Here is a 72,089-nt window from a genome sequence, read left to right as displayed (position 1 = left end):
ATACTTTGAATATATTGCCAAGTAAATGTCTTGACTCAAACTTTCACCATTACAATCATATTGTAATGTATTTAATATCTTGTAAAGTTGACATCTCAATGTTCATCATGGATCGAACCATATCTAACAATGTTCGATTTCTCCTTCCTGACACACCATTTAATTGTGGTGTTCCAGGAGGAGTTAATTGTGAAAAAATTCCACAATTCCTTAGATGATCATTGAATTCTTGGCTTAAATATTCGCCACCACGATCAGATCGTAGCGCTTTAATTGTTTTTCCAAGTTTATTCAGAACTTCATTCTGGACCTATTGAACTTTTAAAAACTTTCACTCTTATGCTTCAGCTAAGCACAAGTGATCGTATCACAAATGAAGTTTCATTGTTCGTCTCTAGCATTTGAACTTTAGGTTTTCTTACATAGATATGTATTGGACTTCGAGTTCATGTCATCATTTCTCTAAATGATGTCTTGTCAGTTTTCAAATTAGAATGATATTTACATATATCAATAGATTCACAATCTAATGATATTAAAAGTCCATCCCTTTGGATCTTTCGTAAGCGATGTTCATTTTTATTTGAATCATTTGACATTTTAGAGACAATTTATATATATAGAAATGATTTATCTATATCTACCATATAGAACTTTTAACCTATTTAGCTATTCAAAACACACTTTGATTTAAATAAGCATAGAATAACATTTACTCCATGTTTTGAATCTTCAATACTTAGTCATTACTAGCATCGATTGGTGTTTTGATAATGGAAAGAATAAATAAAATTTATTTAATTCTAGTTAATTACTAGTTAAGGTTAAATGTAAGTTCTACTTTGCTTCTAAACTTGTAGAATATACTTGTGCTAAAGCAACATTTGCTTCTAAACTTGTAGATTTATTTCTCCCTTAACCATACTTCTTCCTTTAGTTCAACCACATTCTCAATGAGAGAACTAAACATGACATCGTATGTCCAAGAAGTAGCAATATGCTAAATTAATTTCTATAATATACTTCTTAAATTGGAACATTTCCATTCTTTTACCTTCCAACTGTATGAGGTAGTTTCTAACTAATTAAAATTGATACATTTAATTGGAAACTTTTGTCGTTCATAACAACTTTTAGCATATAAGTAGTTTTAGGTTTGAGAAATAGCAACTTGCTTGCATTTCTTAGCATATAGCTTCTTAATACCGTCCTTATATATTCTTAAACTTTCCCTTTTGAACCACTTAGAACATTTCTTTTAGGTTCAAAATAATACTCTTAACTTTTTTAAGCACTTTTTATGATTTTGCTAAGTCTATTCAATCATTATGCATATTAGAGTTTAATTAAATATTTAACTCCATATGAAATGAATAAAGAATAATGTCATTTGATCAACTTTTGATCATAGAGACTTCTTATCACTTTCTTATATTCAATCACATAGAAGATAAGAGATTTTATTGGAATTCCATACTTGTCTTTTAGAGGGTTTGTATCTCCATTTCATTATGTCCCTTGAAACACTTTTCAAAATGAAGATGATGTTCGCATTTTACTCAAACATTTTGAGTTGAAGAAAACCAACTTTAGACATGTGAAATGGGTTTCTAAAATTTGTCCTTTATAGAACCATCTTAGCAAAATAAGAATATAGGTTTACGAATTATCTTTTAACTTTTGAGAACGTTTCTCAAATTTACTTCAATCGAGAGGAAAAATATAATAATAAAATTAGAACGAAATATTACTTATAAATAAACACAAAATTCAACTATGTTTATCTTTACAACACCTAAAATAAAACCATAGGCAACTTTAACACTTTATTCTAAATAATTGTCCCATTTGAATTAAGTGATTCCAAGATCCTTTATTCGTGTAATAGTTGAACGGACTTTAGCCCTACCATCATGTTGGGTTTTGCAGTATCCGACTCCGTGCGAAAACAAAACCCGCAAAGGATCGCATGCATAATTAATACAACTAAACAACCTAACATGCAATTATTAAAAGCGATAAACACATAAACACATAAAGAGGGAGAGAGGGAAAGTAAGGAAAATACTTCCTTACCCTTGAAGCGTGCTTCTCATGAACCCCGAGCTCGAACACGGAAAGCTCTAGACCCGCAAGTGCAAATCCTCCTTCTTTGCACACCCACACATCCGAACAGGTACCTACCTCGTAGCTTAGCCGAGGCTAGACCAAAAGAAACTAGAGTATTACAAACTTAAAGGCTTTCTCACGCTTTTGGGAGATACCTTATTAAATTCAACTTAAGTGAGTAATCTCACCTCCCAAGGTTGGTATTTATAGGCAAAGGCTCCCAAAAACCTCAATCATCTTTCCATATGGGAGAAATGATAAGTGAGAAAAGTAAGCAATTAATTTAATTCTAAATTAAATTAAATAGCATAAACAATAAGCAAATGACCAGTGGCAATGCAAGGGAAGGGTTAGGTAAGGACCACAAACCCTCCCCTTGGGGAGCAAGCAAAACCGCCAACTCACCCTTGGTCAACACAAGGCTGACCGGCCCCAAGCCTTGGGCTCCAAGGCACACCCAACTGGCGGCCTTGCCCTTGGCTGGGCCTGCTAGCACGCCGCAAGCCCACGAGAGCTGCTGGGCACTAGCGGGCTGCTGGTAGGTTTGATTGCGTGCTTGCTGGCTGGTGCAAGTGTTGCTAGCATCGGCCTGCTCGCATGATTGCGGGCTAATGCTAGCGCTGCTAGCTCTCCCAGCAGGCATGCTTGAGAGGCATTGCGCTGCTAGCTAGCTAGCTCGGCCAGCACACTCGGTCAGCGCACATGCATGGCTGCTGGGCTTGCGACCGAGGCTAGAGCATGGCTACCAGCCTTGCTAGCTTATGTTGCCTAGTCCTCGATTGGCTAGGCCAATTCGAGGCTAGGTCTTCGCGTGATGACTTGTCATTTGACTTATTTTCTCGTCTTCTCGATTCGTTGAATCGTTTTGATGTTCGACGCTCTAAGCTCGGAATCCGACGTCTGAGTTCGTAAAATCTCTATCGACTCATTTAATCCTTCGGATTAATTCGTCGCGTTTGTTCGGTTAGATGATTGGGTGTGACCCAAAGGGTTCAGTCGAGCAAGTTGTAATATTAATTATACATTAATATTACTAATCGGAAGCGGCCTCCAGCTAGGCATTCCGATCACTTGACCTCACTGAATAATTAGCTTTCCTAATTAATTCCGAACCCTCTATCGGAATAATACACTTGTTTGAAGAACACCATTCCTTTCAATCTCTCCCACTTATCCTTCCAGACAAGTGTGTTGTATGTGTATAGTCTTTTTTTTCCTATGTCACTAAATGCCTCTTCATGAACTATAAGGTAAGACTTATCGTCATCCTTATTACGTCTAGTGTTCCTTGATTTTTGAGTTTGACTGTCAATAAACAGATGATTTCTAAAATCTATCTGAGCACGGCCTTGCATTTTCACAGTCTCGCTCTTCGAGAGGCCTTGTAAACAACAAAGACATGTTCCTTACTGTTAATAGGGGACATTCCCAGTCTTGCATTGTTAGCTTCCCTTACTAAGAGGCCCTAGCCGCCTGAGTGTTGCCTTTATAATCCCCTTGTACGGCAGACGTTTGACAACATCAAAACGGACTAGTACTTAAACAAGATAACTTACAATACTCATGGTTGAGGAATGAGGTTTCGATAGCTATAATGAGTAATATTACTTATGATGACTGTTAAATCTCTTACAGTATTCTCATAGGAATCCGGTATAGTTCCAAACTAATACCTGTGCAAATAATTTATGACATTCTTGTCCTTGTAGCACAAGGAATGGTGCTATAAATCATATTAAATGCTAATCTCGCGCGGTCATTAGTCTTCCAACTTTCAAATGACATGAATTAGGGATAGTTTCGATATGATATTCAATGTTCACTTAATATGTGTTTCTTTATCCAAGACATTGTCTTGATACCCTATTTTGAATATCGTCAAATCGAATTATTTAATTTTAAACCACAATTTAATAGTTTGTGGAATTATTAGTAAAAGATTTATTCCACTATGAAACTTTTCAACGTTTCATCTTATGATAACTGGTTTCCCCAAATGTTTTAAGAGTAATACTCTTTACAAAACATTTATAGAAATCACACCCATATCTAATATGCTTGATTTCTTTTATGCAATTGTGAATGTTGCGGTTCACTTATTGCATAGGTTTAGTTATCATTACTTTGGAAATCTTAGCATCATCATTATCGAATACTTTCATAATAAGATGATAAAATTTTAGTGTGTTATGGATTACATGTGATCTAGGATTTATTTCCCAAGTGATGTCTCCCATTCATTTTCATGATTTGAGACCTTCAACTTGGCAACCTATAATCATCAAAGTACAACAACGAACTATCCATTGAACAACATCCTGGCCTTTTATTGCCTTTAAGGCAACAATGTTCTCATCATATATTTCAGTAGATTTTCTAATGATGCTTTGCTTGGATTTTACTCCAACCAGTTCACAATGATTTGGGATCATTTGTGATTAAAAATTTACCTTAAATTTCTACACAATACACATGGACGTAAGTCCATGTTGCCATTCTCAAGCCACAACGCATCTAAGCTCATGCTTATAAATGAATTTCTCATAAAGGATCTAATGCTTGTTAAGGTTGTGCTCGCAACATCAATAATCAAATTATATTTGTTTCCATGTATCAAGAACTCATCCTTTTACTTAACCAAGCACTTTGGATGTTCTTTATCATAATATAACGTTCCATTATTTAGATTCCAGTCGGTTGGTACTTTATGCTTGTCATGCTCTAAGCATGCAAGTCATGTGACGATTCCATATGGTAGCATACATGATGGATTCAATTGCAGAAATATTCCCAATTTCATCCCATTCATGTAATTGTTAGCTCATCCAGTTCCACAAAGTCTTGCTAAACTGTCTGCTATATGATACGGCTGAAAGTCTTTACTAGATTCTTTCTTGTTTGACTTAGTATTTTCCTAGCTTATACTTAGTTCAAACATTTGCTTAGTTTATACATATGGGTCGAAAGCCTTTTCAGGTACTTCATGTTTAACTCAGTAAATTCCTTTACCCGTTCAAACATTTCATTAAGTCTATTCAATAGATCTTAATTCCCACTATGTACTACGTGTCGTCTTAACTTGGTCCATTATTGATAAATTCTTTCAAATCTAAGCATTTAGCATTTGATAGTTAAAGTACAATAGAGTTCGTAAACTTCTTATTGGACCTTACAAAATTGACTTCAACTCCCACTAAACTTCTTTATTTAAAGAATTTCCATGTTTCTAAACAAGCCAAACCTTATATTAACTTTATGAGAAAACCCATTCCAATTCCTACATGCTTTGGCTTGTCTTAACACTTAATATTTTAAGGTAAGCAATTTAATTGCTAATAGCTCTAAGCTATTCTTGGTTCGATAAATCGTCGCATCTAATGCTTCCTTGACGATTATCTCCTTTGCCATGACATCTAAGGACTCCTTACTGATATCGTTGAATTTAACCAAAACTAACGTGTATATGATGCCTTGGTTTAGCAAGCCCACCAACATACCTTATGATTAGGGGATTTTTACCCCGCCACGTGGACCAATCAAGATCCTCCATGTGTCATCCACGTGGACCAACCAGAGTCCGCCACGTGTCACTTAGTGAAAAGTCCAAAGTGGACCAATCAGGGCACGACACGTGGCAGACAAATATCTAACTAGGAATGGCTGCCTTCAAGGCTCAAACTCCTAGGCAGCCCAATCAGTCCTAGGTTTCCGTAACCTAGGACTGAGCACGTACTTCGAGACCCTACAAAAGAGAGATGTTCCCACCTGGGGAACAACATTCAGTGAGAGCATTAATTGCAAAATTAAACACACTTGAGGGTTTACACTCAAATATTGAGGATGTTTGCTATAGCCGGATGATCATTTCTTTCCTAAGAGGAACCTGATCCCATTTACATTCCGCACTTTTTACATCCGAACACGTTCTAACTTGATCGTCGGAGGCGGAGCTCCCACCAACTGGAGTCTCCGTTGTTTTGCAAGTACAGGCGCCCAGAATCCAGCCTTGGAATTGTAACTCTCTCGCAGGACATAGAAAACCCCGAAACATCTGGTGCCGTCTGTGGGGAGAGTACTTCTAAGATGGCTTCACATGAGTCTGTACCACCTCCTAATGAGAAGAAACCCTCGGCCGAAGTCCAGGTCTATACGGACCAAGACACTGATGACGACTTTGAAGTCGAAATATATGTGGTTGCCGACGGTTCACTCAGAACAAGTCACACTCATCCAATAGAAAGAACGGAACAGGGCGATGATCAAGCAGGTCCAAGTCAACCATCTAGACAACCGTCTAGACAACCCCAGGCGCCCGAAGGCACAACCCCAATCACCCGAGACGAACTCATGAGATTCATGACAAGTTTCAATGGGGAGATAAAGGACCTCATTGATAAAAAGTCGGCTGGCTCTAACAAGGAGTAGTCGGTCAAGAAGCCTTCCCATTTTGGGAGGAACAAGTTTGTCAAGGACCGAGAACCCACTTCGCATCCTAAATCAAAAGATGGGAAGCGACCCTTGATCGATCTTACAAAAATTCGATTCCTTGAGACAGGGACGAGGAAGGTCATTCGGCACTTCCAGCCGGATGGCACAAAGAAGAATTATTCTGATGCGTGGATGTTAATCCAACAAAAGAAGAGCCAACAGCTGTCTGAGTCGGCTTCAACGTCGACTTACCCAGACAGGTTTCAGAATACCTTAATGAGGTATTCACAATCAAACCGAGAGGGTCAGTCAGGCGGCCTGTCCGTCCACTCTGGCCCTCTGATAATCCATTCGGCTCCGTATGTGCCTCAGCAGCCGTACATGCCGTATGGACAACCTTACATGCAGCCGACCCTCTTTGGGGTGCAGGCGGCACAAAACGTCCAACCTTTGGACTGGCAGCTCCGTTTGCTAAAACTTGGGGAACAACCTTCAGCGTTCTCCAAGGAAATAACCAAGGCGGCACAGGCGGCCAAGGTTAAAAATGTTATGGTATGTACTTATGATGGTACCACCAACCTAGAAGATCACCTCATGGCCTACACCAACCTCATGTATTTACAAGGGTTGGATGATGTTGCCTGGTGTCGATGCTTCCCGACCACATTGAAGGGCGTCGCCCAACGATGGTTCGGCAACTTACCAGCCGGATTCATCAACAACTTCAAGATGCTTGCGTACTTATTTGCCTCCAACTTCACTACGAACATCCCTACTAAGAAAACAAGTCTTGACTTGGGTGCCATTCAGCAGGGAGATAGAGAAGGGCTTCGGTCATATATCAGGCAGTTCAATCTTATGAGAATTCAGATTCAAGCGCTGTTTGATGAAGTGGCCTATACAGACTTTTTCAAAGGTCTGAAAGACGGGTTGGCCTTTAAGTTCGACCTCTTCAGAAAGAGGGTTGCTACCCTCCAAGAGGCACTAATGGAGGCGGACGCCTATACACAGGCGACCGAACTCTACAACATCAATAAGCAGTTGGACTCAAAGAGGTCTGACAAAACAGAGAGTCGGCCATCACAGCCGGCTAAGAAAGAAGAAAATAAAAAGAGAGAAGAAGTTTGGGCGGCCGACAACTTTGAGCAGTCGTCCCAAAAGAAAAAGAAAGAATCTAAACCATACACCCCCAAGTATGAGTTTAGCAAAGATTGTTACTCCATCCTCATGGAGATCAAAGACCGGGTGACCATTGAGAAGCCGGCTGCTATGGAAGGCTACGCCAAAAACCGGAACAAAAATAAATATTGTCATTTCCATGAGGACATTGGCCATGACACCAACGACTGCTATAGTCTCAAGTGGCTGTTGGACCGTCTGGCTGACAAAGGAGTGCTTAAGTCATATATTCTAAGGTCCAAGGTAACTCTGCAAACTAACCATGGGCAGTCGTCCAAAAAGAATCCTCAATCTGCTAATAGTTCGAACACTAATGAAGAACTGATCTATACATTAGCAGGCAGCTTTGCTGGAGGCGGCCCAACCATTCGGGGTACCAAGGACTACATCAGGCAGCTGGATGTCTGCTCAGTTGATGAGGGGCAAGCGTCCAAGGATACTTTCCCTAAAGTTATTATCTTTGAGAAGGATAGGGGCAAGGTTAGGAGGCCGCATGATGACCCCATTGTCATTGAGTGCAAATTGGCCAACCAAAAGGTAGGCCGAATCCTCATAGACACTGGAAGTTCCTCTGATCTCATCAGCCACAAGTGCTTCGCAAAGCTCAAGTACAAGCCTGAAAGCATGCACAAGGTATCTCACCCCTTAGTTGGTTTAGGGGGTGGAGTGGTGCATCCGGTAGGCCGGATAGATTTACCCATCCGGCTAGGGGAAAAGGGAGAAGGACGCCACATGGTTGTCCGTTTCTTGGTCCTAGAAGAGCTGACGGCCTATAACTTGATATTAGGTCGTCCCACTCTAAATGAATCCATGGCTGTTATAATTCATTCCCTTATGCTCCTTAAATTTGAGAAAGATGAAAAATCTGTCGGCTCCCTTAATGGGGACCAGAAGACAGCTAGAAAATGTTATCTTTCTGATGTCAAGCCCACTGTGGCCGCATCCGGCCAGGGTAACGAACCAATAGACGTAGAGGAGGTCAAAGAAGTTGCGCCTACTCCCACAGTAGGCGGCAAAAAAGAGAAAGGCCGACAAGTTGGTGGCCGTCAAAAGAGAAAAACAATAGCAATCACTGACCCGAGAACAGTCGGATGAACTCCGTCCCCAGCCGGCTGGTGAACACATTGATATTGCTTTGGACGACACATGGCCAGAGCGAACTGTTAAGGTTGGGACGGTTGCTTTTGCAAACTTGGGTGCAGACTTGCACAATTTGTTGAAAGAATTCAAAGACATTTTTTCCTTTGAAGTAGAAGAGATGCCAGGCATAAGTCTGGATCTTGCTGTTCACAAACTTGGTGTGGATCCCAAAAAGAAGCCGATTAGGCAAAAGAAAAGGAACCATGGTGAAAAAAGAAGTCAGGCGGCAGTTTCCGAGGTAAAAAAGCTGTTGGATGGTGGGTTCATTCGGCAATGTTACTTCCCAGATTGGGTTGCCAAGGTTGTGCTTGTCAAGAAGTCAAATGGTACCTAGCGCATGTGTGTTGACTACACAGATTTAAACAAGGCATGTCCCAAGGACAGCTATCCTCTACCAAAGATTGACAGTTTGGTTGATTCTACAGCCAGCCATGCCTTGATGAGTTTCATGGACGCCTGTTCAAGTTTCCATCAGATACCCTTGTGGAAGAAAGATCAAGAGAAGACAACATTCGTCACTGATCAAGGGTTATTCTGCTATACTGTGATGCCGTTTGGTTTGAAAAATGCGCCTGCTACTTTCCAAAGAATGATTAATGCAGTATTCATTAATCAAATTGGGAGGAATGTAGAAGCTTACATTGATGACATGATAGTCAAATCTAAACTACAGGCGGATGATCTTGCTAACCCCCGAGAAACATTCGCCACACTTAGGCGGCACAAGGTCGTGCTTAATCCCAAAAATTGTGTCTTTGGTGTTGAGTCTGGGAAGTTTCTCGGATTTCTAATTGATCAAAGGGGGATAGAGGCCAACCCAGAAAAAAAATGCAGGCGGTCATAGACATGCAGTCGCCCCACACTGCAAAAGAAGTTCAAAAGTTGACAGGTTGTCTGGCAACATTGGGGAGATTCCTCAGTCGGTCAGGCGATAAGTGCCTCTATTTCTTCCAAGCCATAAAAAAGAAGACTATTTTTGAATGGGGAGCGGATGCTGAGGCGGCATCCGCATGTGCAAGGCGGCAGGGGCAACAAAAGTTGACGCCTACTCTGATTCACAATTGATTGTTATCCAATACCATGGTGACAATGAGGCCACCCATCCGGCCATGATCAAATATTTGCAGGCGGTCAAGGAAGAAGCTGGGACACTTGATGAATTTCATCTAAGTCAAGTGCCTACGTCAGAAAACAATAAGGCGGATGCTCTCTCTAAGCGGGCATCATCCGCCTCTTGTGATACACCTAGGTTAGTCTTTTGGGAAGTTATGGAAAAAATAAGTATTGAAGAAAATCCCATTGGAGTACTGGACCGAAGCTTAACCTGGATGGATGGCATCCGGGCTTACTTAACAGACGACACTTTGCTAGATACTTATCCAGAGATGGTCGCAATGAAAAAGCGTGTGGCCAATTTTGAAATTCATAATGGAGAACTTTTCAAGAAGGGCTATCTTCAACCTTTGTTGAAATGTGTCACCCCAAAAAGGGGACGAGAGGTTCTAGAAGACTTGCATTCGGGCTTTTGCGCCTCCACATAGGCAGTACGACCCTTGCAAAGAGAACCAGGCGGCAAGGTTACTTCTGGCTTACCCTAGAAGAAAACGCCATGGAAATGGTGAAAAAATGCGACAAGTTTCAAAGGTTTGGCAAACTCATACACCGTCCGGCCACTGATCTGGCCACCCATAGCCCAGTACCATTCGCCAAATGAGGCATGGACATACTGGGACCATATACGCCTGCTACAGGCGGACAGAGGTATATTCTAGTTGTTGTTGACTACTTCACTAAATGGGTAGAGGCAGAGGCGGTCAAAGGCATCAAAACAAAAGATGTTATCTCCTTCATCTGGAGAAATGTTAACACTCGGTTCGGGGTGCCCATATCTATGGTCTTTGACAACAGACCTCGGCTTGAAAACGCCTACTCTCAAGAATTGGTTGGGAGACCAAGGGATCTCTCATTGCTTTGCATCAGTCAGTTGTCCCCAAGCAAATGGCCAGGTTGAAGCCTTTAACAAATTAATCTCAGATGGCATTAAAAAAAAAAGTCGAAAGAGCTGGCGGCCTATGGGCGGATGAATTGTCGCATGTTCTATGGGCCATCAGGACGAATGAAAAAGGGGTGACTGGTGAAACCCCATTTCTCATGGTTTATGGTGCATAAGTTGTCTTGCCTATTGAGCACTATGAACCGAGTCTTCGAGTCATGCTATATGACGAGGAGGCAAATTGGGAGGCCATGTGGCTAGCATTGGACTCACTCCCGGAACGCAGGGGCAACGCTGCGTTGCGCCATGAGATCTACCGTCAAAGAATGACGAAAGCCTACAACAGAAGAGTACACAAGCAACCCTTGAAAGTAGGGGACTTTGTGTTACGAAAAAAGGAGGCAACTGGTAAGGCCAATGAGTAGGGAAAACTGACTCCCATTTGGGAAGGCCCCTACCGGATCTATGAAAAAATAAGAAGCAGCACCTACCGCCTGAAAATACCAGACGGCAGGCAGCTAGCCAGAACTTGGAATGTAGACAACTTAAAAAAGTACTACTTCTATGACTTGTAATTTTTTGTACTAAAAAGTGTCAATGAAAAGTTGCATTTTTTATCTTTATGTACCGTCTGCACAATGTGCAGGCGACCTTATTAACATTTTAACAAAAAAAGTCTGCTCCAACATAAGTAGATGTAAGCTAAGGCTAAAAACTTAGCAGCTCTACATTGTTCCTTTTAACAACCTATTGAGACCAATGGCCGGATAATATAAAAAATACATCTGTTCCAAAATGAGCAGGCGTCCGACGACATCCATCCGGGTGAATTCGTCACAGAGAGCATCTCCCATTTGGGTGGCACATTGCTCTATAAACTTAAAAACAAACGGCCCTATCAACTGTCTAGTTCACAGCTATTTGAGTTGATTAAATGAGACTAGAATAAAAAAGACTATCGATTGTTCTAAAAACAAGCGGTAATCTGTAATATCTGGGTCGAAAACTGACTGTTATTGCTTAGGGGCAACAAAGTCGGCTAAATTTGAGTATATAAGCTAAGTCCAAAACTTAGCAGCTAAACATACAAAGCAACTACATGCGGCCGTTGGCCGTCTGCTTCTTCTATACACTCAAAATCAAGAGACAAAGACTGAATAACCCAAAGGGCTAACTCATAGTCGGTTGGTCTGAGTAACCTAAAAAGGAACCTAAATAGTACGAACAAAATCGCTTGTCTTATTGACACCAGTCGATATTCGGCCACTATTCCTACTTAGGTATAACAAGCAGTCGCTATCTTGGTTAGATATACCATTTGACGCCTGCTATTGTCCAGGAACAATACAAGCGACCAATTTAGAATCTGTTGAATATTTAGAGTGTTGATGGTTGCGCGCTCGCGAACCATGAGTAGCGCCCGCACTAGATACGCGCGGCCGCGCTGAGGTCGCGCTTAAACCGCGGACCTCACTGGAATTTGGATATTTGGAAGGGTGCAGTTGGCGTGGCCGAGCGTATGGTGGCGCGGCCACGCCTGTGGTCGCGCCTAAACCGCGTACCACTCTGCCTTCCTTTGTGAATTTTGCAAGTTCAGGAGAGGCGCTCCCGCTCCTAATTAGGAGCGCCCGCTCCACTTTGAGGCGCGCCCGCGCCAGTCTGTTTTCGCGAAATTCTAACGGTTAAGTCTTTAATAAAAGGCTTGTTTTCCGAGATTTGAGATGTACAAAAAATTATTCTTCTTCTCTCCCTAAGGATTCTTCACAATCCCTCACAAACTTCTTGCAAACTTTTGTGAGAAATCTCTTCCAATTAATTCTATTTGTGAATTGATCATCTTTTCTTCGATTCTTAAGTGCAAAGAACGTTGGGCTGTCTTTTGTATCTCAAAGAGTATTTCCGGATTAAACCCAAGCACCATTGTGAGGGAAATTAAACTCTTTAGGAAAGTGTTTACACGCCTAAGACAGTGTATCAAGGAATTAGACTCAAGTGGTCACCGGTTTTCTCATGTTCATGTTGGTTGTTAAGGCTTGGAGTAGAGGCAAGTATATTATCTTTCACAACTAGTGTTTTCATTGTGTTTTTCTGTAAATCTTTGATAAATTGGTGTTTGGTTGTAGTACTTTGAATTGTATTTGGATTATTGTATAATTCATTATTAATTATACATAGTTAGGTTTTGTTCCCACAATTGTTAAAGTAGTTCTTGTTATTGAATTACTTGAAAACCTAACAATCTAAAGAGTTTAATTCTTTAGCAAGCATGTCTAGTGTGAAAGAATTGACCACAAACTTTGTCAAACTCAAGAAGTTTGACAGTGTGGAGTTTCGAAGATGGAAGAAGAAGATGTATTTTCTTCTTACATCTTTGAATGTAGCCTATGTCATAAGTACTCCAAGGCCTAGTGAACATGAGAATGAATCCTTGGAAAATGTCCGGGAGAGGTCGAAATGGGACAACGATGACTTTATTTATCGTGGTCATATTTTGAATGGTATGGAGGATGATCTTTTTGATGTTTATCAAAATGTGGAGTCGGCCAAGGAGCTTTAGGAGTCTTTGGAGGGGAAATATATGGCTGAAGATGCTTCAAGTAAGAAGTTTTTAGTAAGTAATTTTAATAATTTTAAGTTTGTTGATGGTCGGTCCATAATGGACTAATTTCATGAATTACAACGAATCTATGGGAACTTGAAACAACATGGTATATCTATGGATGAATTATTTGTTGTTTCAAGTATAATTGACAAGTTACCTTCTAGTTGGAAAAGTGTTAAGCATGAGCTTAAACACAAGAAAGAGGACATGTCTTTGTCCGAGTTGGCCACCCATCTTCAAGTTGAAGAAGGGATAAGAGCCATGGAAAATGCTAAGGATGGGAATCCTAGCTCATCCACCATTAATTTGGTGGAGGAAGGAAAAACTGGTGCTTCCACTAGTGGAAAGAGGAAAAACAATACCTGTTTCAAGGGAAAGTCCAAGAAGCAAGCAAATAATAACAAGTTTGCTTGTTGGGAATGCGGTAAAGTTGGTCACCGCAAGAAGCACTATTTTTCTTTTAAGAAAAGGACGAAGAAAGCCAAGGAGGGTCGTGCTAATGATAACAAGGACCAACCCACCAAAGGTAATCCGATTCATGAGGTTGAATTTAATTCCAGTTTTGATTTAAATGCAACGGATCCTAACATTTTTATGGTGCAGGATGATGACTCATGGTGGATTGATTCGGGGGATTCAAGGCATGTATGCAAGATGAGGCATTGGTTCAAAACCTTTCACAAGGTTGGTGATGGAGAAGATCTCTTTATGGGGAACAATTCAACCATCAAGGTCCTTGGTAGAGGACAATTATAACTAATGTTTAGTTCGGGGAACGCAATCATTCTTAGGGATGTTTTGTATGCTCTGGATATTAGTAGGAATCTTGTATCGGGGCCTTCCCTGAATAGTCTTGGCTATAAACTAGTGTTTGAAGCTAATAGGTGTATAATTACTAGAGGAACGAATTTCATAGGTCGTTTTTATTTATGTAATGGATTATTTAAGCTTTCTTTGAAAGACAAGTATGAACTTGATGATGTTTGTTTGAATGTTGATGTCAATGATAATCATGTTGATTTGAGTTTGTTTGACTTAAGGCATTCTAAATTAGGACATGTGAATTATAGTAAAATGCTTTTTATGTCCAAACAAGAATTAATTCCTTCTTGTGACATTTCTCCTAATAAGTGTTCTACTTGCATGTTGAACAAGATCACTAGAACTCCTTTTAAGAGAGTTGAGAGAAGTTCTAATATTTTAGAACTAATCCATAGTGACTTGTGTGATTTTCATAGTACTTCTTCTTTGGGGAACAAAAGATACATGGTTACTTTTATAGATGATTATTCTAGGTTTTGTTACGTGTATCTTTTGCATTCCAAAGATGAAGCTTTAACCAAGTTTGATATTTATAAAAGAGAAGTAGAATTGCAAGTAGATTCATTTATTAAGAGAATGAGAACTGACAAGGGAGGAGAGTATTATGATCCTGCTTATTTCCAATCTTTGGGTATTATTCATGAGACTACAACTGGTTATGTACCACAATCAAATGGTGTAGCTGAAAGGAAGAACAGAACTCTTCAAGAAATGGTTAATTCCATTCTATCTTACTCCGGTTTGAGTGAAGGGTTTTGGGGTGAAGCTATGTTGACGGCTTGTCACATACTTAACCGTGTTTCCACTAAGGGAAAGGATTCCACTCCTTATGAACTTTGGTACAATAGGAAACCAAACTTGAAGTATCTCAAGGTTTGGGGTTGTAGGGCAGTCGTAAGAATGCCCGGCAACAAGAAAAGAAAGCTCAGTGAAAGGGGCTTGGATTGCATATTTATAGGTTATGCTGAGCATAGCAAAACCTATAGGTTCTATGTAATAGAACAAAATGACTATATATCTGTTCATTCGGTTATAGAGTCAAGAGATGCAATTTTTTATGAAAACCGATTTTCATCAATGAGTAGACCGAAAGATCTACAAATTAGTGCCAATGATAGGGAGATAGTAGAGTTGAATGATCAACTTGAAACTCATGAAAGTACATTCGATAATGAGAATGTTGAAACTCCTCAATTGAGGAGAAGTACTAGAGAAAGGAAAATTAGGAATCCTTTAGATGACTTCATAATTTATTTGGTTGAAGGATCTAGGGATGTCCTTAGTTCTACTACTCCATATTGTTTCAATGTGGATAGTGACCCAAAGACATATAGTGAAGCAATATCTTCCCAAGATAGTTCATTTTGGAAAGAGGTTATAAATGATGAGATGGATTCCATCATGGGAAATAACACTTGGGTTTTAGAGGATTTACCTCCCGGATGCAAACCTCTTGGTTGCAAGTGGATTTTCAATAGGAAAAGGAGACCGGATGGCTCCATAGTGAAATTTAAAGCCAGATTGGTTATCCAAGGCTTTAGACAAAAGCATGGTGTTGATTATTTTGACACCTATGCACCGGTTGCAAGAATAACCTCGATAAGGTTGTTAATAGCAATGACTTCGGTATATAATCTAGTGATTCATCAAATGGATGTCAAAACGGCATTCCTTTATGGAGATCTAGAGGAAGAAGTGTATATGAAACAACCCAAACGGTTTGTTTTGGAAGGACAAGAAAGTAAGGTGTGTAAATTGGTTAAGTCCTTGTATGGACTTAAACAAGCACCAAAGCAGTGGCATCGGAAATTTGATGACACAATTTTGTCTTTTGGATTCAAGGTGAATCAAGCTGATAAGTGTATTTATAGCAAATTTGATGACAAAGGTCATGGAGTCATCATTTGTCTATATGTTGATGATATGCTTATTTTTGGTACAAGTCTACAACAAGTAGAATTTACCAAGGAATTCTTAACCTCCTCTTTTCAAATGAAGGATTTGGGGGAGGCGGATGTCATTTTGGGCATCAAGATAATTAGGGACAATGGAAGGCTTATATTAAGTCAATCTCATTACATTGAGAAAATGATCAAACGGTTCAATATGTTTGATAAGTGTCCTGTGAACACCCCCATGGAACCCAATGTAAAATTGGTTAAGAATTCGGGGAAAACGGTTTCCCAATTGGAGTATTCAAGGATAATTGGATCCTTGATGTATGCCATGACAAGTACAAGACTGGATATTGCATTAGCTGTGGGAAAACTAAGTAGATTTACTAGTAACCCGGGTGCACAACATTGGTTTGCAGTTCAGAGGGTCTTGAGGTACCTTAAAGGTACATTGGATTATGGTTTGTCTTATAGTGGGTTTCCTTCGGTTTTAGAAGGATATTCTGATGCAAGTGGGATCACTTACAAAGAGGATGACTCTTCTGTAAGTGGTTGGGTGTTCATGTTTGGGGGAGGTTCCATTTCATGGTCTTCCAAGAAACAAACTTGCATTGCCGATTCCACTATGGCCGCGGAGTTTATAGCTCTTGCCTCAGTTAGTAAGGAAGCTGAGTGGTTGAGAAATCTCATGTTAGAGCTGCCTTTATTGCCTAAGCCAATTTCACCAGTGGCTATTCATTGTGATTCGAATTTGGATATAATAAAGGCTTATAGTCAAGTGTATAATGGTAAGTCTCGGCATATTTCACTAAGGCATAGCCTAGTGAAAGAGCTTATCAATGATGGGGTCATAAGTCCTGACTATGTTCCAACAAAATTAAATTTGGCGGATTGCTTCACAAAGGCAATGCCAAGGCATTCCATCATATTTGCTATGAATGGAATGGTTTTATGTCCAAAAACACAAATTTGTGAAACCCAATCTAACGCTTGAAGAAACATCAAGTCTTAGATTCCATGTGGTTGAATCGCATTTTTTATGTTTGTTAGCAATATTTGATGACATATTGCTATGATACTTGTGATGTGTAAGGTAGCGTCATTTAAAAGTTCTCAAAGGTTTAGAGTTGAGAGCTCTAAATGTAAGTGTCTTGTCACAAGGGCATATTTACGTATATGAGAACCTACCTATATAAGTTCAAAGTTTAGCCGCTTCAAAAAGTCTAGATGGACATATAGACTTTGATGAACTTATGAAAGATACGGACACATGGCTGTATAAAAGTGTCAAGTGATGATTAATTCGATTTGTCTTGTGTTTACTTCACCTTCGAATGATTGGATATATCCGTGTGATTCAATCCATATGGAAATCATGGGATATGATCATCGTTAAGTGTGTTGTACTAGGTGTCAATTCAATCCGAAGGGACATTGACATTGATGCATGAGATGTGGTTTAATTGTAAGAAGTGGAGAATGTTTTAAAGTAACACTCTAAATGGGGGAGGATTGTTGGAATATTTAAAGTGTTGATGGTTACGCGCTCGCAAACCATGAGTAGCGCCCGCGCTAGATATGCGCGGCCGCGTTGAGGTCGCGCCTAAACCGCGGACCTCGCTGGAATTTGGATATTTGGAAGGGTGCATTGGCGCGACCGTGCGTCTGGTGGCGCGCCCGCGCGTCATAGATGGTGCGCCCGCGCCTAAACCGCGTACCACTCTGCCTTCCTTTGTGAATTTCGCAAGTTCAGGAGAGGCGCTCCCGCTCCACTTTGAGGCGTGCCCGCGCCTCCTTGACAAGGGTTAAATCGGTCGCTACAATCTAACTCTCAATCAAACAATACTTATACGAACACCCTATAACCAAGTACAATGGCAAGTAAAGGTTCAGTCCACGAGGAACGAGAGTAATTGCAAATCAATCTTAAACCTAAGCTAGTTCGAAATCAATGGAAAATGGTGTTCTAAAATACTACTAAAAAGATGGAATAAATAAATAAACAAAGACACTAGGGAGAACGGGAATTCACCAAACCATCGGTAACTACGCAACAAGGAATCATAGAGACAAACGGGATATGCAAAGACTATATGTTTGATCAATATCGTGCGATAGGAAGACAACGGGAAATACTAAGCTTGGATTTCTCATGCACTCAACATTACTCGATACATAATCAAACCACATTCAATAATGAAATACTCAATTCACAATCTCTTGTTCAAACCAAGAATAACATGCAATCAAATTCAATATTCTAGGTTAGCTACTCATATTATAGTGAATTAACATGCAATCGCATATAATCAATTTAATCACAATCCGTTTATCAAAATCAAACCTTAATTGCGTAGATTACCTAGGCCGGGTTTCATCCCGAAACCCTAGCTAGGAAACTACTCACACTTATTCATAATCACAGCAATAATAGATTCCATAAACATCATAGATCTAAACATAAATTCTGATTAAGGAATAATAAAGCTAGATTAATAAACAAGAATGAATAATACCAATTGTATTGATGCGAATCAATGGAAAAGTTTAGAACTTTGATATCCGTCGTCAATGGATAATACAAAGAATCTTCACAAATCTTGCTTCAAATCAATCCAAGAAAACTAAAATCACTAGAATAATCTTTAAGAAAACTAATGAATCTCTAATACTAAGAACGTTCTCCAATAGCTCTCTACAAAGGCTCTCAAAAACTATCTCTAAAACTGTCTAAAAACGCCCCTTAAAGTCGGGCCTTATATACGCCTTCTAATTCGGAAAAGTCAAGTGCGCGGTTAACCCTGGATCAGCACGGCCGTGCTACATATGGCACGGCCGTGTTAGCTTGTCAGTAGCTAAACCGGATTTCTTCTTCAATTTGGCACGGCCGTGCTATATATGGCACGGCCGTGCAGCTTCCTGGCACGGCCGTGCTAAAAATGACATGGTCGTGCTGAATATGCTGAAGCTGATACGGGTACGGGCAACATCTGGCACGGCCGTGCTAATGGCCTGCACGGCCGTGCTGGTGTGTGGATACTGACACGACCGTGCTATTGGCTTGCACAGCCGTGCTGCCTTGCCTGGGGCTGCTTGCTCATAGGCCAGCACGGGTGTGCCTATGGTAACACGGCCGTGCTGCCTGTGCTATGTAATCAATGCACGACACTTGAACTTCCTTAACTCCTCGGACTTCGGTCAAGGCTAGCTCGGTTACGCATCAAGGGCTCGGGATCCGACTAAACTCGGTTGATATTACCTGAAAACACATTAAAAACAAACCGAAAACCCGTGAAGCACGTAATATAGGGGACGTAAGCATAACAAGGTAATAATCGGCCAAAACGGCACAAATACATCCAAAATCATCCTAAAATATGCTCTAAAGCGCGCCCTAAAGTGCGCTTGTCAAAACCCCCCAAGCTACCCTTTTGCTAGTCCTCGAGCAAAAACCAAGGGAAACACACACAAGACTAAATAAACTATGCCATTGCATACAAATAAAATTAAGCACGGAATGAAATCAATGGATCAAGTTAAGTTTTTAATAAAAGGCTTGTTTTTCCGAGATTTGAGATGTACAAAAAATTATTCTTCTTCTCTCCCTAAGGATTCTTCACAATTCCTCACAAACTTCTTGCAAACTTTTATGAGAAATCTTGACAAGCGTTAAATCGGTCGCTTCAATCTAACTCTTAATTAAACAATACTTATACGAACACCCTATAACCAGTATAATGGCAAATAAAGGTTCGGTCCACGAAGAACGGGAGTAACTGCTAATCAATCCTAAAACCTAAGCTAGTTCGAAATCAATGGAAGATGGTGTTCTAAAATACTACTAATAAGATGAAATAATCAATAAACTAAGACACTAGGGAGAACGGGAATCCGCCTAACCATTGGTAACTAAGCAACAAGGAATCAAAGAGACAAACGGGATATGCAAAGACTATATGTCTGATCAATATCATGTGGTAGGAAGACAACGGGCAATACTAAGCTTGGATTTCTCATGCACTTAACATTACTCGATACATAATCAAACCACATTCAACAATGAAATACTCAATTCACAATCTCTTGTTCAAATCAAGAATATCATGCAATCAAATTCAAGATTCTAGGTTAGTTACTCCTATTATAATGAATTAACATGAAATCGCATATAATCAATTTAATCACAATCCGTTTATCAAAATCAACCCTCAATTACATAGATTACCTAGGCCGGGTTTCATCCCGAAACCCTAGCTAGGAGACTACTTACACATATTCATAATCAAAGCAATAATGAATTCCAAAAGCATAATAGATCTAAACATGAATTCTGATTAAGGAATAATAAAGATTGATTGATAAACAAGAATGAATAATACCAATTGTATTGATGCGAATCAATGACAAAGTTTGGAACTTTGATATCCGATGTCAATGAATAATACAAAGAATCCCAACGAATCTTGCTTCGAATCAATCTGGAAAACTACGATTAACTAGATCAAATCTATGAAATCTCAACTACGGAAGTGCTCTCTACCTCTCTACAAAGTCTCTCTGAAAAATACGTCTCTAATCTCTTTCCAAATCTATCTAGAAACAACCCTTATAATTGGGCCTTTTATATGTCTTCTAATCCGGAAAGTTGAATGCGCGACCCTTCTAGAATCAGCACGGTCGTGCTAGAAGTGGCACGGCCGTGCAAGCATGGCAGTAGCTAATCCGCAATATCTTCAATTTTGGCACGGCCGTGCTGAATTTGGCACGGCCGTGCTGAATCTTGCACTGGCACGGGCATGGAAATTGGCTGACACGGGCACTGGCCTGACTTAGCACGGTCGTGCTTAATCTGGTGCATCTTATGTAAACTCTTAAAAAACCCCTTAGTTCCTCGTATACGACCAAGGTTGGCTCGATCTTGTACCAATGGTTCGGGACCCGACTAAACTCGGTCAATTATACCTGAAAACACATCAAAAACAACCCGAAACCCGTGAAGCACGTAATACAAGGGATATAAGCATAACAAGGCAATAAACGACCAAAACGGTCCTAAATACGTCCAAAATCTTCCTACTATATGCTCTAAAGCGCGCCCTAAAGTGCGCTTATCAAAACCCCCCAAGCTACCCTTTTGCTAGTCCTCGAGCAAAACTAAGGGATAAACACACACACAAGATCAAATAAACTATTGCCATTACATATAAGCCAAGTTTAAGCACAGAATAAAGTCAACGGATCCTACTTAGAACAACCATGCATGGAATAAAAACTCACTCAAACAAGCAACGAGACACACAATCCAAGGTATCGTTGATCAAAATGTGAACAAGACCTAAGCCAAGCATAGAGAACAAAGGAATCATGCTTCTCTCTAAGCCCAACCAAAACAGCCACGTCCTCCCCTTTTGCTTCAAATAACCACCCTAATTGGCCCCCTCGTGATTCCTCGAAGGAACCAGAAAAAGTGATATTTTGAGGAAATAACAAAGGTATCCCGACATCTCAATTACGCATAATCTTTCCATAGGGTTGAAAAGTATCTCCCTCCACCGTTTGAGAACCGAACACCTCTAAAGTCTAAGGGTCTTAAAAGGTTGTAATGTATTGGCAATGGGTAAGGTAGGTGAAAACAATTTAAAATGTGGAGTTAAATCCTAAATGAAGCGCAAGAATCACGATTCTAAAAAACAAAGCTCAAGAGATGCAATTCACATTCCACAATAAACATTGATCACACTCTTACACATCCCAAACTCTCTATGTTATACACACTCAAATCACCTTTTTCAAACTTCAAAGCCTTTATTTATATGTCCTTGCCTTTTTCACAATTCGGACGGCTTTTCTCTTTTTTATTTTTTTTTCTTTTCTTTTTTTTTTCTTTTTTTTCAAAAACAAACTTTCATATTACATCTTTACAATTAAGCTCACTTTCAAACTTGCTCAAACCAACTATCGATCATTATTCTTGATTTATACACAATAAGCTCAAACAAACCTTGCGAGGTAAACGCTTCACAACTAAGGGTTGGTAAAACATCGACCATCGGGTTTGTAACATGGGTAACCAAGAATGGAATTAAAGGCTCAACACGGTAAGCAAGTAAGATGATGTAAAAAGAAAATTAATTTGTAACAAAACAAAAGGAACAAGAATAAGAAAAATGAAAAAGGTGCCCTCTTCCTCCCTTAAAAGTGTCAAGTCGGTCTTGGGAGCTACAAGTCAACACAAAGATCAAAACATGCGTAATCAAGGATCCAAATATGCCACTCAAGAAGAATGATGAAGGCTAGAACAATAAAACCTCACGGGATTCAAAAACAAAACAACTACCAATTAAGGGGATCAAATCCACAAATGGAAAGCGACTCCATCTTACCACAATTCAATGGCTTAGAGTTTCACACGATAACAACATTCTATCTAGCTACCTTTTGCCTAGACTCGTCTACATTGATCAAAAATAGACTCAAACTGTGTATTCATCACTGGCTTAAGTAGAGATAGGCATTCCACACACATTCATTCACGTTTTGAATCCAAATATGAGCATTATTCCAAACGTTTATGCAATTAGACAAGTTTATCATGATCCAACAATATAAGAAAAGACTATGAGGCAACTCATATAAGCTAAACTACACATCCTCATAACAGAAGCTTTTCCTATCTATCACACACATATATACAACTAAGTAATCTAGACAAGTTAAATGGCACATAAAGAGGCATAAAAATCACATAATAATCCCAATCGACAAACAAGTGAGCAATTGATATCAACATCAACGATCCCAGGTTCCTTAGAACCGATCAAACATCCTCGAACCATTCAACTTCTTCCTAAACTAAATTATCCAACGCACACAAAGAGAAAAAGGGAAAGATCTCACCAAATTTGCGTCCCGGGAGCTCCAATTAGCGGCCATAAATTGGTTCTTCGTACTCGTGCCGCTTCTCGAACGATCCCAAGCTGCAAAATGAAGAGACATACTAGCAAACAAGTTAAGGTTAGTCCTAAGAAAGCAGTAAATCTTTTTGTATTTTTTTCTTTTTTTTACAAGGAAAAGAAAGCAATCAAAGACTAAACTACCCCTTATCTACAAACATAAGTAAGACCCCCCCCCAAGCTAGAATCAAACATTGTCCTCAATGTTTACACATCAAGGACTTACAAATGTGGGAAAGGGGCAAGTAAGGGAAAAAGGGAAGGGGATCACGAGCTAGGGCCGCCCGTGCCACGAGGTAGGAGGGAAGCCATGTCGTCAACACTCCTCTTCAGATCTCTGAAGGCGGAGGCCATATCCGAGTTTGTTAACCCGCTACCTCGCTCCTCAAATCATCAAGTCCCTGGCGGAGCGAGGCGTAATCCTGAGCCGGGATCTGCTGGGCCTCATCTGGGCCGTCCTCCTCCTCCTCATCATCATCGTCAACATCATCACCTCCTTGGCCCCCATGGGCCTGCTTATCTCTAGGGTGAGCCTGTGGATTGCGGTCGATATACTCCGTGTTCCCGTCCTCATGCCAGATGAAGTCGGGGACGAAGATCCAGTTTTCCATGTTGTAGACCATCGTCCTCTCTGGATCGGGGAGGTAGGCATATGGCTTCCCTCCGACGAGCCATAAGTAACAGTCCGGCATGGTAGTCCCATCAAGCCATTGCATGGCTTTCAGGGTGCGCATATCTAATCTCGTAGTCCCTGGAATAGCCTGCAAGTTAGAGAAATCAATGTCGTTAAATTGGGCAAGTATGGTGATCATGCCACCTATGGTAATATCGCCCCTCCCCCGGGCTACCTCATCTAGGTGGTCAACTAACCACGCCCCCATGTCTAGCCTCCCATCCCCTCGGGTGAGATGCCATAGAAACTGTAGCTCCCTAATGGAGACTACTCCCGAACTATCTTCCCTAGCGAAGATAGTGGAGGAAAAGGTCCTATGAGACAATCTAAATGCAGGATTGACGATGAAGGTCGCCTTATCCCTACGGGGGTCCCTATCTACCTTCCCCGTAATCTGACGCCAAAATGAACCCGGCTCATAGTGTTTGGAATGGCCATCCTTAGGACCATATTTCAGGTCGGATTGCCATCCAAAGGCAGCATTAACTTGGGCCACATACATTTGAATAGTGCCCGAGTTCATTAATTGGAAGGACAAGTACCGGGGTGAGTTATTCTCATCCCGGTGTACGTACAAAGAAGCTAAAAACTCGAGGGTAGGCCTCTTATAGGTGAGTGCATGCATGTTCAAGAAAGAATCAAAATTAGTGTACGAAAATAATTGAATCATGTCGTTCTCTATACCTAAGGCCCTAGCGGCCAAAGGGTCGTAGAATTTTGTAGGTCGAATCGGTCGAAGGGACAAATTTAAAAATTTGTCCATGAAGGACGGGTTGCCAAAAACAATCCCCATGGTATCCACCGGTGTTGGAACCACGGTTGAGGGCCCTTCGTCCCGACCCGACCTTCTACTAGATGTTTTAGTCCTAGGCATTGTTATGTGAATTAGATTAAGCACAAATCACTAAATAGCAAAGAGACTACACCTAAACCAAACAATGCAAGAACACAATCGACGGATGATTCAACAAGAAGGTACTCTAAACAATTAAACCTAGAATGCAATGCACCTAAACACAACAATCTCTAAGTCACACAAATAATTGGAAAAGAAACACTAATCAATAGCAAATAATCAATAAGAACAAATGAAATTGGACAAGAAACAGCAAAAAAAAAAACAAAAGAGTGTAGAACGAATTCACCAATACTCCACGAATTTGTGATGTGCCGAAAATCTAGGGGGACCAAAATCACTTCCACGTGCTTGAGGAGTGCTTCAATGTATGCTAGATGTTGAAATCTTGAAGAGAATTGTGCGAAATAGGGTTTGTTGTGAGGATTTGGGGAAGAATTTTGGGGGTTAGGGTTTGCTAGAGAGAGAAAGGGTATGAAAGTGTGAAGGATGATATAAGGAGATTGGGGAAATAAAGGAGAGATTGGGGAAAAAGTGATTTAAAATATGCGAATTTCTGAGAATTTCCCGAGCTGCACGGCCGTGCTGATTTTGGCACGGCCGTGTTGGCATGGCAGTGTGTTTTAGCTATTTGGCTCAACAGATGGCACGGCCGTGCTATATCTGGCACGGCCGTGCTATTTTGCATTTTGGCACGGTCGTGCCAAATTTGACACGGTCGTGCTACTTGGCTGAGTACTTAGCAATTTTTCGCAATATTTTGACACGGTCGTGCCAAATTTGGCACGGCCGTGTTGGCATGTCAGTAGGCTTTTTGAGTTTTGGCACGATCGTGTCAAATTTGGCACGGTCGTGCTGAATTTTTGCTGAAGAAGGCTTCTGATGGCACGGCCGTGCTGAATCTGGCACGACCGTGCTGTCTGTTGGCACGGCCGTGCTGTCTGTTGGCACGGCCGTGCTGTCTGATGGCACGGCCGTGCTGTCTGATGGCACGACCGTGTTGTCTGCTGCAGCCTGCAGTCCTTCTTCTTCCTCTAAAACATGCATCACTCCCATCTTTCCGACTTCCAACTAGTCCTTTACCTACACAAAGACATACATATAGCACACGAAAGAGAAGCGAATTAGGAGCTAAACGAATAAAAAGGAAAACAAAAGAAACTACTCTAAGAAAAAGCAAGAAAATCGGGTTGCCTCCCGGAAGCGCTAAGTTTAACGTCGATAGCTTGACGTGGTCACATTCAACACTTGTGACCGCATTTGAATACATCAATCACACCAACATGGGCTCCTTCAAAGTATCTCTTCAATCTTTGCCCATTTACCACAAAAGACTGCAATCCACTCGAATCATAGAGTTCAACCGCCCCGGAAGGTAGAATTGCCTTGACGGTGAATGGTCCCCTCCATCTTGACATCAACTTACCGGGGAAGAGTTTCATCCTAGGATTGTACAAGAGGACCTTGTCCCTGACATTGAACACCTTTCGCTCTATTTTCCGGTCATGCCACTCCTTGGATCGCGATTTGTAGAGGCTCGCACTATCATACGCTCCATTCGAAGTTCCTCCAACTCATGAAGCTCCAACATCCGTTGCTCCCCCGCGCTTGCTAGCTCAAAGTTTATCTTCTTGATTGCCCATTGAGCGCGGTGCTCTAATTCGACCGGAAAGTGACATGCTTTCCCGTAGACCAAGTTGTATGGGGTAGTGCCAATGGGAGTCTTGAAAGCTGTCCGGTTTGCCCAGAGTGCATCATCGAGCTTGTCGGACCAATCTTTCCTATTATTCGCAACCGTCTTCTCAAGAATGGACTTAATCTGCCGGTTGGAGACTTCCGCTTGCCCAGTAGTTTGAGGGTGATAGGTCGTCCTGAACCTTTGATGGACTCCATTCTTGCGAAGCATTCTTTGAAAATCCCCATGCACAAAGTGTGACCCGTTGTCACTTATAACCGCTCTAGGAACCCCAAACCTTGGAAATATAATCTTCTTGAAGAGCTTCACTACCACCTTGTGGTCATTTGTTGGGGAGGCGATTGCTTCCACCCACTTTGACACATAGTCCACTGCCATAAGTATGTATTGGTTCCCACGAGAAGAAGGGAAAGGTCCCACGAAGTCTATGCCCCAAACATCAAATATTTCAAGTTCAAGTATGGGTTGCTAGGGCATTTCATTCTTCTTAGAAACGTTTCCACTCCTTTGGCATGTATCACATGTCTTCACAAACGCCCATGAGTCTCTAAAGATGTGAGGCCATCATAGCCCACATTGCAAAACCTTTTGAGCCGTCTTGTTAGCCCCCATGTGACCTCCACAAGGATCGGAATGGCACATTCTCAACACATTTTGAGTTTCCTCATCCGGAACACACCTTCTTAGTAGACCGTCCACACCTCTTTTGAACAAGATCGGATCATCCCAAATGTAGTGTCTAGTGTCTCTCCTAAGATTCTTCCTTTGGTTCTTGGTGTACTCGGGAGGGAGCTCCCCACAAGCTAAATAGTTTACCAAATCCGCGAACCAAGGCAGTCCCTTCTCCTTAATGAGGTACAAGACATCATCCTTCAATTCATCACAAATGGGCACCCCATCATCATCTTGTTGTTCCCTTTCCATGCGTGAAAGTTGATACGCAACCACATTCTCGGCCCCCTTCTTGTCCCGTATCTCCACATGAAACTGTTGCAAAGAAAGGACCCATCGGAGGAGACGTGGTTTGGACTCCTTTTTCGAAATTAGGTACTTGATAGCGGCATGGTCGGTGTAAACAATTGTCTTCGAACCAATGAGGTAGTCCCAAAACTTTTCAAAAGCATGAACGATGGCTAGGAACTCTTTCTCCATGGTGGTGTAATTCCTTTGTGCTTCATTCAAGGTCTTTGACATATAGTAGATTACGTGAAGCCTCTTTTCAACTCGTTGCCCAAGAACACCCCCGATAGCCGTATCACTTGCATCACACATCAACTCAAATGGTAGGACCCATCTTGGTCCTTGCACTATCGGAGCCGAGATCAAAGCCTTCTTGAGTGTGTTGAAAGCATGTAAGAACTCTTCATCAAACTTGAAATCAACTTCCTTTTGAAGTAGGGCATTTAAAGGCTTGGCTATGAGAGAGAAGTCCTTTATAAACCGCCTGTAGAAACCCGCATGCCCTAGAAATTGTCTTACCCCTTTTGCATTGACCGGTGGTGGTAGTTTCGCGATGACTTCGACCTTCGCCTTATCCACCTCTATCCCGGCATTTGAGATATTGTGACCAAGGACAATCCCTTCCTCTACTATGAAGTGACATTTCTCCCAGTTGAGGACCAAGTTCACCTTCTCACATCGTTGCAAGCACTTTCCCAAGTTCACTAAGCAATCATCAAAAGACGTGCCTCCAACTGAAAAATCATCCATGAAAACCTCCATCTCGGCTTCCAACATGTCCCCAAAAATTCTCATCATACACCGTTGAAAGGTGCCCGGTGCATTGCATAGTCCAAAAGGCATTCTCCTGTAGGCAAATGTACCATATGGACAAGTAAAAGTTGTCTTCTCTTGGTCATCGGGGTTGATAGGTATTTGGAAAAACCCTGAATAACCGTCAAGAAAACAATAGTACTTGTGCCTAGTTAGTCTTTCGAGCATTTGATCAATAAATGGGAGGGGAAAATGGTCCATTTTGGTAGATGCGTTTAGACGTCTATAGTCTATGCACATCCGCCAACCGGTTACTGTTCTAGTTGAGATGAGCTCACCATTTTCATTCTCAACCACAGTCATTCCCCCCTTCTTAGGGACAACATGCACAGGGGAAACCCATCTAGAGCTCGAAATGGGGAAGATGATACATGCATCAAGGAGTTTGGTGATTTCTTTCTTCACCACCTCCCCCATTTGAGGATTAAGTTTCCTCTGCCTCTCTATGGAAGGCCTCGCACCATCCTCAAGAGTTATGTGATGCATACATATAGCAGGGCTAATACCTTTGAGGTTATCAATGGTATAGCCTATGGCACTTTGATGCTCTCTCAATACATCACATAACTTCCGAGTTTGATCCGCATCTAAAGAAGAATTCACGATGACAGGGTAAGTTGAATTAGGACCAAGAAATTCATACCTTAGATGTGTTGGTAGAGGTTTTAATTCTACCTTAGGGGCCTCATTTACCTCTTTTGCAGCGGCTATAGCAAGAGCATACTTGGTTGTGATCTCCATGTGCTTGTGTTCTCCTTCATCTCCGTCAAGAAATTGCTCTTCCATGTCCCTGTCCTCCTCGGTATCACTTGGCTCAAGATCATGGTTAGAAGAGAGAAATTGTGTATGCATACTAGAAACAATCGAATCAATAGTGTCAATCATCATGCAGTTTTCGGAACTAGAGCATGGATATTGCATGCTTTTATTCAAATCAAAATCAAGGACCTCCTCTCCTACCTTTAAAGAAATCTTAGCACTCTTCACATCAATGAGAGCACCTGAGGTAGCTAGGAAAGGTCGTCCAAGAATAATGGGTATATGATTATCCTCATCCATTTCCAAAACCACAAAATCAACAGGTATCACAAATTTCCCAACCCGTAGGGGAACATCCTCCACCTTACCCTTAGGAAATTTGATCGAACGATCAGCTAACTGCAGGGTAATGTTGGTAGGAAGAAGTTCTCCTACCCCTAAACGTTGATATACAGAATATGGCATAAGACTAACACTAGCCCCAAGATCACATAATGTATTATCAATTTTCATTTTATTAATAGCACAAGGGATTAAGAAATTACCTGGATCTCCTAATTTAGGAGGCATTTTGTTCATAATGATTGCACTATAATTCGCAGTGAGGTTAACAGTTTCCACCCCATCACAATTCCTCCTACCACTCAAAATATCTTTCAAAAACCTAGAATAGTTAGGCATTTGCTTTATAGCATCGGTGAATGGTATGGAAAGGAGAATTTGTTTCAAAGTCTCCAAAAACTTACCAAATTGGACATCTAGCTTGTGTCTCACGAACTTATGGGTGTAAGGAAGTTTTTGCAATAGATTAGGTTCTTTAACTTGTGTACCTTCCTTTTCTTTTAGGACCTCAATAGTTTTATCATTCTCTTTGGTCCTCTCATCCTCACTGTCTACAACATTATCAGTGATAGGTGGAGTCACAGGTTGACTCTTTGGTGGTATTACATTATCGCTCCCTATCAAAGTCTTTCCACTCCTAGTGGTGATAGCATTCACAGAATTTTTAGGGTCACTACCTTGAGGCGGGAGTTTTGAAACTCCAACCCCATCTTTTATAGCACTAGCCAACTGAGAAATCTGGGATTCAAGCATCTTATTATGTGTCATCACTTCACTAAACTTTTTATCACTAGTGGCCATGAAAGTGTTGAACATTTTAGACTGTGCTTCCATCATCTCCTCCAAACTAGCCCTCTGCGGTGGTCCTTGAGCATAGTAATTGTCATTAGGAGCTCGAGAACCACGCACATTAGATTGTTGGGGATTTTGATTTTGGAAGTTCCTGTTACCATTGTTATTCCAGTTTCCCCTGTTATTGGCATTCATGTTTTGATTGTATTGCCCTTGATTACCCTGATTACCTGCATTTTGTTGGTATTGATTTTGATTACCAAAGTTACCATGTTGATTATAGGATCCTTGGGGATTTTGGTCCCTTTGGTTCCTGTTTCCCCACTGGTTTTGCTGTTGGTTATCAAAATTATTACCTTGTTGATTATAATTGTTCCCTCTTTGATTTGGTGGTAAATATCTGTTATTGTCATTCCTAGGTCTATTATCATAAGACAAGGCATTGACTTTTTCATTATCACAATCATTACCATCATTACAATTAGTTTGAAATTGGGAATCTAAGTTACAGGCAGAGGTATCATGATCATAGGATCCACAGTTTTCACAGAAAGTACATCCAGCAGGCATATTATAGGAGTTAGAATTCGTACCTGCTCCCTTAGAATGGGATGGAAGATTTTGATGCGGTGGGGCATCGAGATTTTCTTTGATAATAAACATCTCCTTCCCTAGATTGGCAATTTGCGATGTCAAATTTCCAATTGCGTTGAGGTGATCTATCGAATAGACCGTTCCTCCACTCTTGCTTGTAGCTTCCCGCTCTCCATCTTGCCAATCCATGTGGTGTCGTACCACATCTTCTATGATATCAATGACTTCTTCTTCGGTTTTGTTCATAATGGGGCCACCTGCTCCCGCATCCAAACTGGTCTTCCCTTGAGGACTCAATCCTCCATAGAATATCTGTAGCACCTGGTATGTTGGAATTCCGTGGTGCGGGAACTCTCTTTGGTACTCCTTGTACCTTTCCCATGCTTCGTAGATTGACTCCCCACTCCTTTGCCGAAATCCTTGGATCAAAGCTCTAGCATCGGCCGTTTTATTTTGAGAATAGAATCTTCCCAAAAATGCTGTCGTGACATCATCCCAAGTGTGTAGAGTGTTTAGTTTAACCTCCTTCTCTAACCATTCGAGGGCTCTCCCGATGAGTGAAAATGGGAAAAGCTTTAATCTCACGAACTCTTGATTCACCCCATTGACCTTGATAGTGTTGCAGTACTTCTCAAATTCATTCAGATGAGCCAAAGGGCTCTCATGCTTTGCACCACTAAACTGCCTTCGCTCGATGAGGGTGATCATGGCCGGCCGGATCTCGAAGTCATTGGCCTCAGTAGTGGGTGGAGCAATCCCACTTGAAGCTCTATATGCCCCGGGAGTTCCCAACTCCTTTAGAGGTCGTGGTGGTGGCTGATTTTCTGTCATTGGAACTGGTTGTGTGCTTGGGTCGGTTTCCTTTCCTTGAGAGTTTGATGATTTCGATCGGGATTTTCGATTGCTTTTCAAAGTCCTTTCGATTTCAGGATTGAAGGGTATTAACTCTCCCTGTTTAGACCTGCGCATACACACTAACCAAACCAATCAAATAGCAGGGCTACAAGTGTAGCCAAAAAGAAAAATCTTTTTGTATTTTTGTTTTAAGAACTACACTCAAGAAATCAAATAGCAACGGCGCCATTTTGACAAGCGTTAAATCGGTCGCTACAATCTAACTCTTAATTAAACAATACTTATACGAACACCCTATAACCAGTATAATGGCAAATAAAGGTTCGGTCCACGAAGAACGGGAGTAGCTACTAATCAATCCTAAAACCTAAGCTAGTTCGAAATCAATGGAAGATGGTGTTCTAAAATACTACTAATAAGATGAAATAATCAATAAACTAAGACACTAGGGAGAACGGGAATCCGCCTAACCATTGGTAACTAAGCAACAAGGAATCACAGAGACAAACGGGATATGCAAAGACTATATGTCTGATCAATATCATGTGGTAGGAAGACAACGGGCAATACTAAGCTTGGATTTCTCATGCACTTAACATTACTCAATACATAATCAAACCACATTCAACAATGAAATACTCAATTCACAATCTCTTGTTCAAATCAAGAATATCATGCAATCAAATTCAAGATTATAGGTTAGCTACTCCTATTATAATGAATTAACATGCAATCGCATATAATGAATTTAATCACAATCCGTTTATCAAAATCAACCCTCAATTACATAGATTACCTAGGCCGGGTTTCATCCCGAAACCCTAGCTAGGAGACTACTCACACATATTCATAATCAAAGCAATAATGAATTCCAAAAGCATAATAGATCTAAACATGAATTCTGATTAAGGAATAATAAAGCTTGATTAATAAACAAGAATGAATAATACCAATTGTATTGATGCGAATCAATGACAAAGTTTGGAACTTTGATATCCGATGTCAATGAATAATACAAAGAATCCCAACGAATCTTGCTTCGAATCAATCTGGAAAACTACGATTAACTAGATCAAATCTATGAAATCTCAACTACGGAAGTGCTCTCTACCTCTCTACAAAGTCTCTCTGAAAAATACGTCTCTAATCTCTTTCCAAATCTGTCTAGAAACAACCCTTATAATTGGGCCTTTTATATGTCTTCTAATCCGGAAAGTTGAATGCGCGACCCTTCTAGAATCAGCACGGTCGTGCTAGAAGTGGCACAGCCGTGCAAGCATGGCAGTAGCTAATCCGCAATATCTTCAATTTTGGCACGGCCGTGCTGAATCTTGCACTGGCACGGGCATGGAAATTGGCTGACACGGGCACTGGCCTGACTTGGCACGGTCGTGCTTAATCTGGTGCATCTTGTGTAAACTCTTGAAAATCCCCTTAGTTCCTCGTATACGATCAAGGTTGGCTCGATCACGTACCAATGGTTCGGGACCCGACTAAACTCGGTCAATTATACCTGAAAACACATCAAAAACAACCCAAAACCCATGAAGCACGTAATACAAGGGATATAAGCATAACAAGGCAATAAACGACCAAAACGGTCCTAAATACGTCCAAAATCTTCCTATTATATGCTCTAAAGCGCGCCCTAAAGTGCGCTTATCAAATCTCTTCCAATTAATTCTATTTGTGAATTGATCATCTTTTCTACGATTCTTAAGTGCAAAGAACGTTGGGCTGTCTTTTGTATCTCAAAGAGTATTTCCGAATCAAACCCAATAACCATTGTGGGGGAAATTAAACTCTTTAGGAAAGTGTTTACACGCCTAAGACAGTGTATCAAGGATTTAGACTCGAGTGGTCACCGGTTTTCTCATGTTCATTTTGGTTATTAAGGCTTGGAGTAGAGGCAAGTATATTATCTTTCACAACTAGTGTTTTCATTGTGTTTTTCTGTAATACTTTGATAAATTGGTGTATGGTTGTAGTACATTGAATTGTATTTGGATTATTGTATAATTCATTATTAATTATACATAGTTAGGTTTTGTTCCCACAATTGTTAAAGTAGTTCTTGTTATTGAATTACTTGAAAACCTAACAGAATCAACAGAATAAGCTAAGTATAAAAATTTAGCAGCTAAGCGTGTTCGTCTTAGAGCTACAATGAGGCCGATGGCCGGATAATATATACTCGCCTGTGCAATAGCCGACCATCCGCTGGTTTTGGGGCAATCACCATAGTGATTGATTGACTTGGAAATCAGTCATACTCCCTAAAGTATCAAAAATGTCCAAGTCAATCAATTTACCTTTGAAAACCAGACGCACAGCCGCTCAGGGGAGAAAAGAGTCGGTATGATGAAAAAAGCATTCATACAAAAAGCAAGTTATACTTAGCAAAAATTTATGGAATGCAAAAATTCAAAGCAAGTATGAATTGGTGAAACCGGCCAAATGGTCGGATGATTCATAAAAATAGACGGCCTCATGACTGACAAAAAGAGTTAACCGGTACAATCGGCAGGAATTGTTAAACCCGACCCCTCGGTCGGTAAAGATACATTGAAACATACGGCACGCAGGCCGAAGAAATAAGTACATGGCCATCCGGCCGCTGAAAAAACTACCCAAGGCTTAAGCTTCAGAAGGAGGCTTTTCAGTATCAGCAGCCGCCTCCTTCTCCTCCCCAGTCGGCTCATGTTTCTTTTCAGCATCCTCCTCCTCCTCCTGACCAGACCCCTCGGCCGAATCAGTCCTCCTCTTCCTCCTCTTCCTCTTGAACTTGATTCAGGTGTTTGTCATTGTACTCTTGAGAGGAGGCGGCGAATTGATTCTTCCAGCCGTCATAGCCAACATCCGGGAAAAGAGCCTCCCAAGTCATCTTCATGATGGGATTGCAGTCGTCCATCATCAGTTTGACCAGGGCCACCTTTTCCTCCTCAACCCTTGAAGTATACTTCTTGGCAAGTTGGACCTCCTAGTTTTGCAGCCTGGCCTTGAGTTTGTCCACCCGGGTGTGGAGGCCGGCAGCTTCCTCGTCCGCCTCTTTGAGGGGCTCAAGCTTAGCCTTGAGGTACTTGACCTTCTGCTCCAGCTCAGAGACCCGCCTCTTCGTAGCGTCTAAATCAGCCTTGACCTGCAGGTTGGCGGTCGCTTATGAATAAAGTATGTCAGCCGTCAATATTTTATTTTGAGCAATCTGAAACATGGTCGTATCTAGAGAAGAGGCGGAGCGAGCATTCGCAGCTTTTACCCCCTTGGTCTCCTCATTGATGGGCTTTCTAAGTCCATGCACTCGCAGCATACACTGTATTCGGCAAAAGAGAACATCAGTAACACGCGGCTCTAAGAGTTGTGTAAAGAAAAAGAAGTAAAAAATTACAAGTTAAAGTACCTCAGCGTGAAGAGCGAGGATGGCATCAAGGTTGAGGGTGCCGACTCCTCTAACTGACTTCCTGTCCTCATGAGAGATGGCTCTCAGCATGGTCTTGGCTAGCTGTTGAAGATTCGGCCTTTGAGGGGCATTTGCACAATCAACACTTTGTAAATACTTGGTGTAAACTCGATCTATAGACCGGCTGCATTCAGAAGTACTGGTCGACTGCTGATTGGATTTTACCCTACAAGGGTAAGGCAAAGGACTAAAGCTTGAAATACCTTCGGCCACCTCCTTCTCCTTTTGGGGCTGGCTAGCCTCAGAGACGGCTGGGGATTTGGGATGATGAGTCCTTCCAGGCCTCTGGGCCGCTACATGTTTCCTGGACCTGTCAAGAGTCGTCACATCGCCGGCTGTCTGCTTCTAAAGCTTCGGGTCCGGTTGTGAACATAGAGAAGGTTTGGCTGAATTGCCTTGCATATAAGCCAACATGAGTAAGAAGCAGGCGGGAAAAGTATATCAAGACTTAGTCAAATTAAAGAAAGGCTCACCTTGGGTGTTTGAGCAGCAGACGTCTCCTCGCCCTTCTGCTTGCCCAAAAGGGAGCGGTAGTAGGCGGCTGGCTTCCTGGTGGCCGAGAGTTTTTCCATTGCTTTGTCTACACAAGAAATTTTAAATGGTTAATTAAGATATATAAAACAATCAAAGTCTTACTAAAGAACTAAAGCATTCGGCCAACTACCTCTCGGCCTCTCAACGCTAAGACCGCATGCGGCTAAATAGTTCCCGTCAAATAGCCAATCATAATGAGGGATATAACTTTGAGGTATGACCTCTCTTACTCCGATTTCCTCATTAGGCCGGATGGTCACCTTGAAGAGGCCTTTGTCGAAGATCTCCTCCTTGGCTTTTCTAGGAACAGGCGGCAATTCAAATCCGTCTGATAGCAGAGGTGGGTTCCGATTCCACTTGTTGTATTTTTTGTTGTTCACTTTGTCAGGGTAGGATACAATGTAGAACTTGTTTCTCCAGTCCTTCCATTTGTTTTCCTTCCCAATTATCATCATGTAGCCCTTGTGGCTAGACAAAGTGTACCAGTCGGACCCGCTTGTTTTTAGGGTTCGACTGAGGTAATGCATGTGGGCGAATACCTCGAAGCTGGGATCTACTTCCAGCACTTCGCAAGCGGCAACATAACCCAGGATATTAAACCAAGAATTTGGGGCAAGTTGCCAAACACCCAGTTGGTATCCATCTAAGATTCGCTCCACGGTCGGATGAAGGGGAAATCTAAAGCCAGCTTGAATGGCCACCTCATAACAGCCAAAGCATTCGTCCCCGTAGCTGGATGCCTCTGGCTAGACTACGGTGTCCTCAGCATCCGGCACAACCAAGATAATGCCATGTCCCATGACATGTTCAACTTTAAAAGTCCCTATTTTATCAGCCATTGCTTTCCGCCTACCCGCGGGAACGTGATGATAATAAGCGGCAAAATCCACTCGGCGGGTAACAGACGGCTCGGCCCAATTCTCCCCTTTTTCGCAGAAAGGGACTCTCTCGCTGTCTCCAGCCGAGAGCGCATTTCCTCGGAGTCATTGGAGGATCTGCTAGAAGTACTAGGCTTAGACTCACTGTCCGAGCTGTTGGACCTAGCGTCCATCTGAGGGGCTTGGCCAACAGAGCCTGAGACTTCGCTTTGTAACTCATCCTCTAATACATTTAATATAAAATCATTTGAGGGGCGGCACGTCAGAAAGTTCACTAAGAGGCGCCCTAAAGGAGCCGTCTGTATATTGATGCCTGACTGTTTGCTTAATTGTGGCCATGGTGTCCTGCACAGACACATAGATAGTCGGACTCGGAGAAGTTCGCAAAGTGTGGTCCAGCAAGGGGTAGTCGGCACTCCTAGTTCTAGATTCAGCCGTCCTCGGTGATCGGCTGATCACTAACCTAGGCCGTGTCGTGTCCTCAGCATTCGGCACAACTAAGATAATGTCATGTCCCATGACATGTTCAGCTCTAAAAGTCCCTATTTTATCAGCCATTGCTTTCCGCCTGCCCGCGGGAACGTGATGATAATAAGCGGCAAAATCCACCCGGCGGGTAGCAGACAGCTCGGCCCAATTCTCCCCCTTTTTGCAGAAAGGGACTCTCTCGCTGTCTCTAGCCGAGAGCGCATTTCCTCGGAGTCATTGGAGGATCTGCCAGAAGTACTAGGCTTAGACTCACTATCCGAGTTGTCGGACCCAGCGTCCATCTGTGGGGCCTGGCCAACAGAGCCTGAGACTTCGCTTTGTAACTCATCCCCTAATTTATTTAATATAAAATCATCTGAGGGGCGGCATGTCAGAAAGTTCACTAAGAGGCGCCCTAAAGGAGCCGTCTGTATATTGTTGCCTGACTGTTTGCTTAATTGTGGCCATGGTGTCCTGCACAGACACATAGACAGTCGGACTCGGAGAAGTTCGCAAAGTGTGGTCCAGCAAGGGGTAGTCGGCACTCCTAGTTCTAGATTCAGCCATCCCAGGTGACCGGCTGATCACTAACCTAGGCCGTGTCGTGTGCTTTTGAGAAACCATTTTCAAAAAGGAAAGAAACAAAGTAAAAGTACGAGAGAGAAGCAGGCGGTTACCTTTGGTTTAAGAGTGCTGAAGACGCTTGAAAAGGTCTTGAACTGCTGTAAAAACAGGCGGTCAGGGACAAGCACCAGTCGTTTCTCTCATGAATGACAAGATCTTTCCTAAAAAGTCCAGAGATTCTATGTTTGAAAATCTTGAGAAGGTGTGAAAATGATTGGGGCGCCACCCTTATATAGAAGGGTAAGAATTTCAAGGAGCACCCCTGAAATTTCAAGGAGCACCCCTAAAATTCAAAATACGTGTCACTCAGTGAAGAGTCCAAAGTGGACCAATCAGGGCACGACACGTGGCAGACAGATATCCAACTAGGAATGGCTGCGTTCAAAGCCCAAACTCCTAGGCAGCCCAATCAGTCCTAGGTTTCCATAACCTAGGACTGGGCACGTACTTCGAGACCCTATAAAAGGGAGATGCTCCCACATGGGGAACAACATTCACAAACATTCAGTGAGAGCATTAATTGCAGAGTTAAACACACTTGAGAGTTTACACTCGGATATTGAGGCTGTTTGTTATAGCCGGATGATCATTTCTTTCCTAAGAGGAACCTGATCCCATTTATATTCTGTACTTTTTACATCCGAACACGTTCTAACTTGATTGTCGGAGGCGGAGATCCCACCAACCGGAGTCTCCGTTGTTTTGTAGGTACAAGCGCTCGTAATCTAGTCTTGAAATTGTAACTTCCCCGTAGGACATAGAAAACCCTGAAACACCTTATTTCCCTATGAAAGTAGTAATGCCTTGCTTTGGCATAGCCCATTACTATTCTTAATAGTTCTGTAAGTGTCATTTTGGAATGGCAATTTTAACTCAATATTCTTTGGGACTTAGGGTTTCTATGTTGGTTTATTTAAGTGAACTAAATTAATCATCCAACGTTAGAAATCCTAAACATGCATCTAATATCACAATTATATATAATGAAAATATATAAAAAGATAATTAAAGACGCATGGCAAACTAGCATGACCCCTTGAAACTCGAAGCATCCAATCTTCAAGGTCACCATTGCATCTTTTGGCTTCATCTTCTTAGAAACGCCGTCTTTAGACTTCACCATCAAATATGCAACTACTAGTAACTAGGACTAATCTAAATAATCTAAGTACAAAAACTTAACGGAACGTAGTCCGTATTTAAATTTACAAAAATAAAAAACGGAACGCAGACCGTATTTACTATCTTAGTGGGGCCATACTAGTTGCCCTTTTGTAAAAACCTGAATAAGAACATTTATAATATTCCATTCACCCATTCACTTCTAAAGTGAATTGCCCATGCAATTTTACCAATAACACAAGCAACAATACAAAACATTGTATCAAATGAGCACGTACTAGTTACTAACTTAGGTGGTTAATCCGTTTAACATGCCTAATTAAAACTAGTCAAGTGTTTATCCAATTATGTGTACTAACGCAATGAAGAAAAGCACAATTAAGGCTTAATTAAGCTCAAAACCGATTAATGAAGCTCCCACTAAATTCCACATCCAACTTAATTAAATTAATCCAATTAATTAATAATTAAACCGAGCAAGTACAATTTTGTGGCCTAGCCTCGTTTTAAATAAAATCGCAAAATAAAACAAGGAAACATTAAGGATAGAACAAAACTGGGCCCTTAGCTCCCACTTAAAAATGGGTGCTTCTAGGTTGCGAGGCCTAGCAGCCATGCTAAGGCCATGGGCTGACGTTGCCTAGCAACCCTAGTTGTTCGCACGCACGCAAGTGCTGGGCCTTGCGTGCCGAGCTGCTGCTAGGCGCTGCTGCTGCTGGCTTGCCACGCCATGCTGCCATCCCCGCATGCCCTCCGCACCAAGTGTGCTTGCAGCCACACATACACGCACACACATGCACACACCTGGCTCGGCAACAACATGGCGGGCTACGCAAGCAGTCCTGCAAGCCGAGCCTTAGTGCTCGAAGCATGAAGGTTTTATTTTGCATTTTGTGCTTCGGGATTTTACTCCAATTTTTGTGTGACTCTAAGTTAATTCCAAATTGAATTTTAGAACTAACATTTGAGCAATTTTGAAATTAAAACAAGTCTAACTTAAATTAATCCAATTTTAGTGCACAAACCAAAATTAATTCAAGAACTACTTTTTAAAAAAATTTGGCTCAACTTGATGCAATAAAATTGAGGGCTTGTCTCATAATTAATTTAACCAAAAAATTAAAATTAATAATGAGATTTGAAAAAATTAGTTGAATAAATATTCAATCATCCAATGAAATAATTTATCCAACAATTATTCATGCATATTTGAACGTTAACATTCTTCCAATAATAAGATTAATATTTCAAGCACAAGTATGAACATTCATGATTTTAATCAACTTCCAAAATGATTAAAACTCAAAATTTGTCAACTTTGGATTTTAGCAAGTTAAGATTCAACCATTTAAACCATTAAAGATTGAATCTTTAACTATTTTTAAGGGTTCAAAAATCATTTTCAACATAAACTTACACATTACAAGCAATCAAATTGCAAGAATGAATAATTCCAAGTTTATGTAAAATTAAGAGCTATCCAAATTAAGCAACCAATTTACATTATAAACCTGCTTAATAAGGAATGATATTGTAGAAGATTAATGGTATAATCAAACACATAATCCAATAATTGCATGTCATAATTAATCAAGGTAAATTTTTCGTTCCAAACGAAAAACCCATCATAAAACCACTTTCTAGGAAGATTTTGGCTTTTGGAAGGGCAATTTTTAATCACTTTGTGGGTAAAGGTGAAAGTGCATCCTAAAACTTAGTAAAATGCTCCTTTCATGTGATTTCAAGCCTTAGCCATCTAAAACTATATAATATTGACAATTTATGAGAAAGAATGAGTTCATTTGATGATAAGAAATGTAGAAAATAGGCAAAGTAGAAGTAATATAGGCCTTATTTGGGCCATTTTGGATGAAAATGCGTCTTAAAACTAGTTAAATCCTCTTTTCATCTGATTTCAAGCCTTAGCCACCTAAAACTATGTAATATTGAAATGTTATGAGAAAGAATGAGTTCATTTTATAGGAAATGTAGAAAATAGGCAAAGTAGAAGTCATATAGGCCTTACTTGGTTGAATATGCATGAAAATGCGTCCCAAAATTTAGTAAAATGCTCCTTTCATGTGATTTCAAGTCTTAGACACCTAAAACTATGGTAATTTTTTATGAGAAAAAATGAATTCATTTGATGAGAAATGTAGAAAATAGGCAAAAAAGAAGTCATATAGGCCTTATTTGGGCCATTTTTGCCCAAGTGAACTTGTAAATGGATAAATTTGACTCCTAATTGCTTGTTTATAGTTACCAACAATATAAACATGGTATATGTGCTTAGTATAAATCATTGGATTGAAGTTTAGAAAGAAAATAACAACTTTGGGAAGGTGAGTAGCTATTACATGCCATTTTAGGTCATTTTTGCCCAAGTGAACTTGTAATTGCCTGAATTTGACTCCTAGTTGCTTGTATATAGTTATCAACAATACAAACATGGTATATAAGCTTAGTATAAGTCATTGGATTGAAATTTAGAGTAAAAGAACAAGTTTGGGAGCATTAGTAGCTATTACATGTCATTTAAGGCCATTTTTAAACTTTTGTTTACTCAAGTATAACTTAAGTAGTTAATTCTAACATAATTTATTTTTATTCCAAGTTTTGCAAGGTACAAAAGGAAGGTCCGTTGACAAGCAAAGAACTTAATGAAGTTCGAACATGCTGGCTTCTTTCATCACCTTTGATTTGTAAGTGTTACTTCTATGTGATGTTTTTTCTGTTAACTTTTTAGTTACATTAATTAATATTGTTTGTAATTGTGACGCTTTATTATATTGCATTTGAGAATGATTAATATATGTGCATTGTTGTTATTTTTCCAATATAATAATAATAATAATAATAATAATAATAATAATAATTGTTATTGGCAGAATTAATGCAGGTTGTATAGGTTTTTATTTTATTATTATTATTACAAAAAAGAAAAAAAGCCAGATTAATGGCACCGGTTAACCGGTGCCAATTCATACAAATTAAAAAAAAAAGCGTCAATAACCGGTGCGAAAAAATAGTAATCCCACCGGTTTTGAACCGGTGTGATTGTTATACTCTTTTCATACCCCTCAATTCTAGATTGGTTCAAAACCGGTGCGAATGGGGGGTTTTGAACCGGCTCGCAATTGTGTTTTTCTACTACTGTATACTCCTCGAATTACATAAGTTAATCCGTCAACAAGTGTCGCGCAGAACAGATAGGAGCACCTGCTACTGGAGAAACGCTTGCCCACTCCTGGTGCCTTCAGTTGGAGGCAGAATTTAGCCTAATAAGGAGGAGCGCCCGCTCTTGGGCTCATGCGCGCTCGCTCCTCTTGCTTCAGAACATGGGCTGAATAGTGGAGAATAGGGAGTAGCGCTCGCTACAAAGGTCATGCGGGCCCGCTCCTAATGTTGATAGCTAATGTAGTTTGTGGTGAAGGGTGTAGGAGCACCCGCTCCTAACGAGGTGCACGCCCGCTCCTGGTAATGCAAAGGAAGGCAGAATCCTTGAACCATAGGTGGAGCACCTGCTTCTGGAGAGGAGCACGTTTGCTCCTCCAAGAGCGGCTTCTCCCTTTTGCTTTACTTCATCTAAAGTTCTTCAAATTGCTTTGTGTGTTTATCAGATCTTCTCCTATACCTACAAGCATGAACACAAACACACACAAAGAGGCGGCAATGTCAAAATACAACTTATATATATAAAAAAGGTTAGGAAGAAAAAAAGTGGGAAAAATAATTATAAAAACGGGTTAAAATTACCACAATAAGTGGACAAATAAAGTAATAAACCATTCATCACACACAAAACACATTGAAAGTCAAAACGAACATAAAAAAGGGGAAGGAATAACACTTGAAAAATGCTGCAAAACAAAAATGTATACGGTATGCATAATAGACGGAGTAATAAAAAATAACGTGGACATCTGTGATCTGTCCTCAGTTTCCCTCTCTCTCTCTTGGTTTCCCATTGAAGCGCACTCCACACTCTCCAATCTCCATTGAGTCGACTTCTGAAATCTCTATCCTCCATTGAAGCAGCTTTTGAGGTAAGGTGTTATTTCTTTTCGTATTCATTGAAAATCAATTTCACTATCTAGGGTCTATTGTTAATTTTATTGTCGAGTATAGTCAATTTAGGGTTATTCTAAAGTTGACTATTGAACTAGTCGTTATAATATGAAAAATCATAAAGAGCAATTTTGTTGGTAGAGAAGAAAATTATGTGATTTTTTGAGCATTATTTGATATTTGAATCAAATTTTCCTTTAATGTTAGGATGGAACTATGAAATTGGACCTTTTCTACCTAAAATCATGTGAATTTTCGAGCCTAATTTGATAATTTAATTAATTTTGGTTGCTATTGGGTTGCAGAGCCCATTAATAGGAACTATGATATTGGACCTTTTTTTTCCCTGGGCATGGCGGCCTCCCCTCCTGACCTCGATCAGGGACGGGCCTGGTTGTAGTTTAGTTTCTCGTAAAGGTGCAATTGTTGCCATTTTCTTTGTTAAGTAATATTTTGATCGATTTCTGAAAATTGTTTATATTATATCTCACCCGTTTGCTTTTAGGTGCAACACTTGAAATTTGCACTATTCACATTCTTCTACTTGACCCCTTTGTTGATACATATGTAAAATGTAGTCATGTGAGATCTTGTTATATTCGTCTCAATCTAATTATCATAGTATTACTTTTTAAATATATTTTTTTACTTATCTAATTTGAGGTATGAAGAGTTCAAATTATACATTGACGATGAAAGTCAAAATATTATACTACGTATTGAAATTGTAAAAATAAAGATTTAGTATATTGACATGTTTACTATTGTTACCCAATTGATAATTTATTTGTTGTCGCTATAAATGAAGCCTATATGATTGTATTTGAAATGTGAAAAATAAAGGGCAAAAAGAAACTTATAAAATCCATTAGTCAACATATAAGCTTGCAGCTTGCTTCTTATGATTAGGTAAAAAACACCCAAGTATTAGATAGCAGAAACAATTAGATGCAAAAAGCTCAAGAGTAAATATAGTTTATCATTTTCATCAAGTTTAGTAATGGAGCAAGAAATATGGAATCAAAAAATAAATAAATTATAAATATTGGGGGTTACACTTGTAAATCTATTGAATCTTCTCTCTAATGGTTAGGGTTAAATATGTGTTTGCGATACCTGGTGTTATCGACTTATACCATATACCAGGTCTTATCGACTTATACCATGCTACATTTCTACAATTTGGTAGTAGGTAGGTGATTGGGTCTTTGTGACTTGTCACTTTTGAAACCCTTGGAGTTATCCTTATTATATTGCGAGTCATGGCTTGGAGAGCAAGATAGTTATATTCCTTAAATCTTTGAAATATCATCAACTCAATTTGTGATATTTTTACTGTTTTTAGATAGATACGACACCAGTAATTTACAAATTTTTACGTCTACACTGGTTTTATTGGATCATACATTGTTTGTAACTTTGTTGCTAACATTACCTTGAATGTAGGATTCTTATATACATTATGCTGGAAGGTTCAGTAGATTTGGAAGATCAGAGCCAGCAGAACAGGATAGGACCAGATTTATTTGGTTTCTACATGTGTGAGATAGCAGATTTGTTAACTCAGGTTGACAATTTTATGCCTTATTCTCCCAGAACTAAAGGAGCTACTAAAGTATCATCGGATGTACTGGAGAGTAGCAAAGGAACAGATACTTTTTCTCATGCTTCTTCCTTATTCAGCAACAGCTTAGAAAATGTTATTCCTGATGTCAAAAGAGAAATGTTGAAGTCTTCATTGAGGCAGAGCATTAGCACTTTAACACAGGAAGTTGATGAGGTACTTCTTGATATCTTCCTTGTTTGTATGTGGGTGTTCTATAGTTGAATTACTGTTTTTCGGGATATGAATGAAACACAAGTTTATGGGAACCATTGCATCAGGAAGCCTTTTTTGACGTAAGATAGATTCAAAACAGAAACAATACTAAGAATAGATAGTGAACACCACTTAATATAAAATTATTAATAATGGTAGGAATAATTAAGTATACGACTCCATGGGTACAGTGTGTTTGATTAAATTGATATAAACCTTGAATTTCAGAATTCAGCTCTATTTTTTTTTTTAATTTTTAAACTAGGGTTCACACACTTTTGTATGAGAGCACACATGCACCTATACACACATATTTTGAACAGTAGGATCATAGGATGATGAGGATGTGGGGTGCTCTGTCTAAGAAATCAATCACTGCAGCTACTGATACAAAGCTTTAAGAAAAAAGTTAAAAATAAACCAAAGCCAAGACAACTTTAAAAATAATATATATCATGGACAAACTTGATGCCTAGAATTAGATCTATCAACGACCCAAATTGCATTGACCAAAACCACAGCTACATAAGTCTTGTTTGTTATTGTGGTTTACAGATGCGGGCACATAAAAGAAGCTCAAGGCTAACCCTGTCAACCTTGATACGAACTACTGTCCCAATCTATGAAAATATAATATGCTGGTCAAAGTTGATAATCTCTTATAATATTCCTTCAAAAAGAATTGAAGGCTCTCAGATTCTAGAACATTCCACAAAGCTAATAGGAATGGCAGAAGTATACACAATTATTTGGGGAAATTTGTCAGTATAAAGATTACATTTGTGTTGACTCTAAAGCTGTCAAGATCAGGATAACACATGATGTGGAGTAGATTTGCAATCATTTTGCATTAGCATAAGCACATCTTGAGTACTTACATACATCTAATCAAACTTTTTATATTTGAGCCATTTTAAGTCTAAACTCTGATCTTACTCCTGAAATCTAAAGCAAGTAGACTTAAATGTTCTCAAATGCTACATCACCAAAAATATAATTTATCTGGACAAAAAAGTAGAAAATGTGCTCTTTGTCTTATTATTAGCAAGGCATAGTGGCAGTGTGTGGATCTATGGGGCTTGGATCCGTAAGTTATCAAGGAGACACCTAAAGCAAATTTAAGACCTCACTCACCACTTAATGAAAGGTTTAGTATAAAGATCTGAAAGTTAGAACCCTTTGACTTAAGACGGATGAATCGAAGTGGTATATTTTATGGTTAGGGTTAATATATTGAAGTATAAATTTCGAAACTCAAGGTAAAAGGGTCTCTTATCGATCGCAGTCCATCAATTTATCAGCACTTACTATTAACGTTATTTGGCTTAATAAAACTGAATTTAAGAAAAAGCTCAATTTTCATATATTCATTCATCTAACTAAAACATTGTAAGTTCGTGGCCTTTTAGAGGCTACTAAACTTGACTCCTAAATGACCTAGGAAGATAATTACTTCGTATATAAGTCACCTAATGTGAATAAAAAAGGAAAATTTGATCTAAAAATCCAACCTTTAAGCCGTCCTCCCATAATAATCCAACCTTTTATAGTTTTATACCTACTGACTTTTAATGGTCCAAAGTAACCGATGACTTGAACAATGGGTAATTCTTTTTTCCTTTTTTTTTTTTTTGTAAAAATTCTTTTGAATACCACCAGCACCTTTTGACCATTTCCAACCCCTTTCAAACTACCATTATATTCAGCTTACCACCCACATCGACCGTATATCCTCCTCCTTCCCCACACAGTCCACAACCATGACCCTCACCTGCAGCTTCATCCACTACACCAAATAATCCCTTCTCTTACCAAATCATCTTCCTTTATAACCACCACTTTACCATGCTTAATAATGAATAAAAAATTCAAAAACCACCACCACCTTACCATTAACACCACCATTTTTATGTACTGAATGAATAAAAAACCCAAGAATTTATGTCTCAAAATAGATCAATTGCTGAAATTGTGACATAAATTAGAGTAATTGATGCTCTCTTTCCCAAAAAAAAAAAAAAAAAAAAAAGAGTACTTGTTGCTCGAAGTTGACCTATCATGCTCAAGTGTTGTGGAATTTGGGTGGGAGAGGTGGTGGGGGTCGTTGTTGCGCTTTTTAAGTGTGGCCGTGTGGGTTCAGGAAGGAGGAAAGAGAAGGTGAGACAAGAGGAAGATGCCAAGATGGTGGTCTGGTTGAGAAGAAGTTCAGGTAAGATAAGAGATAAAGTGATTAGAGAAATAAGAGAAGGGGAGTTGGTGTGGTGGTTTTAGGGAGGAGGAGGAGAGAGAAGGTGGCTGTGGGGTGCAGGTGGGGCTGTTTTAAGGGTGGAGAAAGAATGGTAAGGGTGGAGCTTTGGGTGGTTATGGAAGAAGAGGATGGCACACGGTGGATGGGAAGAGATAGAAATGGCTAATGTTTTTTTTTTTTTTTTTTTTTTTCAATATATATATATATATATATAAATTGATAAGAAATTAAAAATGAATCTATTATACAAAGGCTTGTGGACAAGTGACTGGATATAGTAGGTGATTTACCTGTTGGGATCATTAAAAACGAATGAGTGCAAAAGGTTGGATTGTTGAGAGCAAACCACTTAAGTGTTGGATTATTATAATCAATTTTCTTATAGAAAACTATAAATAAACTTCCTTAACTCTCCTAATGAGAATAGGAAGCTTATATTAATAGCTTTCCAAAAAATTAATTCTACCATATTATGACTTTTCTTTATAGGTTACATGTAATTATTCCTGCCCTAAAGGAGTATGTAAAACCATGTAACTGACAAACAACAAAAGGAATTATCATATTGTTTGTGGTGGGGGGGGGGGGGGGGGAGGGGTGTGGGGCAGAAGATTTATAAAGGAGTAGATAGGCCACCTGACCTGATCTGTCACCTAATTATCCTCTAATAACCTCCGTGTTTTGCTTTTGTTTTTTTAATTCCTAGTCAGTCGGTCAGGTAGGTTTGACATCAATATTTTTGGGTTGGTGGGTCGGTCATTCAAATGTTGGGTCATTCAAAGGCACAAATGGTGTATGCTTGGCTGGAAGAAACTGAGAGCAGAGTGAAGAGTGTTTGTATAAATTGATTAAAAAGCAAATGATTGGCTGTAAAGGTTAGTTGTTTGACTGGGTAACTTGTTGAAAGAGAGAGGTTACCCAGGTTACGGTCAGAGCACAATACACTGGGCTGTAGTAGTGCATATGTTGATCTATTTTCCTGTAGTTTCTCTCAATATGACTCTTTCCATTTACTGTTTTCCTCAAAATTATATTTTGGTTATCTTAAAAAATCCAAGTGAAGTAATATTTTTCTCCCTTTTAGGATAATACTAGATATTTATAAAAAAATGTTGCTTTAAGTTGTTATTAATAAAACATAAAACAAGTGCATCAACGAATATTTAGTTAACCATATAGTGAATGCATGGTGCTTCTTCAGATTGCATCACATAGTTAATTTCAGAGGAATAAGAACATATTATGCATTTTAGCTAGCTCATGATTATCTGACCCATACTTGGAACTAGATCATCCAATTTTGAGCTGAACGAAAATTTACTTGATCCTATTAGAGCTGAATATTAATTTGATTAACTGATTTTTTGTTTTTTTAATGAAAGTTGATTTGCCAATAGACCACTTACATACTTTTAATGTTAAAAGTGAGCTCCTTTATTTTGAGTTAAAAAATGAATGCAATATCATTAATAGGATTTAAAACTTGTACGACCAATTAGTTTACATTTTATCACTCTACTGCAAATTATGAGAGATTCAATCTCATTGAGTTAACTGAATTACTATTCGAATATGGCTTAAGCCCAACCAGATCTGAATTGTTTTCCACCCTCTACGTGCCTTCGTTTTCTTTTTCCTATATTTGTAATTGGGGAATCATTTTTTTTCCCTCTAATTTTATTGGAAAAATCACACACCAATCCCCCCAAATTCCCATCACTGATGAAGGGTTTTATGTCAAATTTCAAGAACTCCTTTATCAAACAATATCTTATCAGTTTTTAATAATCTTATAAGTGATTATTTATATAAATGATTTTTGAAATCCAGGTGTTTGATCCGGTAATGCGCATTCGCCATGTTATTTCCTGCCTGAATTACAAAAGAAGGGAGATTTCAAGTGGGAAAGCTCCCATTGTTGGGAATTCAACTACTTTGCATTGCAAGAAGCTCAAGACATCATCTTCAAATGCTAAAGAAAGACTTTTAATTGATGAAAGTAGAGATTCTGAGAAAGAAACGGATGTAAGAAGCTCTAGTTTCTGATTCTGTTGAATTATTCTGGGAATTGGTAATATGTTGATTATTTACTACTCCCTCCGTTTTTTGTAAGTGTATCGGTTGGATTGGCATGTAGTTTTAGGAGGGTGAGTTGAATAGAGTAAAATATATTGTAAGTGGGGTATAATATAAAAAAAAAGTAGAGGAGAAAGGTGTAACAAAAAATATAGGAAGATGTCCACAAAGGGAAGTGATGCACTTATTAAAAGATGGCCGATCTAGGAAAGTGATGCACTTAATAAAATATGGAGGGAGTAGTTCATAAACTAAACTATGTAATGCAAGGGATAAACTCAGCTTGCATACCATCTACTCTATTTTGTCTTCTTTTTATACCTATTCATGCTATCTGAACAATTTGTTTTGACTTTGTGTTCTTTATTCTTTATCTGTGGAATTGAGCAGTTATTCATGTCAGTGCTCTTTGTGCTTTATTCCAGGCCAGTGTAGATTTAAAAGTACTCTTAGATAGTGACCCTATCCTGGTTGAAGAGACAATGATCAAACAATCCGATGAACTACTTGTAATGGTTAGTTTTTGAAGAACTTGAGTTTTGGTCCTCTTTGCATGAGAATTGGCTAATGTACTTTACTTCCTAGAGTTATATCTTATATAACCTGTTAAAGCTGGCTTTATATGAGTGACTCAGTTGTAATATGACAGTGTACAAGTGTCATGGAAAAGTTGAGATATTCTTTGTTGCCTTGCGCAGTTAAATCACATGGAAAAGCAGCTTGAAGATTTGCTGTACACGATAGTTTCAAAGTGTAGGTATGTAATTTTACATTGGAGTGCAAATATGAATAACGTATGATTACACTTGCTCCATCCCACTACTATTGTGTAGTTAATCATGTAATTATACTGAATAATCTTTGTGTGTGATTTGATTTCAAATTACATAATATGGGGTTTGAACTTTGAAGAATTCTATATTTGTAACATATATTAATTAAGTATATACAGGACAGAATGTTTGAAATTGTTTGAGCTAAAATTCGTCAGTGATGCATGTCTAATTCTCTTCTAAGACAATCTTACTTGAACAATATTTTTTTTTTAATTAAATATTTTGTTGGAGCTTCCATACCATTTTGTTGAGGCTTCCATACCAATGATCCTTCCTTGGATGGTTTGATATGAATTAATGCATAACACTCTTAGATGTAAGTGTTTGATGGTGAGAAATTGCTGCCAGAGGCTCCTGAATTCTGTCGTTGATCGAATACTCAGTTTTTAAATAATCTTTTTCCTGCACTTTTGGGGATGAAACACTTGTGTAAATACAAGCATTTTGGAGCATTATGCAAACCGCTGATTTGGACGCTTCGATTGGGTAAAATTCTTTGACAACCACCTGGATGCATGGATAAGGTTATGTCTTGAATTTGTAGCAAATTTTAATGCAAAACATTACAACACCTGTATACATAATCCTAGGAATGTGTGTGTGATTTGTAGTAAATTAACCTTTACATTGTGCATCTCCTTTTTTAGATGGTCATGTATGAGAATGACTCTTTTCTTATAGACTCATTTTGTTGCTTTGTACATGCTTTACAAGTATAGTAAGCGTTATGAATCAGTGTAAAATTATTTTGATCATGGAGCTGTTCATATTAACAGATTAATATTGCAGTGAAAAATCTTTTAAAAATAGGGAAAAGAAAATCAAAAAACTGGGGAAAACAGGGATTTATTGATATACAGGAAACTGAGTGATGAGGCTTCTCAATGTTAAAATCATTAGTTCTTATGGTGGCATAGTCCTCTGATGGCTGTGTGCTCGATTTTCAAGATTCAGCATTTTATATTTGTTTTCTCCTTGTGTTGGATTGGGAAGGATGCATATCTCATAAGATTGACACCAGGGAGGATGATGCTGATCAAATTACAGCTGGTAGAACTGATAGAGAAGTGTCTTTGGAAGGTTGACTGAATGGTTCTTAGTGAATGTATCAGAAAAGTAGTTTTAGACGGTGAATAACCTAGGTGTTTCCAGGCGTTTGTGAGACAGAAATTTTTGTATAGCAGACTTCTTGGTTGTGAAATCAAATGCATCTATTATGCTGAGGTTTCCACAGAGTGGAAGGATTTTTGTGTATATGTGATTGGAGGATTAAAGATTGAATGACTTTAGGAAGTGCAGGACAATGCCATTTTCATAGATTGCATATATATTAAAGCTGGATGGTAATGGAATATGTAGTAGTATGCTACAGGATAGTATATGTTGATTATTTGGACCGTAATAAGTAAGATAAAGGCTGATATATTATAAGTTAAGAGTTCTGCAAATCCTTATTGGAGGTATATGGCCTTTTAAAATCCAAAAAGGCAACGAATTCAGTAAAACCTAGTTGAATGACATATACTAATGTAGATGTAGCTTACTCTGGTTAGTTACATGTACTAGGCTATAAAGAACCAGGCAGGCTTGGTGAAGATGGTCGATAAGTCACCTTGTGACTTTGAATTCACAAGTTCGAGCCTCACCATCGCTTTAACTTTGTACATTATTTACAAATTAGCTTTGATCACATTTATTTACTAATATTTAAATATAAATGTCATTATGTTAATTGTTGTTGGGTTACTTATCTCAATGTATATTTTCAAATTACTCCGCATCATTTTTGTATAAATTTTATTAATATATAATTAAAGATATTGATGGTTGAATTCAGTATATAATGAGTGTAAAATGTCAAAGTATTCATCTATTGAGAAATAGAGTATATTCTAAGTGTAAAATCTTTTAGTTGATTTTAGGGGTTAGTGAGGTTCATTTTTGTAATGCATGATACTTGTGTAGTTGTGTCCTAGCTTTTTATTTTTATTTTTTCTTTTTATCAGTTAGCTTATTTTGGGTAATGAATTGAGCGGGATGGTGTTCTCAGTTACTGCAAACAATTTCAACACTATTGCTAGCTTGTGTCTAGGGGAGAGAGTGATTAGATATGCAGAATGTTTGATTTTACGCGTCTTTCCATGTAACAGAAAATTGCAGATAATGCTTACTTTGTGATTTTGTGTCTTGAAGGCCTATGGCTCAACAAGAGAAGCAACATCTTCAAAAGCTGATCGAGAAACTTCCAGCAAAAAATCTAGATCGAATTTTGGAAATCATCAACTACAAGAAGTCATCAGATACTGTTTCTCTTGATAAGATTTTTATTGATCTTGAAGAACAGGTAGTCTCAGTGCTTTGTGTTGTAAATGCATGCCTTATATTGGATTTCTATGAAATTGTAATTCGTTGCTGTAATGCAGGAAAACGTAACTCTTTGGAGACTCTACTTCTATGTAAAAGCTGTTGAAAATGCAAGAAAGTTGTCGGCATAGCTCCCCTTCATCAAGTTGGAGAATATTTGAGACTTGAGAGGTATCTTGTAAGAACCTATCGTACAGTTCCTTAATTCCAGCAGCGTATGATAAGTATAGCATCCGAGTGCACAGAAATGGCACCATTGTAGTTGCCGGAGTACTTCAAGGGTCCTTCCTTCACTAGCAAAGAGTTTCCCGTTGTGGCTTCAGAAACTTTTTTGACGGAGGAATAGAAGAAAAACCTTAAACCTTGGGGTTTTTGTATAGGTGTTTCAGTGTTTGTAGATTAACTTGCCTGCATATTCAGAAAATCATGCTCACAAATGCAGCTTCATGGAGTTCATGTCAAGTACATATTTAGACTAGTTTTGTATAGCTGGATGTTCTAAATGATTTAACTCCCTACATTCTTAAATAATTGACACGTTTGACTTTTTTTTTTTCCCTATTCATATACTAACTTTGGTAATCATTTTTTAAGTAACTAGTCATAGCGTGCACGCCCCCAACGCAACGATATGTAATTTAGTTAACGTTAATTGTGTGTTGTTATTTCGAAGATTATAAAAATGAATGTAAATTTGGCTTATGTCAATTGGATACTTTTGAAAGGGTATATTGCTTAGATTCGTACGTAAATGGTAATAGCAGCCTATTGTTTGATGTAGTTAGTGAAATGGTATTTATTGTCTCTTAGTACCGTGCATTTCCTTAAAAATTATACATTGCACATATTAGTTTATGTAGTGATAATTTTATTAATTTTATACTTTAAAGAGGGTGTGCACCATCTCTTTCGTTCCCAAATCTCTCTTTTGAATTCTACTTTTTTACAAACAAATTAAATGTGATATATAAAGTGTTTACTCACTTAACCCCTTCATTCTTTGGTCCTTCATCTCTCTCTTTCTCAAACACGATAAGCCTTTAACACATTCATCTAGGGAAATGATTCCAAGAATTCTCATTATCTTTCAATGTGGGATAGTTGGTAAAAAGCCAAAAATAAGATTTAATTTAATTCTAAATTAAATTAAAAAAGCATGAACAATAATCAAATAACAAGTGTCATCACATAAGAAAGGGAGTAGGTGGGAGGACCACCTTGGCCTTGGAGAACAAGGCAAGGGGCTACCCCACATCTACCCGATTAGCAAGGGCAGTTGCCCGGCCTTGGGTAGTAAGGCCAGCCACGCTGCCAGCCTTGCGCTACAAGGCTAGGCCTGCTGGCCGCTTGGCGCAAGCCCACGTGCATATCGTAGGCCAGCAGCAGTACCCGAGCCATAGCAGCAGCACCGCAAGCGCCAGCCTTAGCTTGTTGTTAGCCTTGCTAGGCAGGCCTAGCTAAGGCTGCCTCGGTGCACAGGCCACTAGGCCGCCCCAGCCAGCCCGTAAGCAACGTCCAGCCTAGCTGGGCCTTGCGATGGTTGCGGTGGCTTGGTGGTTTGGTGCTTGCGGCCCCTAGTCATTTTAGCACGATACGTCATTTGATTATTTTCTCGTCTTTGTCGACCCCTAAAATCGACTCGACGCTCTAAGCTCGGAATCCAACGTCTTAGTTCGTAAAATCTCTATCGGTCATTTAATCCTTCGGATTAATTCATCGCTTCGATTCGATTATACGATTGGGTGTGACCCGAAGGGTTCAGTCAAGAGCAAGCTGTAATATTAATTATACATTAATATTACTGAACAGAAGCGGTCTCCAGTTAGGCAGTCCGATCACTTGACCTCACTGAATAATCAGCTTTCCTAATTAATTCCGAACCCTCTATTGGAATAATACACTTGTTTGAAGGACACCATTCCATTCACCCGCCTGATCATCGCCCCGTTGCCTGTTATCCTTGGAACGGATGCGTCTGGTTTTAAGGGATCCATCTTTGGCCGTATATACTTCGACCTATGGATCATAATCTGTATCATGGTCCGAATGGACCTCTACTTCTGGACACCTGTCCTCAGGAGGCGGTACAGTCTCTTGAGAAACCATCTTAGAGGTATTTCGGGGTTTATTATGAGTCCAGCGGGAGAGTTACGTCACCAACTGGATTCCCTTCGCCTGTACCTGCAAACAAACGGAAGCTCCGGTTAGGAGTTCTGCCTCCGACGATCAAGTTAGTAAGAATCGAAGGAGAGTAAAAAGTGCGGAAAGTTGAAGTAGATCTTCTTGGATTCTGAGATCAGGTGTTTTCTCTTATGTGAGAGAATTGATTGTGTGTAATAAATGAACGTGCCCCCAAATTGGGGTAAATCTCCCTATTTATAGGCTCATGGGAATTAGTGCCCCCTTTTCTAGGTCATCAACCTAGGTAAATGGGCTACGCCGTTTTTACGGTGTTCTCGGGATTATGGCCTTTGAAAGCCGCCTTTTTCCCTGATGATTAGGAGTGCCACGTGTCAACTGGTGATTGGTCCTTTTTGCACCTCTCTTGGGGTGACACGTGTCTCCTTATGATTGGGCCACGTAGCCTGGGTATTTTTACCCAAATCAGAGATGCTTAATGATTTAACGGCTGCAAGTGATGTGATTTCTCTTCATTATTCCTTGACAGACGAGACTGTCCAGATTATTAATGTTGAATGTCCAGATTACTAAAGTTGAATGCTTGCAGCATATCAAGCATGGTAATAATTATTATTTATACGAACTACTTCTTTTTTCAAGCTAGTGCCTTTCATCCTATTCTCCTTTTTAATGCTAGTGAACAATATATTCAGGCTCATATTTGGTGAACACTGGAAGCAGTCAGCTTTTGGATGATTGTGCTGTGAAGCTGCTATTGATCGATGGAGTCCTTGCTGGCTGTGCACTGGATGGTGTTGAAGGGCCACAATGGATGGAGGCATGGGTATGCTCATTTTAAAACAGAAAATACACGCATCATATTCTATTTTTATTCTTTTCTGTCTTTCATGGTTTTGTGCATCCACACATGATTTACATTTACAGGATATTTATAAGGATTGCTTGTACATTGAAATTTTGCTAGCATATGATGCTGTATTTTACCCTATTCTGTAAAAAAAATTATCTCTGAATGTGGTTATACCTCTTTAGCATAGTCTTGGGATGTATTTTCTTGTATATATGTTGATTGGGAGGCCTGCTCTGCACTTCTTTGGATGATGTTGCTGTCAGGCTCAGGCAGAGTGTTATATCTGTTAAAAACTTCATGAGGCCTGTCCAATTTTAGGTGAGGGTCGGCATTAGAAAGCTTTGCACAGCCCTGGAGGAAGATTCCTTCAGGCCTGTCCTGCAGCACCAAGTTATTGTCAGTTGTATATTCAAAACATTCAATCATTTTGAGTACATGTATTTTTCAGTTTTATTTTCAAAATGCAACATAACTTGCCACAGATTTCTGGTTTATAAAACTACATGATTCATTGATATTACATTGTTGTATTACTACTTGTTGAAACTTACAGGAATGATCTGACGTGTCTTGATTCTTGATTTGACTAGTGGCTTTGCAAGATGCTGTCATCTATGTATCAACTATTTGAATGGAAATAACTTCTTGATTTTTGGCATACTTTTTAATTACTCGCATGTCATTGATTATAAGGCCTTGGAAAGCTATCCCTCTGATGCGCTAAATATTGAAAAATTTTCAGCAACAGAGCAAAATGGAGATTTGTTTAAGAGAATAGATGATGTGCTTGGTCAGACTAATAATGACCACTCTGATCAGAAGACTGACACAGATTCTGACTTCTGGTCCTCAGATTATGACAAAAATATTCCTGATGGTTTATCTGATTCCAGATCTATTAGCTTGTTTAACAAGTATATGGTCGATTTGGTGGCTACGATTGCTGTTTTTCAGGGTAAAGGCAAGTTGCCACAGGGAAGACACCAAGTGGGAACGACCAGCGAGAGGTTCTGCAAAACTCAATGTGGATGGGGATTGGAGAAACACAGGTATAGCAGGAGCTGGAGCTGTGATCAGAATTTCTGATGGTGCCTGGTTAACTGGAGGCTTGTGGAAAATTAAAGTGAGAAATCCTGCTGAAGCCGAGCTCTTAGCGATTAAAGGAGGAATGCAATTGGCAATTAACGAGAAACTAAAGAAGGTGACAGTGGAAACTGATGCCCAATCCTTAAAAAGTACTCTGGAGGATTTAGGGAAGCAAGGGACTCATAAATTAGCTGCGATCTTGAGGGAAATTGGAGAGCTGCTCAAGGGTGCCTTCAAGTTCGAGTTTAATTATGTGAACCGTGAGGCTAACGAGGTGGCACACTACCTGGCACAAATGGCAATAGAGATGGATGGAGAAATTATGAAGCACAACACTACACATTGCGCGAAGAATGCATATGAGAATGATATGGTGGATAGCAACAACTAATCTCAGTGTTCACTGGTGTATGACAATTGTCTATTGTAAAAGCGTTGACTTTGCTATCTTAGGACCCTTTATTATGTTTAAGCTCTGTAATGGTTTGATTTTTGGAGTTGCAGTATTAACTCCTTTGAACTCTTGGTTGATGATTGATTAAGTAATAAGTTTCTTTTCTATTACAAAAAATGCCACTAAATATTTGGTACTGCATATTTTTCCACAGACCACAGATATCACAATCACATGAAATTGATTTGAGGCTTTTCAAAACCTCTAGATAGCTTTGGGACATATCTATCTTTTCTTTCATCTTAATAATTCAGGCACAACAATAAATCATGAATTAATGATACTACTATTAAAGAAATATTGTACTCATTGTGATAAAAGTCCACAAACTTGTTTCTTGATATACTAATATTCTTTCCATTCAGAATTACTCGGTGTTCTGTTTGAATGACAGACATTTAAAAAACATGCACAATCACTAATTTTAAATGCAATTCAATTTATCAACATGTATGTTCACTAATTAAACTACATTTATTCATAATAACCTAAATAAAGCGTACACATTAGCCAGAAGAAATCACACTTTCGATCTCACACACTAGCAACACTATATTGCTTCGCGCGTAAAGCACCGCCCTAGTATTTTTATATTTTCCCAATAATCAATTCTCGATCCCTATCCCACAAATTAATCCCCAAACTCTCATTCCCACATTCCAAACGCCCCCTAGGACTTGTGTTTTTCTTTTGATCAACTTCAATTTATAATCCTATTAAACTAAAACTCTATTGGTGGGCCCTAAGAGTACAAAATGGAGATGGTTAGTAAAGAAAGAAATAAAATTGTGTTTTTTTTTTTTTACAAAAAACTATGTCTTCTTAGGTTATAGCCATGTTGATAATAAATTAAGGATCAAGGAGTGGAGGGAGTCCCTCCATCTTCTCCAGGTGTGACTAGGGTTCGATCCTTGCCTCACTTCTCCTGTGATAGGAGACACCCCCGTATTTTACCGTGTAAAAAAATGTTGATATTATCTTGGTCTAGAAATAATTCGATCATATTATATCATATCTTATTGTTTTACCTGTGTTTGTTTATTGTTATTTATGAAAATTTCATATTTGGAAAGTACATATTAACACGACTCTAAGACATCTCATTTGACAACGAAGATCGGCCTTTTGCTGAGCTATTTTTTTTTTTTTTTACTTACGGGTTAGTGTACAAATAAGGCCATAGTTTGCTTAAATCTAAAATTCAAATCATATTAGATTAGATCATGTAAACTAAACATAACCTTTATAAATTATACTAATGTTTGTCTCACATTAATTCGAACACTTATCAATGTACACACAAAGTGAGTTTTAAGAAATAAAATTATGACTGAACTTTATTGTTATTTTTAATAGACTAGTGAGCATAATGGAGGTTGGGGACGTATTTACATGGTTATAATAATCATAGAAAAATATGTGTGAAAGAGGATATAAGCCTAAAGGAAGGTATGATATAATTTATACTCAATTGTTGGGAGCATACTTAGAGAAATATTGAAGAGATTAAACTATATTATAGACGGATGAAAAATTGAAAATTAAAGATGCACACAATATTATGGCACCTTACTTTAAGGCTCTATTCTTTTTACCTTATTCAAATAATATTCAATATAAAAATTAGGAAAATTTGCGAGGAAGGTCCTTTTAAGTGGTCGACCTTGTGAGAAAGGTTCTTTTATGAAAAAAGGCGGCACTAAAGGTTCTTTTATGGATATGGGTTGTGAGGAGGGTCTTTAGACCAAACTCCGGCGTTGACCAAAATTTTCCGGCCAAAAAAAGTCATGACAGCACGTGACTACTTTAATGGCCCTTTTGTTTTTTCCCTCTTTTCTAATGAATAAATTAAAAAAAAATCAAAATTATAACCTCTCTAAATTCTCTACATCTGATCTCTCTCCTAACTTTCCCTCTGTAATTTCTCGCCGGAAAAATCAGCAGCAATGTTTTTCCACATCATGCACAAGAGAAATATGCAGCTTCACCCCCGCCACTTTGGCACGCGCCTTCGCGATAAACTCGTCTCCAAGCTTATGAAAGACGTCGAGGGTACTTGCAGGTTTTTTTATTTCTCTAAATCAAATCCCTAATTTTTTCAATTCAACGCTTATCTATTGAATTACTAGCTTAGATTGAAATTCATTGAATTGGGTTTTCTGGGTTTCTTCCAATTTTCGATTTTTAACAGTGGGCGTCATGGATTTGTGGTGGCAATCATGGGAATTAAGCATGTTGGCAAGGGTTTGATAAGGGATGGAACTGGGTTTGTTACTTTCCCTGTTAAGTATAAATGTGTTGTATTTCGTCCTTTTAAGGGTGAGATTCTTGAAGCTGTTGTTACTATGGTTAATAAGGTATTAAACCCATCTAAAACCCTTTGTTATTTAAATTTTTGTTGATTGATTTTACTAATAAAAGGGGAAAACTGAAGAGGGAAAGGGAAAAAAATAAAAAAATAAAAAAAAGGGGCCATTAAAGTAGTCGGGACTTGTTTTGGCCGGAAAATTTTGGTCAACGCTGGAGTTTGGTCAACTGACTCTTCTCACAACCCAATCTTCATATAAGAACCTTTAGTGTTACCTTTTTTATAAAAGGACCTTCCTCACAAGGTCGATCACTTAAAAGGACCTTCCTCGTAAATTTTCCTAAATATTATCTAAGTTTTATAAAATTAAATCTAGTTCAGTTAAAAAAATAATAATAATTTAATCAGTAAAAAGAGTAAGTAAAAAATAAGATCAATTAATGAAAATAATTTAATTTCAATTAAAAAAATTCAGCAAAAATAATTCAATTTCAACAAAAAAAAAAAAAAAAAACTTTAATTTAGAAAAAATAAGGTAGGGAGAGAATAGAGCTAAACTGAATTTATATATATATATATTAATTAATAACACGACTTTAACTCAATTGGTGGACTCTTAGCTTAGAGCAGAAATTGTAAAGATTGATGAGAATGTCTTGCAATAATATAAATTGCATTCATTTTTTTCTGTATTTTGGATTAAGTTTTCTACGTTATCCTCATGCCTAAATTTCTGCAAGTTTTCAACAATGTTTCCTTATTCTCCTCGCAAAGTCCAGACTCCCGCCATTTGAGTTTCTATCAGTAAGATATACACTTGGGTGTATGCATGTAGTGTACACTACACATGTTTAACTCTTACAAAAAAAAAGTGTAACATTTGGAATTGTAAATTTATTTCATCAAGCGCCTTTTCAGGGAATATTTCAACAACTAGCATTCTCTGTCAGTGGTTAGTAAGAGTAAGGGTTTCAAGAGAGAAGGGAAAAGGAGGAAAAAGATTTATTTAAAAAGGAGGTGAAAGAGGAGATAGTTCGATAAAGTATTGTTGCATTCGGTATATATAATGCTGGCATTTATCAACTCACCTTTGACTTGTATATAGTTTTATTTATTTATTTAAATCATTATATCAATGTGTAGTGACTTGTATGGACACCAAAAATGTACATTTTGATGTAAATAGCTTTTGTGAATTGAATATATAAGCTATTATTTAAAGGTATTAGATGGAGAAAGAATAATTGAGAGCTTATATTAGACCAAGATTGAACAACAGTTTGAGATAAAATAGAGTTAAACAATCGATTTAAGTTAGGTCAAACCACAATCAAGGTGAAAAATGGAAGTTCAATTCAAATAAAATTTGGTCTTCTACATTATGAACAAAAATTCATCACCTTTACTAAATATTAATAAGGAAAATTAAATTTAATAATCCCAACTTTGACCTATTTTCTTTGAATAATCCCAACTTTTGATTATTCAGTAATAATCCCACCTACTTTATTGTGTGTTTTCTTTTAACAATCCAATGACCGGTGACCTGTTGAAAGAGGTTTTATTTTTTGTTTTAAATGCCATGTGTCGCAAGTTAATTGGTCAAAAATTAAAACAAGATACCTAGCCCTTCCTCCCCTAACCCCACTAACCGGCCACCCCAAGCCCCGAAATCGACCGACCACTGCCACCCCAACGCTCAAAACCACCCCCTCTTTCCTTACCCTGGAAACCATCCCCTCTTCCCTACCCCATTAAACAACCCCCCTCCCTTCCCCAACCCCCGAAACCTCCCCCCTCCCTTCCCCAACCCCGAAAGTGCACCCCTAGGCAGTTTCGAGGGTGGAGAAGGGTGGCCGGTCGTTTTTCAGGGTAGGGGAAGGGAGGAAGGTTTTTTCGATGAGGGAAGGGAAGGGACACGGTGGGGCTAGGGTGGTCTAATGGGGGAAGGGAGGGGCCAAAAATCTTTTTTAAATTATTTTACTTTAATTTTATTTGTTGTTGACCAATTGGGACTGTTTATAGAAAATGCACCCCAATGTAAAATTATTCCATAATAATCAAAAAATTTATTTAAATAAAATTGGCAAAAATTAGAATTATTAAAACCAAATTTTCTTATTAATTATATTTAAATTATTAGTGAGCAATGATTTTCTACCTCGTCATCCAAAATTAATTAAGAAAAATTTTAAACACGATTGTAACGATCATAAATAAGATATTAATAGTAAGAAATAATGGAAAATTTGTCAATTACAACCATTTAAATTTTGTATTTTGCAAATTACAGCCATTTAAAAAAAATATTAAATTACAGCCCAAAAGTAATAATAAATTGTAAATTGCCATCCAATTCAATTTTTTCATCGATTTGCATGCTAAAAAAATGTTTCATAAAGGTTTTATGGATCATTTTAGTCTTTAAGAACCCAAATTGAGCTCGAAATTGGCAAAAAAATAATGTAAGTGCTTCATCTTCACAGCAAAAAACAGTTGCACACAAATCGATACATTTTTAAAACGTAAAACGAGACACTTACGTTATTTTTTTGTCAATTCCGAGCTCAATTCAAACCCTTTAGAGCTAAAATGACCCCCAAAATCTTTACGGAACATTTTTAAGCACGCAAATCGATGAAAAATTGATTTAGGTGGCAATAAACAAGTTATTATTAGTACTTTTGGGACGCAATTTGCAATTTTTTTTAAAATGGCTGTAATTGGCAAAATACAAACTTTAAATGACTATAATTGGTAAATTTTCTAGATAATAAACATAACCTTATATTACCCTAGGCATACTGGACTAATGGGTAGGAAATCTTAAAGCAGAGGAACCAAACATTACTCCATATAACATTAAGCCGAAGTAGCAACTCCCTACATCCTCAAGCAACCTTTGATTGCAAGTCCGAGATTTCCCACTAACAATCCTGAAAATTAGGGAATTAACATTCCTGAGGCTAGACAACCATTCGATAGCGACCAATGATGGTATCCACGACTGTACATGCATACACAATAATGTTAATCCCTAAATTATAAGAAACCTAAACAATAAGATTGAATCATTTATCCATTCCCCAATACTTTTTGTAAAATATCCATTACCATAAAATCCGTCCTGCCATAGGGGCGAAAGACTAACGACTACATAATGCATGGATGAAGAAAGGTAGAAGCAAACAACAGTTCCCAGTCAATATCAGACAAGAGTAGATAACTTCCGGATTATTAAGCATACAAGTTCTCTTCTTAGTCTGAATTAAGATGTTATATACTTCAGTTTCAGTATCCAAGACGAACTTTCTGTGAGTCAATAACAATCAGTCCTAATCCTACAACACAATCTACACCAGGTCCCTGTACTGAGAGCTCCAGGGACCAGAGTTAACAGCAAAGACACGAGGATAAGCAGTAAATTTCTGAAATTCCATACTTCTTAAGAGGCATCCTTGAGCACTCCTAAACAAAAGTGGAAAAGAAAATCCAAATTAATCAAGCTGGGCATAAACAATCAGTAGAAGTCTATTGAATGGGGTGAAACTCCCTGTTTGATGCTTTGATATAAGTAGTGTACAACAATATACGAAGTATAAGGAAAGCTCCAAAAGATTACCACATTAAATAGAGAATGCCACGATAAGAAAGAGAAGGAAATTCTTCTCATGTATGAAGATAATTAGCAGCCATCATCAGATCCAGAGTAAGTTCAGGTTCAATGTGGAATTCGGTCTCCTTTCCACTACACAAAAAAAAAAAAAAAAAAAAAAAAAAAAAAAAAAAAAAAAAAAAAACATTTACACATACATAAAAAAGACCATACAAAATCTTACCCGAAGGATTTAAGAGAGAGAGAGAGAGAGAGCTCAAATAGTACAATAGTTCACTAAACACAGCTGCAGGTTAGGAACTTGGAAGACAAGGAAAAACTCTGCATCTTTTCCTGATGAGTGTCTAAGCTAAAAGATAAATACACTGGCAAAATGGGACTAATTGACAAATGAATTTGAAGGTGTGTGTTGACTGTGTTCTCCCCCGCCAAACTATAATTGCTAGTTTTGGTGTTTCAATGCAACCCTGACACACTCATAACTAAACATTTTTAATATCTACTTCAGAATTTGCAAGGTAAAGATCAATTTAACACAGAATCACAGCATAATTGCAGGTTTTTCCAGTTTAGCTCATCCTGAAAGCAAGAGACTCATTTACTCACGCACCACGGAAATAGCTAGAAAACACCTCCATCACTCAGCGAAATCAAGCAAGAGATGAGTTCATATTAGTTCATATATTTTGTTGCAACCAAGCATGAAAAATAATTGATGTATCACTGGTCAGACAAGCTTTGCTTGAAGTTTCGACTAAGGCACATATTAGAAGATAGCCAGATCCTATGAATAATATGCTCTTGGGAACACAGCAATAGATGATATTGCATACAACACCAATAGCAGGAAGAGGGGAAAAAAGGAAAGACAGTCAAAGAACTCATGCTATCTGATGCACATCAATGACTTAAATCTCGAAAATGCTTCCGGAAAACAAATGAGAAGAAAATGTTTTTGCTTGCATATTTCTAAGAAGACAACTATAAAGATGAGTAAGACGAAAACAACAACCACCACCCCAAAATTAACCCCTCAGAAAAGAGTCTTCAAGACTGCATTATATTATAGGAGAAATTAGATTAGGTTTCTTCTTTGTTTAGGGAGTTCTTGGCTTCTTGCACATCAGTTGTGCAACATGCACGAAGTAATTTAGCTTTATAACTATTACAATACAGACTTTTTATTTTTTATTTTTATGAAACATGATGAAGGCGGGAAAAGGAAAAGGCTTCCACTAGTAACCTAGAATATGGCCAAACTAGCTGTACATCAACAGCCAGACAGATCTGACTACTTTGCCAGTCTCTAGATGATCAAAATGAAACCATCTTTGTGAGTAAAAAAGTTCAAATAAAATAAGTAAGCACTTCTATTATTAATTATGATGTACTTGACTTACGGTCAGAAGCTCCTAGAAAATAGATGTTCATGGAATGTTCAAACAGAATCTGATGTGAGATGTAGGATTATGAAATAAAATAAGATAAGTAAGCACTTCTATTATTAATTATGAAATATTATTGATTACAGCACACAAATATGATAGAGCAGCAGCCATCTACAGACAAGTCCAGAGTGTCAAAACGAAATCATTGTATTCTGAACTAACAATCAAGAGTGATAGAAATAGTGTTGCATTCATAAATCATGATCACGTAATAGTAAGGTTATGAAAAATAGTGTTTGTTATCTCCAGGTCTTTTGGCTATGGAGGCACATAAAAACAGTAGAAGAAGACAGACAGAGACGACAGCATGTGTTACCAAGAAGGAGAGTGTCAGTTTAGTCTACATAAACTTACTACAAAGTGGTCCCTAAAGCACACAAAGATAAAACAATATAACTCGCTTATAGCCTCAGTGAGAATTGTATAACAATTTTTTAAATTCCTCTAATTTAATCTACTTTTTCCATAATCAGCTATCTCACTCAAGAATGAACACAATTTAACCTTTGCATCCTTAATTTTCTGTCGAAATTTGTGTTTTTGTCATCATATGAGCTGTAAGCAAGACTAACAAAGTAACAATTGCTCGAGCTAAACATGAAAGATCGATGAAATATAGACAATTCCAAAAGAAAACATATCACCAATCAAACGTCCTATATCAAATTGTTTATAATAAACAAACATCAACCAAATTAGCATTCTAAACACTCAAGCTTGTTTCAATCAGAAATTTCCATCCAAAAACAATCCCACAAATATAGATAATCCCAAAATCAAATTTATTCTACAACACTGAAGATCAAATACAAATTGCAACATCAATTAAAACAACTTAAAATAAATTACTTTATAAGATAAGAAACTACCTAGCATACTGACGAGACCAATAGAAATACTGACAAATTTTCTCCAATATAGTAGTACTAATGTCCGGAAATCTCACTATACCATTTTCCGTTTCAGCAAAATTCCCTGCAAATTCCGAAAGCACTAATCAATCAAAATCTCCAATAACTCGATAATTCAACACACAAATTACACACAAATCTGCGCAATCATACGAAATTTACAGAATTGAAAACAAGAAAAAAAAAAAAAACCCTAATTTTGATTATGATTGATTACTGTAGAAAAACCTGGAGAAGTAAGCAAATTGCGAAGAAATTGAGAAACCATAGCAGCTTTCCTATCGATGACGAATTCGAAGCCCTCAGAGCTGATCAATTTCACCGTTTCTTCCTTCTCCATCTTCGCTGCAAGTGATCAACAACTGATTTTTCTCTCTCCTCGGCAAATTTCGGATTTCTTCGACGAGTTAAAGAGGTATTTTTTGGTGGTAAATGGCAACAAACACCGCCATGGCTTGAGATGGCCTGTTGTTGTTCAAGCCTGTGGTGTTTTTAGTTGCCCATTTAATTTGAAGGCCCATTTTTCATTGGTTTTTATTACGAACTACGAAGTATGTTTTTCAAACTCTTGTTGGGACTTTGGACTCGAGAGAGCTTTCTCTAATTAGGGTTCATCTCGAAGCTAATTAGATAAGTGCATGTGCGATACACGCTAGTAATAATTTTTTTCTCATAATTAATTTATAATTTTATATAAAGATGAGGCAACTCATGTGGAATAAACAAATGCAATACATATATATATAAGACATATGAAATAATAAGGCAAAAATTATGTAAACTACAATTGAGAAAAAAAATATATATATATATATTATTATTGATTAGTTATGTTTGAAAATATTTAAAATTAGTATACATTACATTACATTAATGACGCATGTTATACCCAATAAAACTATACAATGTAGATGTCATATGACTTTTTATTAATGAATTAATTTAGTTCCCATAAAATATATATATATATATATAATATACTTTCAAAAAATAAGCTAAATAGAATAATTTTTAAATAAAAACTTAGCTTAAAGCTGACACCATATATTGTATTGGCGGGAAATTTTTTAATTATAACTTGACATATGTCCAAAATGATCAATGTAAGCATGATCTGTTTCAGTAATAGTTAATACTAGTAGATTTTTTGAAGGAAAAAAAAGTTTTACTGTATAAGTTGGTAAAATTATTACAGAAATATTTAACAAAAAACTAACTCAATTCAATATATCATATCACTAATAAATAATGACGGTCTCGCAACTAGGCCACGAGACATCGACACTTGGCATTCCAGTTTTTTGCCAAGTGTCACACCATGTAGGTGAAATCTAGGTATTATTGTGACACATATGAGGCTAAGTAAGCGAATTTTGGATAGATTTTTTAAGATAAAATTGTTGTATAGAGTTTAATTGTCGATGTATTTCTAATATTTCATATATACAAAATTAATCATAACTATTAATAAAAATCTAATAACTCGATTTTATTTCAATCATAAAATTAGTTTTCAAAAGTTCTTTAAAAAAAGATCCATTTATAATATATTTAAAATAATAGAGAATTAGTAAAAATAAGTTTTAATTGGTAAAAATGCTTTCAGTTTAATAAAAATAATTTAAGTATGATATCGCATGTATAAATATCCTGCATTAGCAAAAATGATTATATAATTGTATTTAACATTCAAGCCAAAAGGTTCATCCTAAAATTCAATAAACAACCTGGGCATCACCTGGGGCACAAAACTAGTATATATATATATATATATATATATAAAGGGGAGTTTTTTCCCGAGTTTAAACTAGGATAAAATTTTCTTAACGCGCCATGTAAAATTATAAATTTTAGATATAGCCAATCAAATAAGACATTTGTAAATTCTTTTAGAATTAACTAATTTAAATTCCATATAAGCAAAATTGGCGAATGAGATTTTAAAGTTTAGATTAATTAAATATATTATATTATCTTTTGAGATTAGTATTTTCATAAAAAAAATATAAAACGAATGAGAGGAAATTCGCAAATTATTTTAAAATAAAAATATTAAATGATATACTATGCACAACAAATAAAATAACAAATTTTATCATATAAATACAAAAAATATTTGTTTTAAAAATAAAAATAAATCGTGCATCTTACGGGCTTCATTTAGTGATATTATATGTACAACTAATCAAATAACAAATTTTATCACATAAATATAAATAATATTTTTTTTAAAAAATACAAACAAACCGTGCATCGCACGGGATTCATCTAGTTATTATTATTTCATAAGATTTCAAATCAACACCATGAATAGAAATGTTTTTTTTTTCATTGAACCCCACTATTGTACAACTATATATAATGATAATTTAAATGTTAATATTGTATTTTTGGCCCCTACTGTTTATACTCTCCACCATATTTCAACCTTCTAAATAATAGCTTATTTTCCCTTGATTAAAAGGTCTCAAAATCTTGTGTAACTATTTTAAGTAAATAGAACACTAAATAAAAAGGAATACAATTATTATAAAGATAATATTACCTCCGTTAAATATTAGTTGCAACTTTAGAATATTTTATATCTCACAAATAATACCCAAATTTGCGACTAATATTTAATGGAGGTAGTATATAAGATTAGGAATAATATATTACGGAGTATTATATTTTATACAGATATTTCAAAAATAAAAGATTTTTGCTAAAACTGAATGGAGGAATTTTGGAGAAAAAAAAAAATAATACCCCTATTTGTTTTAGTATTATGTTATTTCTGATGAGAAGGCTCTGATCTAGTGCTAGCAAAAAGGCGTGTCGTGTCGTGTTTGTATTTGGTTTCGTGTCAATATCTTATTATTCATGAAATCTGATTAGGGGATTTTTCCCACCATTCACCATCTAACAAGTGGACCAATCAGGTTCCGCCATGTGTCCGCCACATGGGCCAATAGGAGTCTGCCACGTGTCAGGCATTGATCTGTCCACCATGGATCAGTTACGACACAACATGTGTCCTTCCCTATGCCAACTAGGCAAAACGGCCACCTAGGCCCAATCCTTGGAAAAAGCCCAGTCAGCCCTAGGTTTAACCTAAACCTAACATTTGGCACGCATCCCAAGGCATATAAATATGATCATTAATCCTCAATTGAAGGGATTACGTTCATTAATTACTCTCACCTAGAGAAAACACTCTACCTTTTTCCGCATTAATTACTCCTTAAACAAATACTAACTTAACTGTTGGAAGCGGAGCTCCTACTACCCGGAGTCTCCGTTGTTTTGCAGGTACAGGTGCCCGGTTCCAGTCTCGGAGTTGTAAATCTCCCGCAGGACATCAGAAAACCCCGAAACATTTTGGCGTCGTCTGTGGGGAGAGTTCCTTCGAGATGGCAATAAAGTCTGTACCGAATCCAAAAGAGAGGCGTCCAGAGGACGACCCTCAAGTATAATCAGACCATGATACTGAGAATGAGGTTGAGGTTGAAACACACACGGCCTCAGACGGGACCCTAAGGGCCCGACGCACCCGTCACACCGAAAGGAAAGAACGGGTAGATCACCAAGCTGGACCCAACAATCCAGCCAGCCAACCGTCTGAACAACAATAGGTGGCCGAAGGATCTGCTCCCATTACAAGAAACGAACTCATGACCTTCATGAGGGGGTTCAAGGGGGAGATCCAATAGTTGATCAATAAAAAGACGCCTGCTCTCTCTAAGGAGCAGTCGGCCAGAAAGCCTTCTCATTCAGGAAGAAGGAAACCTATTCAAGGTCGAGAGGCGACTCCCAACCCTAACTATAGGAAGTGGGAGCCGCCTGTGATCGACTTAACAAGATATCGTTTTCCCTCACCAGGGAAGAGAAAGCCCATTCGTCATATACAGGCGGATTGGTCAAAGAAAACATACTCAGATGCTCGGCTACTGCTAGAGCAGAAGAAGAATGATCGACTGTCAGAGTCGGCCTCCACTTCAGACTTCCAAGATAGTCTGCACAATACCTCTATGAGGTATACTCAATCAAATCATGAGAGTCAGACAGGCGGTACCTCCCGTCGGTCTGGATTTCATAAAGAGCAGGCAGTACCAAACATGCCATACGTACCGCAACAGCAATACTTCTTGCAGCCTCCTCTGTTTGGAGGACAGGCAGTAAAAAGCGTCCACCCTTTGGACTGGCAACTGCGGTTGCTAAGACTTGGAGAACAACCGTCCGCTTTCTCCAAGGAAATTACAGAGGCCGCCCAGCCGGCCAAAGTTAAGAATGTTTTAGTAGGCGCCTATGATGGCACTACTAACCCTGAAGACCACTTAATGGCATTCACCAACCTAATGTACCTTCAAGGGTTAGATGACTTTACTTGGTGCAAGTGTTTTCCAGCGACTCTCAAAGGAATCGCACAACAATGGTTCGGCAACCTGCCGACTAGTTGCGTGAATAATTTCAGGATGCTTGCTTACTTGTTCACCTCCAATTTTTCTATGAACATTCCTGCAAAGAAGACGACCCTTGATTTAGGGACAATTCGGCAGGGTGAAAAGGAGGGGCTTCGTTCATACATCAGGCGATTCAACCTGATGAGAATCCAAATTCAAGGGCTACCAGATGAGGTAGCCTACACTGATTTTATCAGAGGTCTCAAGGATGGGTCAACCTTTAAGTTTGACCTAGTTCGAAAGAGGGTTGCGTCTCTCCAAGAAGCTTTGATTGAAGCGGAAGCCTATATACAGGCGACTTACCTCTGCAATACTACGAAGCAGTCGGACGGACGGAAAGAAAAAAGAAAGCCGGCCAAAGCAGTCGGCAAACAAAGATGAGAAAATGAGAAAAGAAGTTTGGGCGGCCGATTCCTCTAAACAACCGGCCTAGAAAAAGAAAAAAGAGTTCAAACCATACTCTCCGAAGTATGCGTTCAGCAAGGATAGCCAAGCTATCCTCAAAGAAATCAAGGGCCGGATCTCAATCGAGAAGCCGACCCCTATGAAAGGTTCTGCAAGCAATCGGAAACAAGACAAATTCTGTCATTATCATGAAGATGTTGGCCATGAAACCAACGAATGTATCAGCCTCATGCGCTACCTGGACTGCCTGGCTGAACAAGGCGACCTTGACTCCTATGTCAAGAAGTCTAAGGGGAACACTTCCTCAAAACACAAGCAGTCGGCCAAAAAGAATCATCAACGAGCCGACAGTTCTGATACAGATGATGCAGTCGTTTACACTATTGCAGGCGGCTTCTCAGGAGGCGGCCCCACTATTAGGGGAAATAAAGACAATATCAAGCGGCTAGATGTTAATTCCATTCATCAGGAACAGACCGCCAAAAGTTCATTCCTAGAGATTGTCATCACAGAAGAAGATCTGGGAGGGGTTAAAGGGTCGCATGATGACCCAATTGTTATTGAGTGCAAAGTGGCCAACCAAAGAGTTGGCCGAATCCTCATAGATACCGGTAGCTCCTCTAATATTATCAGCAGCAAGTGCCTGGCAAAGCTCAAGTACAAGACTGATTGCATACATCCGGTATCCCACCCTCTAGTAGGGTTTGGAGGAGGAGTCGTACACCCAGTAGGGCGAGTGGATTTACCCATCCGCCTGGGTGAGAAAGGGGAGGGCCGTCACATGGTAGTCCGGTTCTTAGTGGTTGAGGAACTCTCGGCCTACAACATGATATTGGGACGACCCACCTTGAACAATTCAAAAGCTGTCATTATCCCCTCTCTTATGCTGCTCAAATTTGAGAAGGATGATGGAACAGTCGGCTCCCTAAGGGGAGATCAGAAGATGGCTCGAGAGTGCTACCTCTCGGATATCAAACCCACTGTGGTGGCTGCTGGCCCAAGTGGTGAAAAAACGGACCTTGACATTATCAAGGAGGATGCGCCTGCTCAGAAACCAAGCGGCAAGAAAAGAAAGGCTGCCCAATTGGGGGCCGAAAGAAAAGAAAAAAGATAGAAATCACTGGCAGAGGAGCGGTCGGATGAATTTTGCCCTCAGCCGGCTGGTGAGCATACGGATCTTGTGCTAGACGACTCGCGTCCTGACCGAACAGTCAAGGTAGGGACGACTGCTCTTAAAATTCTAGGTGAAGATTTTCACCAACTTTTGAAGGAATTCAAAGAAATCTTTGCATTCGAGGTTCATGAAATGCCAGGCATCAGTCCTAACCTGGCAGTACATAAACTGGTTGTGGATCCGAAAAAGAAGCCGGTCAGGCAAAAGAAACGGAACCATGGCGAAGAGAGCAGTCAGGCGGCAGCCGCCGAAGTCAAAAAGCTACTTGATGCAGGGTTCATTCGGCAATGTTACTTCCCAGACTGGGTTGCAAATGTTGTACTTGTCAAGAAGCCGAATGGGACCTGGCGAATGTGTGTGGACTACACAGATTTGAACAAGGCGTGCTCCAAAGATAGCTATCCTCTGCCTAAAATTGATAGTCTGGTCGACTCTATAGCCGGCCATGCTTTAATGAGCTTCATGGACGCTTACTCTGGCTTCCATCAGATTCCTTTGTGGAAGAAAGATCAGGAGAAGACGACCTTCGTCACTGATCAAGGACTATATTGCTACACGGTCATGCCGTTTGGTTTAAAAAATGCCCCGGCCACCTTCCAAAGAATGATAAATACGGTCTTCTTTGACCAAATTGGGAGGAATGTCGAGGCATACATCGATGATATGATTGTTAAGTCCAAGCTTCAGACAGACCATCTGGCGGACCTCCGAGAAACATTCACCACACTCAGGCGGCACCATGTCATGTTCAATCCCAAGAAAAGTGTTTTTGGGGTTGAGTCTGGGAAGTTTCTCGGATTCCTCATCAATCAGAGAAGCATAGAGGCGAACCCTGAGAAAGTGCAGGCGGTCATTGACATGCAGTCGCCTCGCACGGTCCGAGAGGTTCAGAAGTTAACAGGTTGTCTGGCGACTTTGGGGAAGATTTCTCAGTCGGTCAGGCGACAAGTGCCTTTACTTTTTCCAGGCAATAAAGAAGAAGGCAAGGTTTGAATGGGGGCCGGATGCTGAGGCGGCCTTCCAAAAACTAAAAGTTCACTTGCATTCCTTGCCAAGGCTGGTCAGTCTCTTGCCCAAAGAAGTACTTTACATGTATCTGGCAGTATCTGACCATGCTCTAAGTGCCGTCCTCCTTGCTGAAAGAGACGGCTGCCAGCTCCCGGTCTACTTTGTCAGCCACGTGTTGAAAAATGCCGAGTTGAGGTATCCCTTAGTGGAGAAGTTCGGTCTTGCTCTCTTCATGGCCATTAAAAAATTAAAGCCCTATTTCTTGGCGCATGCAGTCGTTGTGTATACAA

General features: G+C 38.9%; 4 protein-coding genes across 6 annotated transcripts; 2 read left to right on the top strand and 2 right to left on the bottom strand.

Moving 5' to 3' along the window:
- Positions 1 to 26,142: 26,142 nt before the first annotated feature.
- LOC110695794 lies at positions 26,143 to 26,556 on the bottom strand. Its single transcript, XM_021873025.1, has one exon. The coding sequence runs from the start codon at positions 26,554 to 26,556 to the stop codon at positions 26,143 to 26,145; it is 414 nt and encodes a 137-aa protein (XP_021728717.1).
- A 15,535-nt stretch (positions 26,557 to 42,091) lies between these two features.
- LOC110695636 lies at positions 42,092 to 52,670 on the top strand. Of its 2 annotated transcripts, none has more exons than XM_021872847.1 (7): positions 42,092 to 42,595; positions 44,059 to 44,392; positions 48,510 to 48,704; positions 49,181 to 49,270; positions 49,454 to 49,512; positions 51,785 to 51,935; positions 52,015 to 52,670. In XM_021872847.1, exons 2-7 carry the CDS (start codon positions 44,075 to 44,077, stop codon positions 52,084 to 52,086), a joined length of 885 nt encoding a protein of 294 aa, XP_021728539.1. In that variant the 5' UTR covers positions 42,092 to 42,595; positions 44,059 to 44,074; the 3' UTR covers positions 52,087 to 52,670. The 2 variants fall into 2 exon arrangements, with proteins under 2 accessions (XP_021728539.1, XP_021728538.1); XM_021872846.1 differs by having other exon boundaries at positions 42,221 to 42,590.
- A 5,542-nt stretch (positions 52,671 to 58,212) lies between these two features.
- On the top strand, positions 58,213 to 60,542 carry LOC110695635 (DNA-directed RNA polymerase II subunit RPB7-like). 2 transcript variants are annotated; one of them, XM_021872844.1, is made up of 3 exons: positions 58,218 to 58,549; positions 58,679 to 58,844; positions 59,714 to 60,542. In XM_021872844.1, exons 1-3 carry the CDS (start codon positions 58,434 to 58,436, stop codon positions 59,750 to 59,752), a joined length of 321 nt encoding a protein of 106 aa, XP_021728536.1. In that variant the 5' UTR covers positions 58,218 to 58,433; the 3' UTR covers positions 59,753 to 60,542. The 2 variants fall into 2 exon arrangements, with proteins under 2 accessions (XP_021728535.1, XP_021728536.1); XM_021872843.1 differs by lacking the exon at positions 59,714 to 60,542 and having other exon boundaries at positions 58,213 to 58,549; positions 58,679 to 59,175.
- A 1,314-nt stretch (positions 60,543 to 61,856) lies between these two features.
- LOC110695634 (elongin-C-like) lies at positions 61,857 to 65,271 on the bottom strand. Its single transcript, XM_021872842.1, has 4 exons — positions 64,999 to 65,271; positions 64,729 to 64,834; positions 62,418 to 62,543; positions 61,857 to 62,263 (listed from the first exon to the last, which is right to left on the bottom strand). The coding sequence occupies exons 1-3, from the start codon at positions 65,108 to 65,110 to the stop codon at positions 62,465 to 62,467; spliced, it is 297 nt and encodes a 98-aa protein (XP_021728534.1). The 5' UTR covers positions 65,111 to 65,271; the 3' UTR covers positions 61,857 to 62,263; positions 62,418 to 62,464.
- Positions 65,272 to 72,089: the final 6,818 nt, after the last annotated feature.

The sequence above is a fragment of the Chenopodium quinoa genome, unplaced genomic scaffold (assembly GCF_001683475.1).
Source record: "Chenopodium quinoa cultivar QQ74 unplaced genomic scaffold, ASM168347v1, whole genome shotgun sequence".
Classification (NCBI taxonomy): domain Eukaryota; kingdom Viridiplantae; phylum Streptophyta; class Magnoliopsida; order Caryophyllales; family Amaranthaceae; genus Chenopodium; species Chenopodium quinoa.
Note: the sequence above shows the minus strand (reverse complement) of the source record. Positions and strands in the feature narration are given on the sequence as shown.

What these genes read in the sequence shown, in the direction of transcription:
- LOC110695794 (XM_021873025.1), bottom strand. Translation starts at nt 26,556, where the DNA reads ATGCTTCGCAAGAATGGAGTCCATCAAAGGTTCAGGACGACCTATCAC.
- LOC110695636 (XM_021872847.1), top strand. Translation starts at nt 44,075, where the DNA reads ATGCTGGAAGGTTCAGTAGATTTGGAAGATCAGAGCCAGCAGAACAGG. An exon ending in ACGATAGTTTCAAAGTGTAG is followed by an intron (nt 49,513 to 51,784) that starts GTATGTAATTTT and finishes TGTGTCTTGAAG; the next exon opens with GCCTATGGCTCAACAAGAGA. An exon ending in TTATTGATCTTGAAGAACAG is followed by an intron (nt 51,936 to 52,014) that starts GTAGTCTCAGTG and finishes GCTGTAATGCAG; the next exon opens with GAAAACGTAACTCTTTGGAG.
- LOC110695635 (XM_021872843.1), top strand. Translation starts at nt 58,434, where the DNA reads ATGTTTTTCCACATCATGCACAAGAGAAATATGCAGCTTCACCCCCGC. An exon ending in GACGTCGAGGGTACTTGCAG is followed by an intron (nt 58,550 to 58,678) that starts GTTTTTTTATTT and finishes GATTTTTAACAG; the next exon opens with TGGGCGTCATGGATTTGTGG.
- LOC110695634 (XM_021872842.1), bottom strand. Translation starts at nt 65,110, where the DNA reads ATGGAGAAGGAAGAAACGGTGAAATTGATCAGCTCTGAGGGCTTCGAA. An exon ending in CAATTTGCTTACTTCTCCAG is followed by an intron (nt 64,835 to 64,998) that starts GTTTTTCTACAG and finishes CGGAATTTGCAG; the next exon opens with GGAATTTTGCTGAAACGGAA. An exon ending in TGGTCTCGTCAGTATGCTAG is followed by an intron (nt 62,544 to 64,728) that starts GTAGTTTCTTAT and finishes TTTTTTGTGTAG; the next exon opens with TGGAAAGGAGACCGAATTCC.